Here is a 72,089-nt window from a genome sequence, read left to right as displayed (position 1 = left end):
GAGAGGATACGCGTCCAGTTGCGTAAACTGGTTGATGGTCTGGCTATAGTCGATGACCATCCGGTTTTTCTCCTCAGTCCGGACCACCAGCACTTGGGCTCGCCAGGGACTGTTGCTGCCCTCGATGACCCCTTCCGTCAGCAACCTCTGGACCTCGGACCTCATGAAGGACCTGTACTGGGCGCTGTACCGTCTGCTCCGTGTCGCGACGGGTTTGCAATCGGGGGTGAGATTAACAAACAAGGAGGGGGGATCCACTTTGAGGGACGCGAGGCTGCAGACAGTGAGGGGGGGTATAGGGCCGCCGAATTGGAAGGTCAAGCTCTGCAGGTTGCACTGGAAGTCCAGTCCTAGGAGTGCCGGTGCGCAAAGGTCAGGGAGGACAAGGAGTTTATAATTTTTAAAAACCTTCCCTTGGACCGTGAGGTCCGCGATGCAGCACCCGGTGATGCGGACGGAGTGCGAACCTGAGGCTAACCTGATTTTGTGTTTTACAGGGTGGACAGGGAGCGCGCAGCGTCTTACCGTGGCAGGGTGAATGAAGCTTTCCGTGCTCCCGGAGTCCAGCAGGCAGCCCGTCTCGTGGCCGTTGAGGTAGATCAGCGTTGTCGTTTTGGCGAGCGTGCGTGGACGTGACTGGTCGAGCTGAATGGCCGCGAACCGTGGAGAAAATCCGTATTCGTCGTCGTCGTCCGAGTAGATGCTGGAAGAACCTTGCGTGCCAGTCCCGGAAGGCGGTGGCCAGGATCCGCACGTGGAGTCGGGATCCCAAGATGGCGGCGCCCAGGACCCGCACGTGGAGTCGGCGCCCCAAGATGGCGGCGCCCAGGACCCGCACGTTATGTCGGGGCCCCAAGATGGCGGTGCCCAGAACCCGCACGTGGAGTCGGGGCCCCAAGATGGCGGCGCCCAGGACCCGCACGTGGAGTCGGGGCCGCAAGATGGCGGCGCCCAGGACCCGCACGTGGAGTCGGGGCCCCAAGATGGCGGCGCCCAGGACCCGCACGTTATGTCGGGGCCCCAAGATGGCGGCGCCCAGGACCCGCACGTGGAGTCGGGGCCCCAAGATGGCGGCGCCCAGGACCCGCACGTGGAGTCGGGGCCGCAAGATGGCGGCGCCCAGGACCCGCACGTGGAGTCGGCGCCCCAAGATGGCGGCGCCCGTGGGGCCCTTGTGGTTGCTGGGGGCGGGGTTAGCGGTGCCAGCAGGCCAATCGGAGCGGTTGTGAGCGGGGGCAGAGAGGCGCGCAGGCCGGGTGCAGGGGCCCGGGGGCAGGGGGGGAGAGAGAGTTGCGCGGTGTCCAGGAGTGGCCAGCAGGGGCCAGGAGGTGGGGATCCCTGGTCGCTGCGCAGAACCGCAGCGACCATTTTGGCCTGGCAGACAGTGGAGAAGTGGCCCTTCTTCCCGCTGCTCTTACAGAGGGCGGAGCGGGCTGGGCAGCACGGGCGAGGGTGTTTCACGAACCCGCAACAGTAGCAGCGGGGCCCCGTGGACTTGTCGGGGCGTCCCGCGGCGCAGGCCTGAGGGAGGTCGGGAGCGGCGGATGGCGGTGGGGAAGCGTGCCAGGAGGCCCAGGATGGTGCAACGCGGCTGGGGACATAGGCGCGGGCGTTTTGATCGGTGACCTCCAGGGAGGTGGAGAGAGTCCGTGCCTCAGTTAAGCTGAGGTCGTCTTTCTCCAGCATCCGCTGGCGGATAGCGGGGGACTGCATCCCAGCCACGTAAGCATCTCTGATCAGTAGTTCCATGTGCTCCGTAGCTGAAACTGGGAGGCAGGAGCAGTTCCTCCCCAGGATGGCGAGGGCCTGGTAAAATTGGTCTAATGACTCACCAGGGAGCTGTTGTCTGGTGGCCAGCAGATGTCGGGCGAATACTCTGTTGACTGGTTTAAGGAATTGTCCATTCAGCTTTAGCATGGCAGCATCGTAATCTTTCTCCTCCTTGATTATCGCGTAGGCTGCTATACCCACGCTGGAGTGGAGGATGTGCAGCTTCTGCGCCATGGTGGGGGGGCTGGTTGCAGACTCCAGGTATCCTTCGAGACAAGCCAGCCAATGTTGAAAAAGTTCTGCAGAGTTCGGAGTTTGCGGGCTGATGCGGAGGCATTCGGGCTTGATCCGGAACTCGATCTTCAAAAATCTAGCTTATTAAATTGATGAGCCATCAATTGCACGAGAGACGAGTTGCTGTGCAAAAGTTAGGCTTTAATAAGCTAGAACTTAGCCCTGTGGTCGACTACAATAAAATGGACGACCGCCGGGCGTTCTGACTATTTATACCTCGGTATGGAGGCGTGGTTAACTCAGCCTCTCTACCAATCGGAGAGCCGTCACATGACTGGTCTCAACCAATCGGTCGAGAGGCACATGACCGACCAGGGCCAATGGTAAGCCGGTGTTTTTTTTTTAGAACAGTACAGCACAGAACAGGCCCTTCGGCCCTCAATGTTGTGCCGAGCAATGATCACCCTACTCAAGCCCATGTATCCACCCTATACCAGTAACCCAACAACCCCCATTAACATTTTTTTTTTAGGACACTAAGGGCAATTTAGCATGGCCAATCCACCTAACCCGCACATCTTTGGACTGTGGGAGGAAACCGGAGCACCCGGAGGAAACCCACGCACACACGGGGAGGACATGCAGACTCCGCACAGACAGTGTCCCAGCCAGGAATCGAACCTGGGACCCTGGAGCTGTGAAGCATTGATGCTAACCACCATGCTACCATGCTGCCCCTAGGCAGACAGCTATGCAAATCATACCACCACACACAGGGGGAGGGGCAGTGGCACTGGGGGCGGGGCAGTGGCACAGGGGGAGGGGCAATGGCACAGGGGCAGGGCAGTGGTACGGGGAGGGGCAGTGGTACAGGGGAGGGGCAGTGGTACTGGGGGAGGGGTAGTGGCACAGGGGGAGGGGCAGTGGCACAGGGGGAGGGGCAGTGGTACAGGGGGAGGGGCAGTGGCACAGGGGGAGTGACAGTGGCAGGGAGGGAGGGGCAGTGGCACAGGGGGAGGGCAGTGGTACTGGGGGAGGGGCAGTGGCACGGGGGAGGGGCAGTGGTACTGGGGGAGGGGCAGTGGCAGGGAGGGAGGGGCAGACGCCATGTGCTGAGCCTCCAGGGAAAAGTCCAATGTGAGGTGGCAGCCCAGATCCACCATTGGGAGCGCTGCTGAGCTGCACGGTGCCGGCTTCACCACCTGATTGCTGCTCGATTCCTTAGCCCTGGACTGACACTGGGAAGCGGGCAACTGCTGGGGTCTCAGTACCTGTTGGGGTCCACACTCACACCCCTGATCACAATCCAGTGACCACGAGACCGCCAGTGGCAGCTTCCAGGAAGATTGGTCTTGTGTGATGCCCCCCATTGTCAAATAGCCAAGCCATAGTCGCCTGTTTAGGATCACGCATAAAGAATGGCCACAGCTGGGCACGGGCTAACTGTGAACCCATAACAGGAGCGGGGGCGGTAATCCAGCTTTGCTGAGCTAGAAGGATCAGCTCCAGTAAGCACAGTCACAATACCCCCCCCCCCCCCCCCCCCCCCCCCCCCCCCCACATTGCAATGGGCCAGAGGAGGGTTTACAGGGCGGCAGTGTTTTGCAAATAATTGTTGTGGCAGACTCCACTGTCAGCTTCTATCTGCCCTGTTTATTCCTTCACTGAGCTGACAGCACTGAACTGGACCCAGCTGACTGCGCACAGGCAATGTGCTATTTGGCCACGGTGTACGTCGCAGCTAGATCTGAATCTGTCTCTGTCCCTTTCGGCCGCAATTATTGCTTCGGGAATCCTCGCAGATCCCCCCCCCCTCATACATGTGGGAGCCCTCGCCGATCCCCCCCTCCCCAACCCCCCCCCCATACATGTGGGAGTACTGAGGCCAAACAGCAAGTCACTGAGTAAAATACCTTCTGATGTGACCAGCTCAGGACAGCTACAGAGGGAAGCAAATATTGCCTTTATCCCAGGCAGATAAGGACAGAATTTATAAGCTGTGTTATATAAAAAGACACGCTCAAAGGATTTTTATTGGTGAATGTAAATCATTGGCCTTTATACGTCTCTTTCACATCAAATAGTCCCGAGCTCTCAGTCCAATTTATGCTTTTGCTTCAGGCGCACAATGGCCGGAATAAATCACATTTCTGCTGGTTAAGATGATGACTTTGAAGTCCATCGTCTTTTTACTAACGACTCCTTGCAGAAGATTGTATTTTGCTTAATGAGAAGTTGTATTTAAATTCCATTGCAGTCGGCCTGATTAAATGGAACAGAATTTTCGATGACCAAAATCACAAACTGTGCCTTTCTGTTTTAATGGTCGGAATTCCCAGTCCGGCGATGATCCTTCATTTTCCTGCCGCTCGTTCTGGCAGCTCAACGGTGGGAAGGCGAGGATTTAACCAGTTATTCGGGATTGGATCTAACCCCCGATTCAGAATTGTGCACTGATTCAACACAGCCAGGAGCCAGGAGCCAGAGGCATTGGCCAGTAATCCAGAGACCCAGAGTCATGCTCTGGGGGCCCAGGTTCAAATCCCGCCACAGCAGATGGTGAAAATCAAAGTTCAGTGATGACCATAAAACCATTGTCGATTATTGTTAAAAAAAAACCATCTGCTTCACGAATGCCCTTTCGGGAGGGAAATCTGCCGTCCTTACCCGGTCTGGCCTACATCTGGCTCCAGATCCACAGCAATGGGGTTCACTCTGACCTGCCACCTCAAGGGCAATCTGGGATGGACAATAAATGCTGTCACAGCCTGCAACGCCCACGCCCTATGAACAAACTTTTTTAAATGATGCTTGGCTTCACGACGGTGCCTACCCTAAATGAAGGGGCGAATGGCTTGCTCCTGCTCCTATTTTCTATGTTTCTCTGAATGCTTGGAGACACAGCATAAAGGAAGATGGCTGGGGTAGTTGGAGGTCAATCATCTCAGCTCCAGGACCTCACTGCAGGAGTTCCTCAGGATAGTGTCTTCAGCCCAACCATGTTCAGCTGCTTCATCAATGACCTCCCTTCCATCATAAGGTCAGAAGGGGGGATGTTTGCGGATGACTGCACAATGTTCAGCATCATTAATGACTCCTCAGATAATGAAGCAGTCCGTGTCCAAATGCAGCAAGACCTGGACAATATCCAGGCTTGGGGCTGACAAGTTATATTCGAACCACACAAGTGCCAGGCAATGACCATCTCTTACAGGAGAGGATCTAACCATCGCCCCTTGACATTCAATAGCATTACCATCGCTGAATCCCCCACTATCAGCATCCTGGGGGTTACCATTGATCAGAAACTCGACCCAGCCACATTAATACTGTGTTCCCAGGGCAGGTCAGAGGCGAGGAATCCTCCAGCGAGTAAATCACCTCCTGACCCCCCAAAGCCTGTCCACCATCTACAAAGCACAAGTCAGGAGTGTGATGGAATACTCTCCATTTGCCTGGATGAGTGCAGCTCCAACAACACTCAAGAAGCTCAACACCATCCAGGACAAAGCAGCCCCGCTTGATTGCTCCCCTTCCACTAACACTCAAACCCTCCACCACCGACGAACAGTGGCAGCCGTGTGTACCATCTACAAGATGCACTGCAGTAACTCACCAAGGCTCCTCAGACAGGACCTTCCAAACCCACGATCACTACCATCTAGAAGGACAAGAGCAACAGATATCTGGGAACCCCACCACCTGGAGGTTCAGGGGCTGGTTTAGCTCACTCAGCTAAATCGCTGGCTTTTCAAGCAGGCCAGCAGCGCGGTTCGATTCCTGTACCAGCCTCACCGGACAGGCGCCGGAATGTGGCGACTAGGGGCTTTTCACAGTAACTTCATTGAAGCCTACTCGTGACGATAAGTGATTTTCATTTCATTTCAAGTCACTCACCACCCTGACTTGGAAATATATCGCCGCTCCTTCACTGTCGCCGGGACAACATCCTGGAACTCCCTCCCTAACAGCACAGTGGGTGTCCCTACACCTCACTGACAGCAATGGTTTAAGAAGGCGGCTTCCCACCACCTCGGAAGGGCAATTAGGGATGGGTAACACATGTTGGCCCAGCCAGTGACACTTGTATCCTGTGGAAGAATCAGTGCTGGGATCTGCCAATCACACCCATGGCACCGACCGTTACAGGAGCAAACGGTAACATTGGGAACCTTCAGAGGGTCTCAAATATCCTGCCCCAGAAAACAGCATCCATTCCATGAACTTTGTTGCTTTCAATGTCCTCATCATCTGGTATTGAATCCATCTTAGACATTGGTGATCAAAGTCATTGAACATTAATGGATATTATGTCACAGAATCACAGAATGAGACAGCACAGAAGAGGCCCTTCAGCCCATCGAGTCTGCACCGATGCATGAAAAACATCTGACCTGCCGACCTAATCCCATTTACCAGCACTTGGCCCACGGCCTGGAATGTTGGGACGTACCAAGTGCCCATTTAAAGGATGTGAGGCAACCCGCCTCTACCACCCTCCCAGGCAGCGCGTTCCAGACCGTCACCACCCTCTGGGTAAAGAGGATTTTCCTCAACCCTCGTGCCCCTCACCTTGAACTTGTGTCCTCTCATAACATAAGAACATAAGAACATAAGAACTAGGAGCAGGAGTCGGCCATCTGGCCCCTCGAGCCTGCTCTGCCATTCAATGAGATCATAGCTGATCTTTTGTGGACTCAGCTCCACTTTCTGGCCCGAACACCATAACCCTTAATCCCTTTATTCTTCAAAAAACTATATCTTTACCTTAAAAACATGTAATGAAGGAGCCTCAACTGCTTCACTGGGCAAGGAATTCCATAGATTCACAACCCTTTGGGTGAAGAGGTTCCTCCTAAACTCAGTCCTAAATCTACTTCCCCTTATTTTGAGGCTATGCCCCCTAGTTCTGCTTTCACCCGCCAGTGGAAACAACCTGCCCGCATCTATCCTATCTATTCCCTTCATAATTTTAAATGTTTCAATAAGATCCCCCCTCATCCTTCTAAATTCCAATGAGTACAGTCCCTGTCTACTCAACCTCTCCTCATAATCCAACCCCTTCAGCTCTGGGATTAACCTCGTGAATCTCCTCTGCACACCCTCCAGTGCCAGTACGTCCTTTCTCAGGTAAGGAGACCAAAACTGAACACAATACTCCAGGTGTGGCCTCACTAACACCTTGTACAATTGCAGCATAACCTCCCTAGTCTTAAACTCCATCCCTCTAGCAATGAAGGACAAAACTCCATTGACATTCTTAATCATCTGTTGCACCTGTAAGCCAACTTTTTGCAACTCATGCACTAGCACACCCAGGTCTCTCTGCACAGCAGCATGTTTCAATATTTTACCATTTAAATAATAATCCCGTTTGCTGATATTCTTACCAAAATGGATAACCTCACATTTGTCAACATTGTATTCCATCTGCCAGACCCGAGCCCATTCACTTAACGTATCCAAATCCCTCTGCAGACTTCCAGTATCCTCTGCACTTTTTGCTTTCCCACTCATCTTAGTGTCGTCTGCAAACTTGGACACATTGCCCATCCTGGCGTCTCCATTGCGTCCGCAGAACCGCCTGTCTATTCCCCTTATGATTGAGTCCCCTATCACTGTAGCCCTGCCATTCTTCTTCCTGCCCTGCTGTGCAGCAGAGCCAGCCACGGTGCCATGAACCTGGCTGCTGCTGCCTTCCCCTAGTGAGCCATCTCCCTGAACAGTGCATCCAAAGAGGTATATCAGTTTTGCAGGGAGATGACCGCAGGGGACACCTGCACTGCCTTCCTACTCTTGCTCTGTCTTTTGGTCACCCATTTTCTATCTCCCTCAGTAACTTTCACCTGCGGTGTGACCAACTCGCTAAACAGTGGACGTGTCCCTGAGCTCCCACATCGCACACGAGGAGCATGACACGATTGACGCTAACTGACCCTATCCACCCTGTCCATGCCCCTCTTAATCTTGTTCACCTCGATCAGGTCACCCCTCAGTCTCTGCTCCAGTGAAAACAACCCAAGCCTATCCAACCTCTCGTCAGAACTTAAATGTTCATCCCAGGCAACATCCTGGTGAATCTCCTCTGCACCCTCTCAATGTCAATCAGAACCATATAAAGGAAGAACTTACATTTATACAGCATTTATATAGACTCAGGACATCTCAATGCACTTAACAGCCAATAAACTTCAAATTCCTCGGTGTGTACATCACCAACAAACTGTCCTGGCCCACCCACGTCGATGCTATGACCAAGAAAGCACAACAGCGCCTATACTTCCTCAGGAACAAAGGAAATTCGGCATGTCCACATTAACCCTTACCAACTATTACAGATGCACCATAGAAAGCATCCTATCTGGTTGCATCACAGCCTGGTATGGCAACTGCTCGGCCCAGGACCGCAAGAAACTTCAGAGAGTCGTGAACACTGCCCAGTCCATCACACCAACCTGCCTCCCATCCATTGACTGTCTACACCTCCCGCTGCCTGGGGAAAGCGGGCAGCATAATCAAAGACCCCTCCCACCCGGCTTACTCACTCTTCCAACTTCTTCCATCGGGCAGGAGATACAGAAGTCTGAGAACACACACAAACAGATTCAAAAGCAGCTTCTTTCCCATTGTTACCGGACTCCTGAATGACTCTTATGGACTGAACTGATCTCTTCACACATAGTACCACACTCCATATGCCTCTGTCTGTGTATTTACATTGTGCTTTTTTTCCATGTGTGGAATGATCTGCCTGGACTGTATGCAGAACAATACTTTTCACTGTACCTCAGTACAGGTGACAATATAGAACATAGAACAGTACAGCACAGAACAGGCCCTTCGGCCCTCGATGTTGTGCCGAGCAATGATCACCCTACTTAAACCCACGTAACCCGTATACCCATAACCCAACAATCCCCCCATTAACCTTACACTATGGGCAATTTAGCATGGCCAATCCACCTAACCCGCACATCTTTGGACTGTGGGAGGAAACCGGAGCACCCGGAGGAAACCCACGCACACACGGGGAGGACGTGCAGACTCCGCACAGACAGTGACCCAGCCGGGAATCGAACCTGGGACCCTGGAGCTGTGAAGCATTGATGCTAACCACCATGCTACCGTGAGGCCCTAAATCTAAACCTAAGTACTTTTTGAAGTGTTGCCGATGTTTTAATGGAGAAATGGTGGCAGCCTATTTGTACACAGCAAGGTGAATTGAACCTGGGACCCTGGCGCTGTGCAGCAACTGTGCTAACCACTGTGCTACCGTGCCGCCCTCTTCCTCAGTGAAGAGTCCATGCATACATGTAATCTTCATTATCCAGGGATCCAATCCATTCTACTCCCCTCTCAAGGTGGACCCAGTCAAACTCAGCAACTCAGTAATCATGAGGTTTTAATGATGCATTGCTGCAGACCCACAGGTTTGAGATGGTCAGGGGGTGGCCTGGGTTCAATACGATAAATCGAGGAGATCTATTCAAAAGCGACTATCTCACTCTCCCGGTACTAAAAGACAAACAGCCAGGCCACTTCACTCTGGGAACCGTGAAAACACTAACTGGTTGAATTAATTCCCCAAATTGAATTTCCTTGCTATATTGAAGCTCCGACTATTAGATTCACAGAGACATTCACTGACATTACAATGTGACCTTTTTAAATCTTTAATTCCAAACTGTCCGCTGGTGTCGAACATTTATGAGCCGAAATGTCCTTCCTGGCCCACAGCCAAATTAAATTTTGCAATTGAAACGGCCATTATCTTTTTAACGGATTGTTATTGACTATCACTTACTGAGAAAATAAAATCGGGTAACTGGAGATCCTCGCAACAAATAGAGAAAAGATCAGGAGAGATTTGACTTAAGACACTTCAAACTGAGTTAATTCAACCTGAGTGAGTTACTGGGAGAAATGATCAAACCTTTGTTGGACCACACTGAGAATATTGTGTACAGTTATCATAGGGTTATCATAGAATTTACAGTGCGGAAGGAGGCCATTCGGCCCATCGAGTCTGCACCAGCTCTTGGAGAGATCACCCCACCCAAGGTCTACACCTCCACCCTATCCCCATAACCCAGTAACCCCACCCAACACTAAGGGCAATTTTGGACACTAAGGACAATTTAGCATGGCCAATCCACCTAACCTGCACATCTTTGGACTGTGGGAGGAAACCGGAGCACCCGGAGGAAACCCACGCACACACGAGGAGGATGTGCAGACTCCGCACAGACAGTGACCCAAGCCGGAATCGAACCTGGGACCCTGGAGCTGTGAAGCAATTGTGCTATCCACAATGCTACGGTGCTGCCCCCGGACAATATGAAGTGTATGAAGGCAGAGAAGAGGGTGCAAAGAGGATTTTACAAGGCTGACACCAGATCTGAGATGCTATACCTATCAGAAAATGACACACAGCTGGTTCTCTTGTACACAGTACCATCGGAATTAGAAGCGGAAGACAGCAATTCAGCCCATCGAGCTTACTCCGTCATTCAATCAGCAGCACGGTAGCACAGTAGTTAGCACAGTTGCTTCACAGCTCCAGGGTCTCAGGTTCGATTCCCCGCTGGGTCACTGTCTGTGTGGAGTTTGCACGTTCTCCCCCCGTGTCTGCGTGGATTTCCTCCGGGTGTTCCGGTTTCCTCCCACAGTCCAAAGATGTGCAGGTTGGGTGGATTGGCCGTGATAAATTGGCCTTAGTGTCCAAAAATTTTGGGTGGGGTTACTGGGATAGGGTGCAGGTGTGGGCTTGGGTAGGGTGCTCTTCCCAAGGGTCGGTGCAGCCTTGATGGGCTGAATTGCCTCCTTCTGCACTGTAAATTCTATGATTCTATGTATGAGGAGAGATAAAACAGTTTGGGTATTCTCGCTGGAGTTTAGACGGATGAGAGGGGATCTGATCGAGGTGTGTAAAATACTAAAAGTAAACGTGGACCAAATGTTCCCCCGTGTGGGACAATCTAGAACGAGAGGTCATGGATACATGTTGAGAGGCGGTAGATTTAAAACTGAGATGAGGAGGAACTACTTCTCGCAGACGGCGGTGAATTTGTGGAACTCGCTTCACCGTAGTGTGGTGGAACTGGAGTCAATAACTGGTTTCAAGAGAGAGATAGATATATTTCTGATACGAAAATGGGTTAAAGGAATATGGGCAATAGGTGGAGAGGTGGATTTGAGACTGGGAAGGGATCAGCCATGATCTTTTCTCTTGCAAAGAAAGGGCTGTGTCAAGGTTTAATACAGGTCTTTAAAACTTTGAAAGGTTTTGATAGAGTGGACACAGAGAGAACGTCTGCAATTCTGGTGCCATTGCGATATGCCTTTCCAGCCGACTGCGTACCCCACCCGTGAGGGTCCCGACACCGTGGGAAACCCCCTTGCCAAGCGGCGGGAGTAGATGATCCCGCGGCCAGCAAACGGCACGCAGCCGAGAAACTCGAGAATCCGTCTCCTTGCATTTTTCTTTATTTTAAATAAATTTAGTGTACCCAATTCATTTTTTCCCAATTAAGGGGCAATTTAGTGTGGCCAATCCACCTACCCTGCACATCTTATTGGGTTGTGGGGGCGAAACCCACGCTGACACGGGGAGAATGTGCAAACTCCACATGGACAGTGACCCAGAGCCGGGATCAAACCTGGGACCTCAGCACCGTGAGGCAGCAGTGCTAACCCACTGTGCCTCAGGGGTTTGTTTAGCACACTGGGCTAAATCGCTGGCTTTTAAAGCAGACCGAGGCAAGCCAGCAGCACGGTTCAGTTCCCGTACCAGCCTCCCCGAACAGGCGCTGGAATGTGGCAACTAGGGGCTTTTCACAGTAACTTCATTGAAGCCTACTCGTGACAATAAGCGATTTTAAGTTTTTTTATTTCACCATGCTGCCTTCCCTTGCAGTTTTAACCTCTGGTCTTGTATTGCCAGATGTGGAAACACATTTTGTGTATTTACCTTATTGAATCTCTTCATAATTGAACATTCTTCCATCATGTTTGTTCCAACATTAGGAACAAAGTGGATAAGTTATCTGATTACGTGTTGCTGCTTGTGGGATATTGCTGTGCACACGCTGCCCATTTTGTTCCCCTACATTCCAACAGTGCTAATATTTCAAAACGAATCCTTTGGCTCTCCGTCTGACCAGTCCGCACATGCGCACTTACCTAAAAAACGCAAACCGGGAAACCGGTGTTTTCTCGCGCATGCGCAGTTGCGAAAAGAGCACACAGTAAAGGAACCTCGGGGTGCGCATGCGCAATTGAGTCCTACGCATGATGTCACGAGCATCATGACCTCAGAGGCCCTTGACCACGCCCACTTAAAGGGGAAATGTCCGAAAACTAAAAAGAAGTTTTAAAGCCACAAAACACAATTCTTTCACCTCGAAAGACAACAGTGCCTGAACTTCTACCAGACGTTGGAAATAACCTCTGCCGCACTCTGGAACAAGCAGTTTGCAGCAGCCAAAGTGAAGGGCACAATGACAAATCCGAAACCAAAAAAGATGATTTGTTCATTGAACAAGAAGAAAACGATGCCACACAGCGAGTACTGAACAACTCCATTGGCATCAGGAGAGCGCGACACCAAACGCATGACTCTGATCAAGGCAGTGCTACAGATCCAGACGATGACTTCCTGGATAACGCATATTGATTAGGCATCATCACAAAGTGCGAATGTGCCACACCGAGCACATTGCAAGTCCTGTCAATCCTTGCCGTGGATTTTGAGGATGAATGGAACGCACTGATGGATGTCAACCAAGGCCCCACCCAGTTCAAACTGCACACAGGTGCCTCCGCCAACCTGATCTCGCAGTCGGATTTCACGAGAATTAAGAAGGCTCCCAAGCTCCTTCCTGCAAACTCCAGGACTACACTAGCAGCACGGTAGCATTGTGGATAGCACAATCACTTCACAGCTCCAGGGTTCCAGGTTCGATTCCGGCTTGGGTCACTGTCTGTGCGGAGTCTGCACATCCTCCCCGTGTGTGCGTGGGTTTCCTCCGGGTGCTCCGGTTTCCTCCCACAGTCCAAAGATGTGCAGGTTAGGTGGATTGGCCATGATAAAGTGCCCTTAGTGTCCAAAATTGCCCTTAGTGTTGGGTGGGGTTACTGGGTTATGGGGATAGGGTGGAGGTGTTGACCTTGGGTAGGGTGCTCTTTCCAAGAGCCGGTGCAGACTCGATGGGCTGAATGGCCTCCTTCACTGTAAATTCTATGTAATAAATTCTATGTAAACTCAAGCCCCCTGACAATAAATGCTAACACACTGTAAGCCTTCTTCACGGCTCTTTCCACTTGAGTGGCACCACAAAGATTCCCGACTCCACACAGAGAGCGATGAAAGACTCCACAGAGAGAGCGATACAAGCCTCCACAGACAGCTCGTTGGCAAAATGACAAAATTGCTCCAAAATGGAAGCAACTCAAGACTTCATAGCGCAGTCCTTGCATGAATAAGACCATGAAGGTCTATCAACCTTATCTGAGCAACCAGCAGCAGACTATGAAAGTCTACCCAGCTCATTTAACCAACAAGAAGACACTGAATGTCTACCCACTGTATGTGAGACAAGTGACGAAGAAATCACAATTCCCAGACAGGATGTGCAAGGTCACAGTGAGACTGACAGATCTCAGCTCGTATGCACAGACACGCTCAACAATCAAAGTGAAACTACTCTCGAGTCCAGTGAGACCACGTCAATGAAAACCTCATCCACTCGAGCCTATCCACAAGAAAATGAAATCTTGAAGATTTTGACTCCAGAAAGGGAGCACCAAGACATCAATGATGACTCAAGTGAATCAGAAATGACTCCAGAAGAGGAGCACCAAGGAATCAAAGAGGAATCACATCAACCACAAAGGAGTGATGTCACCAAGATCAATGCCACATCCGGTCATTCTCACAATCCTCAAGAAGAAACGCTCAATGAAACATCAGATATCATAAAGGACACTGACACAAGTAACTTTGAGAATGACTCGAATTATCCACACAGAACAGTCTTTGAGCGCGACAAAAGCAACAAGTCTGACAACAAAGACAACAAAGGTGACATACAGAATCACTACCACAAGCATAGAAAAAAAGCCTCAATCAGACAACAACGTGATTTGACCATTCAAACACCTCATGATAACTCCTTGGTTAGTTAAACACAAGAACACTGACAACGTTCATAAAGAAGTGACAACATCAACATCACCACTTCAACAACAAAAGAAGAAAGCCACTCGACCGTACAAATTCATAAAGTTTGGACTCATAAATATTATTTGGTATTGTATAATCATCAATATCATCACAACTTGTACATGTCATCAATTATTTACCTGTTTTGTACAATTTTCCTTAACAAAGTACAGAAAATATGCAACAAGAAAAAAGGGGGGATGTAGTGATATACATCACTGTATATACACAAGGGAATAATGTAAATACATTACAACTAAGTAACCACTAGAGGGAGCACCAGAGATGTCATGGCATGCAGACATACAGCCAATGGGTCATTAGTACAGGACACAGCCAATGGGTAATCAGGATACCCAGAGGTGGCATTACCACATGACCCATATAAAAAGGACAAGGCACACAGGCTCTGCCTCTTCCACCGTCAGAGATCTAGAGAGCAGGACAGGGTTGATGAACAGCAACATCATACCCTAGCACATGGTCAAGTGCAAGCTTGTATAGTTAGCGAAATAGACTGAGTTACTGGAGAGACAGATTAACAGAGTGTCAAACTCATTTAGGAGAATTGTTAATCGTTCTATAAATACGTTAAACCTATCTCCAAGTCTTTCAGCAGAGCCTACATCAAGTGGCAGCTTATGTTACTAGCAATAACACAACACAACAGTAGTCACTTGTCAAACCCCCTCTTTATACCTCAGCAGGGAGGGGTTGAACAATCTTATTCCAGTTTGTTGTATTGGTGATGTTTCCTCTCCACAACAGGGTGGCTACTCAATTGATTTCCAATATCTAACCTGAAGCCTTCTCGCCTGTTAGATTTTGTAATTAAATTTTACCACCTGCCAGTTCCCAATTAAATTATTCCCCCGTTGTCATTGAAGCTCATTATGTGGAGTGTGGATGACTGCTGCCTGTAATGTGTCCATTCATCCCTTGTCAAGCCGTCTCGTCATTAGGTCCCTCCAGCAACTCACGGCAGCTTTCATACTCCTCTGTATTAAAGTAATAACTTGATGTCTCTCGGCTTGTGTCTCATTATTCCCTTAGGTCATGTGCAAATTGGCTATTACGTCCCCTACTTTGCCGTGATGAATACACTTTCGAAGAGGCTTAATTGACGGTAACGCATCTTGCCACACTCATTCAGTCCTCGCCCAGCATCGGACACGAGCACATTTTCAGAGGGTGGGTGTCTGTGTGGAGTCTGCACGTTCTCCCCGTGTCTGCGTGGGTTTCTTCCGGGTGCTCCGGTTTCCTCCCACAGTCCAACAATGTGCAGGTTAGGTGGACTGGCCATGATAAATTGCCCTTAGTAACCAAAAAGGTTAGGAGGGGTTATTGGGTTACGGGGATAGGGTGGCAGTGAGGGCTTAAGTGGGTTGGTGCAGACTCGATGGGCCGAATGACCTCCTTCTGCACTGTATGTTCTATGTTCTATGTCACCGCATGATGAACAGGGCTGCGAACTTTGGGTAATTGTCCAACTGAAGGGCGTAGTAGTCAATTTCTGCCGCCGCATTAACGCCCAGCTCAGATCAGCTGGTTCCTGGGGAATCGGGCCAAGGCCTGACGTTTACAATCGTTTCCAGAGAGGTCCAATAGAGACAGCTGTACTTCAGGGATTCTCACCTCTGAGTCAGAACATCCAGTTGCATTGTTTTATAGAGGAGCAATGGATCCCTCCCTTTTTCCTGGTCAACATTTAAAGTCGGGAAGTTTTGTACAGTTATCTACAGGCTGTGTCTGCAGTCCTGGTACCTTCACTTCAGAAGGGATGTACTGGCATTGGAAGCGGTTCACAGAAGATCTAAGTGTCCCTACAGTGCAAAAGGAGGCCATTCAGCCCATCGAGATGGCAATGACCCTCACAGTAGCACAGTGGTTAGAACTGTTCCGTCACAGCTCCAGGGTCCCAGGTTCGATTCCCAGCTGGGTCACTGTCCGTACGGAGTCTGCACGTCCTCCCCGTGTCTGCGTGGGTTTCCTCCGGGTGCTCTGGCTTCCTCCCACTGCCCAAAGACGTGCGGGTTAGATGGGTTGGACATTCTGAATTCACCCTGTGCTAACCCGAACAGGCGCCGGAATGTGGCGACGAGGGGATTTTCACAGTAACTTCACTGCAGGGTGAATGTTAGCCTACTAGTGAAAATTATAAAGATTTTTAAAAACGAAAGAGCAGCCTGACTGTGCCGACTGCCCTGCTGTATCCCGTAACCCACCTAACCTGCACGTCTTTGGGCAGTGGGAGGAAACCGGAGCACCCGGAGAAAACCCACGCAGACACGGGGAGAACGTGCAGACTCCGCACAGTCACCCAAGGTCAGAATTGAACCCGGGTCCCTGGCACTGTGAGACAGCAGTGCTAACCCGGGTCCCTGGCACAGTGAGACAGCAGTGCTAACCCGGGTCCCTGGTACTGTGAGACAGCAGTGTTAACCCGGGTCCCTGGTACTGTGAGACAGCAGTGCTAACCCGGGTCCCTGGCACTGTGAGACAGCAGTGCTAACCCGGGTCCCTGGCACAGTGAGACAGCAGTGTTAACCCGGGTCCCTGGCACTGTGAGGCAGCAGTGCTAACCCGGGTCCATGGCACAGTGAGACAGCAGTGCTAACCCGGGTCCCTGGCACAGTGAGACAGCAGTGCTTACCCGGGTCTCTGGCACTGTGAGGCAGCAGTGTTAACCCAGGTCCCTGGCACTGTGAGACAGCAGTGTTAACCCGGGTCCCTGGCACTGTGAGACAGCAGTGCTAACCCGGGTCCCTGGCACAGTGAGACAGCAGTGTTAACCCGGGTCCCTGGCACTGTGAGGCAGCAGTGCTAACCCGGGTCCATGGCACAGTGAGACAGCAGTGCTAACCCGGGTCCCTGGCACAGTGAGACAGCAGTGTTAACCCGGGTCCCTGGTACTGTGAGACAGCAGTGTTAACCCGGGTCCCTGGTACTGTGAGACAGCAGTGCTAACCCGGGTCCCTGGCACAGTGAGACAGCAGTGTTAACCCGGGTCCCTGGCACTGTGAGGCAGCAGTGCTAACCCGGGTCCCTGGCACAGTGAGACAGCAGTGCTAACCCGGGTCCCTGGCACAGTGAGACAGCAGTGCTAACCCGGGTCCCTGGCACAGTGAGACAGCAGTGCTAACCCGGGTCCCTGGCACTGTGAGACAGCAGTGCTAACCGGGTCCCTGGCACAGTGAGACAGCAGTGCTAACCCGGGTCCCTGGCACTGTGAGACAGCAGTGCTAATCCGGGTCCCTGGCACTGTGAGACAGCAGTGTTAACCCGGGCCCCTGGCACCGTGAGACAGCAGTGCTAACCCGGGTCCCTGGCACTGTGAGGCAGCAGTGTTAACCCGGGTCTCTGGCACTGTGAGACAGCAGTGTTAACCCGGGTCCCTGGTACTGTGAGACAGCAGTGTTAACCCGGGTCTCTGGCACTGTGAGACAGCAGTGCTAACCCGGGTCCCTGGTACTGTGAGGCAGCAGTGCTAACCCGGGTCCCGGGCACTGTGAGACAGCAGTGCTTACCCGGGTCTCTGGCACTGTGCGGCAGCAGTGTTAACCCGGGTCTCTGGCACTGTGCGGCAGCAGTGTTAACCCGGGTCTCTGGCACTGTGAGACAGTAGTGCTAACCGGGTCCCTGGCACAGTGAGACAGCAGTGCTAACCCGGGTCCCTGGCACTGTGAGACAGCAGTGCTAACCGGGTCCCTGGCACAGTGAGACAGCAGTGCTAACCCGGGTCCCTGGCACTGTGAGACAGCAGTGCTAATCCGGGTCCCTGGTACTGTGAGACAGCAGTGTTAACCTGGGTCCCTGGCACTGTGAGACAGCAGTGTTAACCCGGGCCCCTGGCACCGTGAGACAGCAGTGCTAACCCGGGTCCCTGGCACTGTGAGGCAGCAGTGTTAACCTGGGTCCCTGGCACTGTGAGGCAGCAGTGCTAACCCGGGTCCCTGGCACTGTGAGACAGCAGCGTTAACCCGGGTCTCTGGGACTGTGAGACAGCAGTGTTAACCCGGGTCCCCGGCACTGTAAGGCAGCAGTGTTAACCTGGGTCCCTGGCACTGTGAGACAGCAGCGTTAACCCGGGTCTCTGGGACTGTGAGACAGCAGTGTTAACCCGGGTCCCTGGCACTGTGAGGCAGCAGTGTTAACCCAGGTCCCTGGCACTGTGAGACAGCAGTGTTAACCCGGGTCCCTGGCACTGTGAGACAGCAGTGTTAACCCGGGTCCCTGGCACTGTGAGACAGCAGTGTTAACCCGGGTCCCTGGCACTGTGAGACTGCAGTGCTTACCCGGGTCTCTGGCACTGTGAGGCAGCAGTGTTAACCCAGGTCCCTGGCACTGTGAGACAGCAGTGTTAACCCGGGTCCCTGGTACTGTGAGACAGCAGTGTTAACCCGGGTCCCTGGCACTGTGAGGCAGCAGTGTTAACCCGCGTCTCTGGCACAGTGAGACAGCAGTGTTAACCCGGATCCCTGGTACTGTGAGACAGCAGTGTTAACCCGGGTCTCTGGCACAGTGAGACAGCAGTGCTAACCCGGGTCTCTGGCACAGTGAGTCAGCAGTGTTAACCCGGGTCCCTGGTACTGTGAGGCAGCAGTGCTTACCCGGGTCTCTGGCACTGTGAGACAGCAGTGTTAACCCGGGTCTCTGGCACTGTGAGACAGCAGTGCTAACCCGGGTCCCTGGCACTGTGAGACAGCAGTGCTAACACGGGTCCCTGGCACTGTGAGACAGCAGTATTAACCCGGGTCCCTGGTACTGTGGGGCAGCAGTGTTAACCCGGGTCTCTGGCACTGTGAGGCAGCAGTGCTAACCCGGGTCCCTGGCACTGTGAGACAGCTGTGTTAACCCGGGTCCCTGGCACTGTGAGACAGCAGTGTTAACCCGGGTCCCTGGCACTGTGAGACAGCAGTGCTAACCCGGATCCCTGGCACTGTGAGGCAGCAGTGTTAACCCGGGTCCCTGGCACTGTGAGACAGCAGTGCTTACCCGGGTCTCTGGCACTGTGAGACAGCAGTGCTAACCCGGGTCCCTGGTACTGTGAAACAGCAGTGTTAACCCGGGTCCCTGGCACTGTGAGGCAGCAGTGTTAACCCGGGTCTCTGGCACTGTGAGGCAGCAGTGTTAACCCGGGTCTCTGGCACTGTGAGGCAGCAGTGCTAACCCGGGTCCCTGGCACTGTGAGACAGCAGTGTTAACCCGGGTCCCTGGCACTGTGAGGCAGCAGTGTTAACCCGGGTCCCTGGCACTGTGAGACAGCAGTGCTAACCCGGGTCCCTGGCACTGTGAGACAGCAGTGCTAACCCGGGTCCCTGGCACAGTGAGACAGCAGTGTTAACCCGGGTCTCTGGCACTGTGAGTCAGCAGTGTTAACCCGGGTCCCTGGCACTGTGAGACAGCAGTGTTAACCCGGGTCCCTGGCACTGTGAGGCAGCAGTGTTAACCCGGGTCCCTGGCACTGTGAGACAGCAGTGTTAACCCGGGTCCCTGGCACTGTGAGACAGCAGTGTTAACCCAGGTCCCTGGCACTGTGAGACAGCAGTGTTAACCCGGGTCCCTGGTAATGTGAGACAGCAGTGTTAACCCGGGTCCCTGGCACTGTGAGGCAGCAGTGTTAACCCGGATCCCTGGTACTGTGAGACAGCAGTGTTAACCCGGGTCTCTGGCACAGTGAGACAGCAGTGCTAACCCGGGTCCCTGGCACTGTGAGACAGCAGTGCTAACCCGGGTCTCTGGCACAGTGAGTCAGCAGTGTTAACCCGGGTCCCTGGTACTGTGAGGCAGCAGTGCTTACCCGGGTCTCTGGCACTGTGAGACAGCAGTGTTAACCCGGGTCTCTGGCACTGTGAGACAGCAGTGCTAACCCGTGTCCCTGGCACTGTGAGACAGCAGTGCTAACACGGGTCCCTGGCACTGTGAGACAGCAGTGTTAACCCGGGTCCCTGGCACTGTGAGGCAGCAGTGTTAACCCAGGTCCCTGGCACTGTGAGACAGCAGTGTTAACCCGGGTCTCTGGCACTGTGAGGCAGCAGTGCTAACCCGGGTCCCTGGCACTGTGAGACAGCTGTGTTAACCCGGGTCCCTGGTACTGTGGGTCACCAGTGTTAACCCGGGTCTCTGGCACTGTGAGGCAGCAGTGCTAACCCGGGTCCCTGGCACTGTGAGACAGCTGTGTTAACCCGGGTGCCTGGCACTGTGAGACAGCAGTGTTAACCCGGGTCCCTGGCACTGTGAGACAGCAGTGCTAACCCGGATCCCTGGCACTGTGAGGCAGCAGTGTTAACCCGGGTCCCTGGTACTGTGAGGCAGCAGTGTTAACCCGGGTCCCTGGCACTGTGAGACAGCAGTGCTTACCCGGGTCTCTGGCACTGTGAGACAGCAGTGCTAACCCGGGTCCCTGGTACTGTGAAACAGCAGTGTTAACCCGGGTCCCTGGCACTGTGAGGCAGCAGTGTTAACCCGGGTCTCTGGCACTGTGAGGCAGCAGTGTTAACCCGGGTCTCTGGCACTGTGAGGCAGCAGTGCTAACCCGGGTCCCTGGCACTGTGAGACAGCAGTGTTAACCCGGGTCCCTGGCACTGTGAGGCAGCAGTGTTAACCCGGGTCCCTGGCACTGTGAGACAGCAGTGTTAACCCGGGTCTCTGGCACTGTGAGTCAGCAGTGTTAACCCGGGTCCCTGGCACTGTGAGACAGCAGTGTTAACCCGGGTCCCTGGCACTGTGAGGCAGCAGTGTTAACCCGGGTCCCTGGCACTGTGAGACAGCAGTGTTAACCCGGGTCTCTGGCACTGTGAAGCGACAGTGCTAACCTGGGTCCCTGGCACTGTGAGACAGCAGTGTTAACCCGGGTCCCTGGCACTGTGAGACAGCAGTGTTAACCCGGGTCTCTGGCACTGTGAGACAGCAGTGCTAACCCGGGTCTCTGGCACTGTGAGACAGCAGTGTTAACCCGGGTCCCTGGCACTGTGAGACAGCAGTGCTAACCCGGGTCCCTGGCGCTGTGAGGCAGCAGTGTTAACCCGGGTCCCTGGCACTGTGAGACAGCAGTGCTAACCCGGGTCCCTGGCACTGTGAGACAGCAGTGCTAACCCGGGTCCCTGGCACTGTGAGACAGCAGCGATAACCCGGGTCTCTGGCCCTGTGAAACAGCAGTGTTAACCCGGGTCCATGGCACAGTGAGACAGCAGTGCTAACCCGGGTCCCTGGCACTGTTAACTGTGCCAACTTGCCAAAATCTCGTGGAATCTCTCAGCTGATTTTTGGAATGTGGGCTCTTACGAGGAAAGGTTGAGCAGGCTGTGGGCCTGTGCTCATCAGGCTTCAAAAGAGTGAGAGGTGATCTTATTAAAAGGTGTAAGTTTATGAGGGGGGATACTGAGATCCTCGACTCAGTTGGATCATCTGTTTGAGCTGCTCGCAGAACAATACCTTTCACTGCACCTCGGAACACATGGCAATAATCCAATCCAATCCAGGAACCTGGATTTGCTTCTCCCTGTCTGTGAAACTCTCTGGTGCAGTGACTGGTGGAGGCTGGCTCATTGGGTGGAGTGAAGGCCAAGTTTGATGGATTTTTGATCGAAAAGCGAATCAAGGGTTAAGGGGGGCCAGGAAAGTGGAGTTAAAACCACAACCAACTCTGACACAATCGGATTGAATAATGTAGCAGGCCTGAGGGCCGAATAGCCGACATGTGCTCCTGGTCCTTGTGTTCAATTAGAATCATTTCAAAAAAAGGGAAAAGGTTGGCTGGGCATTTTTACGTCACGTTCTGTAATTTTCCCGGATCCTATTGGCTGCGGACATAGAACATAGAACATAGAACAGTACAGCTCAGAACAGGCCCTTCGGCCCTCGATGTTGTGCCGAGCAATGATTACCCTACTCAAACCCACGTATCCACCCTATACCCGTAACCCAACAGCCCCCCCCTTCACCTTACTTTTTAGGACACTACGGGCAATTTAGCATGGCCAATCCACCTAACCCGCACATCTTTGGACTGTGGGAGGAAACTGGAGCACCCGGAGGAAACCCACGCAGACACGGGGAGGATGTGCAGACTCCGCACAGACAGTGACCCAGCCGGGAATCGAACCTGGGACCCTGGAGCTGTGAAGCATTTATGCTAACCACCATGCTACCGTGCTGCCCTATCGATATTCCCATGATTCTTGGGGAATGTGAGCTCTCCCAATGAGGGGGCTGGGCATTGGCAACCTCCCAGCTGGATAAACAGACATGGCCAGTATGGTAGCGGTGAACAAGCGAACCAGTAGTGAACAACTGGTGTTTTGTAAATATTGTAACTCGTGCTGGACTCTTCGTAGCACTCCGGGGCAGCACGGTAGCACAATGGTTAGCACTGCTGCATGACAGCTCCGGGGTCCCAGGTTCAATTCCCCGCTGGATCACTGTCTGTGCGGAATCTGCATGTTCTCCCCGTACAGGTGGTCTGATTAGCAAGTTTGCAGATGATACTAAGATTGGTGGAGTTGCAGATAGCGAGGAGGACTGTCAGAGAATACAACAAAATATAGATAGATTGGAGAGTTGGGCAGAGAAATGGCAGATGGAGTTCAATCCGGGCAAATGTGAGGTGATGCATTTTGGAAGATCAAATTCAAGAGCGGACTATATGGTCAATGGAAGGGTGCTGGGGGAAATTGATGTACAGAGAGATCTGGGAGTTCAGGTCCATTGTACCCTGAAGGTGGCAACGCAGGTTGATAGAGTGGTCAAGGAGGCATACAGCATGCTTGCCTTCATCGGACGGGGTATTGAGTACAAGAGTAGGCAGGTCATGTTACAGTTGTATAGGACTTTGGTTAGGCCACATTTGGAATACTGCGTGCAGTTCTGGTCGCCACATTACCAGAAGGATGTGGATGCTTTGGAGAGGGTGCAGAGGGGGTTCACCAGGATGTTGCCTGGTATGGAGGGTGCTAGCTATGAAGAAAGGTTGAGTAGATTAGGATTGTTTTCGTTGGAAAGACGGAGGTTGAGGGGGGACCTGATTAAGGTATACAAAATTATGAGAGGTATGGACAGGGTGGACAGCAACAAGCTTTTTCCAAGAGTGGGGGTGTCAATTACAAGGGGTCACGATTTCAAGGTGAGAGGGGGAAAGTTTAAGGGAGATGTGCGTGGAAGGTTTTTTACGCAGAGGGTGGTGGGTGCCTGGAACGCTTTACCAGCGGAGGTGGTAGAGGCGGGCACGATAGCGTCATTTAAGAAGCATCTAGACAGATATATGAATGGGCGGCAACAGAGGGAAGTAGACCTTGGGAAATAGGAGACAGGTTTAGATAAAGGATCTGGATCGGCGCAGGCTTGGAGGGCCGAAGGGCCTGTTCCTGTGCTGTAATTTTCTTTTTTCTTTGTTCTTTGTTCTTTGTGTCTACGTGGGTTTTCTCCGGGTGCTCCGGTTTCCTCCCACAGTCAAAAGATGTGCAGATTAGGTGGGTTGGCCATTATAAATTGTTCCCTAATGTTCAAAGATTAGGCGGAGTTCCAGGTTTATGGGTGATTGGGCCTCAGCAGGGTGCTCTATCAGAAAGTCGGTGCAGACTCGATGGGCTGAATGGCCTCCTCCGTGTGGGGATTCTATGATTCCATGTGGGGCCTAAAATTCTGCTTTCCCCTCTCCCCTAACCTCCAAGCAGAAGCTGAGCAGAAATAGCTGGGTCTCCAGTCAAAGGTGAATCGGCTTCTGGCAGATTCTTCACCCGCTCTCCGCCAATGGGCCAGGCCATCTTGTGACATCACACCTGACACAGGTACCGTGCAGAATTTCTCACAAGTGAAGTGAATAGAAAAGTACAAAGAAAGAAATTGATTAACTTCTAATTGAGAACTGCTTACCGATCAAACACATCACAAGCTGCAGCAGTAACGGGCAGGAGGGAGTAAATCACATTGTTGTGAAAACCCTTTTATTCCTCTCTCTCTCTGTCCCTGCTAAACAAACATTAAATCTCTAACTCCTTGCTGATTTGAAGAATGTTTCTTTCTCTCCCCTCAGCGGCTGCCAGGTTCACTCAGTGTTCCAGCATCTGACAGCCACAGAGACCTTGGTGGCCACTCAGCCCCTCGTGCCTATGCTGGCCATGATGAGGAAAAATAAACTGGCTGCTCCTTTTCATCGCACCTGGTCTGCAGCCATGCAGATTCCAGCACTTCAGATGCAGAACCAGGTTCCTGGATTGGATTGGATTATTGCCACGTGTACCGAGGTGCAGTGAAAGGCATTGTTCTGCCAGCAGCTCAAACAGATGATCCAACTGAGTCGAGGATTTCAACCTCAACCAACAACTGTGAATTCCTGATTCGCATCAGTCTCTGGGTGAAAATGTCCCTCCTAATCCGCTACTAATCACCTTAAATCTGTGCCCCCCCCCCCCCGGTCATTGATCCCTCAGCTAGAGGGAGACAGGCCTTTCCTGACTACCCTGTCTAGGCTCCTCATCATTCTGTACACCTCAATGAGGCCACCTCCTGTAATAAGGAAAACAACCCCAGCCTATCCCATCTCTCCTCTTAGCTGAGGCCCTGGCAACATTCTTGTGAATCTCCTTTGCCCTCCCTCCAAAGTTTCAGATTCTATTTCGGGCTTTCAACATCCGCAGTACTTTGATATCGGTTTCTCCATTACATAGAACATAGAACATACAGTGCAGAAGGAAGCCATTCGGCCCATTGACTCTACACCGACCCACTTCAGCCCTCACTTCCACCCTATCCCCGTAACCCAATAACCCCTCCTAAACTTTTTTGTCACTAAGGGCAATTTATCGCGGCCAATCCACCTAACCTGCCCATCTTTGGACTGTGGGAGGAAACCGGAGCACCCGGAGGAAACCCACGCACACAGGGGGAGGACGTGCAGACTCCGCACAGACAGTGCCCCAGCGGGGAATCGAACCTGGGACCCTGGCGCTGTGAAGCCACAGTGCTAGCCACTGTGCTACCGTGCTGCCCTCAGTGAAAGAAAGTTTTTTTTACGGTCCAATTCTAGGAGGTGAGAACAGATGAAGTCAGTATCACGCAAGATTTAACAATGACATCCAAGAGCTTTTCACCACCGGGGCTGGTGGAGGCACAGGGACACATGCACACTTCATGTCATAGTTTGCAATGTGCATCAGGTAGAATCTCAAGTTTACATCCCTCTGCCTTGACGGAGAAGTCAAAGAATTGGAGGAAACAAAAGCTGTCAAAGCCAGCGATGGGCAAACATTTAGCCGCTCTACAGCAACAGGGAAGTTACTCTGAGGGTTAGGGAATCATAGGATGGTGACGCTACGCCCTTATTTCTGAAAATAGGATTTGACCGTAAGATTCCATGAGAATGCAGCCCGGGGTGGCACGGTGGTTAGCACTGCTGCATCACGGCGCTAGGGACCCGGGTTTGATAATGGCCTTCGGTGATAATAGGTAGCACGGTAGCATGGTGGTTAGCATAAATGCTTCACAGCTCCAGGGTCCCAGGTTCGATTCCCGGCTGGGTCACTGTCTGTGCGGAGTCTGCACGTCCTCCCCGTGTGTGCGTGGGTTTCCTCCGGGTGCTCCGGTTTCCTCCCACAGTCCAAAGATGTGCGGGTTAGGTGGATTGGCCACGCTAAATTGCCCGTAGTGTCCTAAAAAAAGTAAGGTTAAGGGAGGGGGGGGGGGTTTGTTGGGTTACGGGTATAGGGTGGATACGTGGGTTTGAGTGGGGTGATCATGGCTCGGCACAACATCGAGGGCCGATGTTAATCAGTGGCAGCAACTTGGTCCTTTCTGGAACCCATGCATAATTGCTGTTTTTAATTGAAGCCAAGGTCACTACTTTATGGGAGGCCTTGTGGCTCAGTGGGTTAGCACCCTGCCTCTGAGCCACGAACTCCAGGTTCAAGTCCCGCCCCAGGACTTGGTGTCCAAGGAATTTGGGTTCATAAAGCGGCCAATCAGGTTGCAAATCAACCTGCAAAATCCTTCCTACCACATCAATAGCTGGCAGTAAGAGAGGGAGAGATTCCTGATCAGCCAATGGGATTGGAAGAATGTTGGAGCCTCTACCATCGCTCTCCATAGCTCCAGACTAATAATAATAATCTTTATTATTGTAGAGTAGAGTAGGGGGATATTGAGGCAGGTCTGTGCGTGAACAGAGATGTGGTTTGCACTATGTTTAATTTGTGTCTTGACTTTTTTTTGTACTGTACAATTATCACTTTTTCTATATGCCTAAAATACCTCAATAAAATTGTTTGTAAAAAAAATTTTTTTTTTATTATTGTCACAAGTAGGCTAACATTAACACTGCAATGAAGTTACTGTGAAATGCCCCTAGTCGCCACATTCCAGCGTCTGTTCGGGTACACAGAGGGAGAATTCAGAATGTCCAATTCACCTAACAGCACGTCTTTTGGGACTTGTGGGAGGAAACCGGAGCACCCGGAGGAAACCCACGCAGACACGGAGAGCACGTGCAAACTCCACACAGATAGTCACCCAGCAGGGAATCGAACCTGGGACCCTGGAGCTGTGAAGCAACAGTGCTAACCACTTACAACATGCTTAATGTGGAGTAAGAAAATCCAGCCTTGGAAACAGACAAAAGCACTAGCTTCATGCATCGTAGACACAGGAAGCTTCAAAGTCAAATCAATACTTTGCCTCAAAGAGAATTGCAAAGCATAGAAGGGACTATAAACGATCTGGAAAACTGCAAGTCTTACATCTTCTTGGAGGAGAACACCCTGAAAATTCTTCCATATAAGGGGGAAATGGAAAGAAATGGTCCATGACATTCAATCCATCTCACTCACTGACACACATACAAGCTCACCAACAACATACCCAATAATGCAAGGCCTATTTGAAGGCCTCAGTTGTTCTGTTCTTGTGTTTATTCTTACTGGAATGTGAGTGTTGTTTGTTGCCCATCCCCAATTGCTCTTGAACTGAGTGACCATTACAGAGGACAGGTGAGAGTCAGCCAGACTGCTGTCGGCCTGGAGTCACATGTAGCCCAGGCTGGATAACCATGGCACATTTCCTTCCCTGAAGGGTTTTTTATAACAATCACTGTTACTGACACCAGCTTTCAGTTCCAATTTTGTTTGTTTATTAACTAATTGAATTTGGCTATGGTGGGTATTGAACCAGTGACCCCAGGGTATTAATTGGGTCCTCTGAGCCTCTGATCCAGTGATATTGCCTGGTCTCTGCAGGTCTCGTACACGAGGCTGTCATTACTGGCAGGGAACCAGGGCAGCAGGGTATCATGGTGGTTAGCATCAATGCTTCACAGCTCCAGGGTCCCAGGTTCGAATCCCGGCTGGGTCACTGTCTGTGTGGAGTCTGCACGTCCTCCCCGTGTGTGCGTGGGTTTCCTCCGGGTGCTCCGGTTTCCTCCCACAGTCCAAAGATGTGCGGGTTAGGTAGATTGGCCATGATAAATTGCCCGTAGTGTCCTAATAAAAGTAGGGTTAAGGGGGAGGTTGTTGGGTTACGGGTATAGGGTGGATACGTGGGTTTGAGTAGGGTGATCATGGCTCGGCACAACATTGAGGGCCGAAGGGCCTGTTCTGTGCTGTACTGTTCTATGTTCTATGTTCTATGTTCCTCCTATCCATCTTTGCAAGTACAATTACACAGGGGAGGCTCCAAGTGTTCCAGGTCAGGAGAGTGATCGCACATAGGATAAGATTATTCTACGATAACAGAATCACAGAATAATACAGTGCAAAAGAGGCCCTTTGGCCCTTCGAGTCTGCACCGACACATGAAAAATACCTGACCTGCCGACCTAATCCCATTTGCCAGCACTTGGCCCATAGCCTTGAATGTTAAGATGTGCTCATCCAGGTGGTTTTGTGAGGCACCCCGCCTCTACCACCCTCCCAGGCAACGCATTCCAGCTTCAAAGTTGAGATTGAAGCATTTGTGGACTCCAAAGGGAATCAAGGGATATGGAGTTTAGGTGAGAAAATGGAGTTGAGGTCAAAGGGTAGCCATGATCATGTTGAGTGATGCTGAAACCTCGAGCCGACATATGTCCTACTCCTGTTCCTCTTTCTTACGTTCATCGTAGGTGTTGGACTCTGATGCAATGATGTTGCTATAATGTCAGAATTTACATATAGTCGCACATTTTAAACCAATTGGAAAGAGATTCGCCAGAACCAGTCACCTGTTGACAGGTGGATGAACAGTGTTGTGATCACCACTGAGAGCAACAAACCAGAAAAATCTAATTTATCAAAGATAGATCTGACAGATTTATCAGGCAGGCCACTCAGCATAAATGGCACTAATTTCAGTCAGAAAGCCATTTCAGACTCTGCTCTTCCCAAGCTGAATTCCAGCTCCTTGTCTTCAAGGATTTAAACACCCAATTCTCGTCTAACAGCAGCTCCCTATGTTTGTGTCCTTCCTTTGGATATATTTTTGTTTCCATATCTTTTGTTTTGCTTGTATTGGGCGGCATGGCAGCACAGTGGTTAGCACTGCGGCCTCACAGCGCCAGGGACGCAAGTTCAATTTTGGCCTGGGTCACTGTCTGCAGAGTTTGCACACTCTCCCCGTGTCTGCGTGGGTTTCCTCCGGGTGCTCCGGTTTCCTCCCACAGTCCAGAAATTTGCAGGTAAGGTGGATTGGCCGTGATAAATCGCCCCTTAGTGTCGAAAGGTTAGGTGGGGGTATGAGGATAGGACAGGTGAGTGAACCGAGGTGGGGTATTCTTTCAGAGGGGCGGTGCAGACTCGATGGGCCGAATGGCCTCCTTCTGCACTGTTGGCATTCCATTCTATTATTTTTGTCCGTGAACTGATAACAAATGTACCTTTAAGCAGTGGACTCCAGCTGAAAGAGCCTGCTAATCAGGGCAGTGTGCATTCTGGACAGGCAAAAACAGACTCATAGCACTGGATGAATCTGAAAAAACAGCTTTGGAGGAAGTTGATTCGATTAGCTGCCAACCCTGTGGTTTGGCCAGGGGCAGTGTTCTGGCTGACAACAGTCAATGATTGGTTCTTGCGGGATGTTTCTGAGAGAGCTGATCAGAAGTAATTAGACTTTGAAGGGAATAGGAACTCTCTCTCGCTCTCTCTCTGGTGAAGTAATGGACTGCTTTATTGTTCTAAGTAAGTACCTGGAACAATTTTACTAAATAGTTGAAATGATCTTGGATCTATAAAGATGGTAGACAGACTTGCCAGAAGAAAACCCTCTCAAGCTTAGAAGGAAGAAGCATCAAAACAAAAACTTGAACTCCTGAAATACTTTAACTGAAAACCATCCGAGTACATCAGAGATCCTTTATCCTTTATCCTTTTTAATTGATCATCATATTCCTTTGTTCTCCACCACCCTTTCCCTCTATGTTGCCTGCCTCTGTGGGTGTGTGTGTGTCAGTGTGTGTATGTGAGTGTGTGTGTGTGTCGGTGTGTGCGTGTGTGTCGGTGTGTGTGTGTGTTGGTGTGTGTGTGTGTCAGTGTGTGTATGTGAATGTGTGTGTGTGTGTCGGTGTGTGTGTGTCAGTGTGTGTCAGTGTGTGTATGTGAATGTGTGTGTGTGTGTGTCGGTGTGTGTGTGTGTGTCGGTGTGTGTGTGTGTCGGTGTGCGTGTGAGTGTGTGTGTCGGTGTGTGTGTGAGTGTCTGTGTGTGTGTCAGTGTGTGTGTGTGTGTCGGTGTGTGTGTGTCAGTGTGTGTGAGGGTGTATGTTTGAGTGCGTGTAGAGTTGGGCGAGTGGGAAGGGGGCGTTGGGAAAGACGTATTAGGTCAGTTACATTTTTGTCAGTTTCGTTATTTTACTCTTCAATAACTAAGTGTTATTTGTGTTAAATGTACAAACCAGGTGACTGCAGTTTATTCGGCTCAACCAAGATCTGCAGGTATTTTAAATAGCACAGTGGTCCAGTGGTTAGCACAGTTGCTTCACAGCTCCAGGGTCCCAGGTTCGATTCCCGGCTTGGGTCACTGTCTGTGCGGAGTCTGCACGTCCTCCCCCTGTGTGCGTGGGTTTCCTCCGGGTGCTCCGGTTTCCTCCCACAAGTCCCGAAACGTGCTGTTAGGTAATTTGGACAGTCTGAATTCACCCTCTGTGTACCCGAACAGGCGCTGGAATGTGGCGACTAGGGGCTTTTCACAGTAACTTAATTGCAGTATTAATGTAAACCTACTTGTGACAATAATAAAAGATTATTATTTGATTTCACTTGTGACACGGCTCGGGGTCAAGTGGGGCTGGAATTGAGTGTGGACCAGCCGAGGGGGCCACCCCACCCATCATCCTGCATTGCACAGAAACAATCTTCAACAAAATGGCACTGTTTTCCAGCAGCTTGTCAGCCCTGCTCCAGGCCAGAGGAACCGCCAAGAGTGGTTGTAAAGAAGACACTGAGACCAGGATGGTTTGGTAGAGACGGTTTATTACAGAGCTGTCTTCTCCACTCTAACTGGCTGGCTTTTCTGGATATCCATCTGAGCATACTTAGCCAATCAAAAGCCGACACATTCACCTGATCATCTCAAACTACTGGGTATTTAACATCCATTAACATCAAGGTGTCAGGGAAAACATTCAAGGGGTTCCAATTTAAACAAAATTAGTTTTTCAATTTGAAAGCTGCACCTCCAGTAAATGCTTCATTGCAGAAGTCCCCATCTCAAGCATGTTTGCCACCACAACAGCTTGGTGTGTTCCAGTTCACGGCTACTGTACCATAAGACCATAAGATCATAAGAGCAGAATTAAGCCACTCGGCCCATCGAGTCTGCCCCACCATTCGATCATGGCTGATATTTTTCTCATCCCCATTCTCCTGCCTTCTCCCCATAACCCCTGATCCCCTTATTGATCAAGAACCTATCTATCTCTGTCTTAAAGACACTCAGTGATTTGGCCTCCACAGCCTTCTGCGGCAAGGAGTTCCACAGATTCACCACCCTCTGGCTGAAGAAATTCCTCCTCATCTCTGTTTTAAAGGATCGTCCCTTCAGTCTGAGATGGTATCCTCTGGTTCTCGTTTTTCCTACAAGTGGAAACATCCTCTCCACAGCCACTCTATCCAGGCCTCCTGTAAGTTTCAATAAGATCCCCCCTCATCCTTCTAAACTCCAACGAGTACAGACCCACAGTGCTCAACCCTTCCTCATGCGACAAGTTCTTCATTCCAGGGATCATTCTTGTGAACCTCCTCTGGACCCTTTCCAAGGCCCAGCTCATCCTTCCTTAGATACGGGGCCCAAAACTGCTCACAATACTCCAAATGGGTTCTGACCAGAGCCTTATACAGCCTCAGATAACCTGGTCTTGTATTCTAGCCCTCTCAACATGAATGCGAACATACATTTGCCTTCCTAACTTCCAACTGAACCTGCACATTAACCTTTTTTAAAATATGTATTTATTCAAAGTTTTTCAATAAGTTTACAAAACCCTCCAAAAAGGAAAATAATACAAAGAAAAAAGGGCAACATGCCAACAGAACAGAACAACGTAACCCTCTAAACGATAAACAGTTTAGCAAATTAACACCCAATTCAAAACAGGATAGAGCATGCGCCCCTTACAAAAAGGAAAATAAATCCCCCCACCCCACGCCACCTCTCCCCCCCCTCCCCCCCCCCCCCCCCCCCCCCCCGGGTTTGCTGCTGCTGTTTTTTTATAATTAAGGTTTTGGAAAATTTTCCATATTAAATAGTAACAATCTTAACACAGCAAATTAGTGAACATTAACCTAGTGCAGAAAGAGAATATACATCAGCAAACCACTAGATATTACCCCACATGCCTCAGTCCTCCCACCCCCTCCCATCGGGGCATTCCCCCCCCCCCCCCCAATGGGTCGCTGCTGCTGCTGAAGCGTTAATTTTCCCCGCGAAGTCAGCGGACGGTATTGCGCCCCCCGCTCAACAGCGGCAGCTCTGTACCCGTGGCAAAGTTATTTACACGCATATGTAGGCATCCATTCGTGGTGTTGTCCCTTGCTTCTCCCGCACGGATTTCGCTGACGTTGTCGCCTCGTGTGCACTTCCGCTTCTGCGGCCATCCAGCGTTCCCCATTTTCTCTGTTCCTGTGGATGCCAAGTTTGTTAACGTTTCCCTACCTCCCCCTCCCCTTCCCTGGCTCTCCTCTATTGTTCCCTCTCTCCCCTCTGCCCCCCCCCTCTCTTCCCGCTTCTGGCCCCCCCCTCCCCCCCCAGCCCTGTGATCGTCTTTCCTTCTCTTAGATTTAGCTGTCCCTCCCCCCCTCTCCCGGTCTATCTCTCCCTCTCCTGCTTTGGCTACTTTCCCGTTTCTTGGCTACCTGGCTGTTCGTCTGCTTGTTTGTTGGCCACAAACAGGTCCCGGAACAATTGGGTGAATGGCTCCCACGTTCTGTGGAAGCCGTCGTCCGACCCTCGGATGGTGGATTTGATTTTCTCCATTTTTTGAGGGATTCTGAGAGGTCGGACAGCCAGTCCGCAGCTCTGGGTGGTGCTGCTGACCGCCAGCCAAACAGGATTCTACGGCGGGCGATCAGGGAGGCAAAGGCAAGGGCGTCCGCCCTCCTCCCAGGAATAGATCTGGCTGGTCTGAAACCCCGAAGACCGCCACTATCGGGCATGGCTCCACCCTCACCCCCACCACTTTGGACAGAGCCTCGAAGAAGGCTGTCCAGTACTCCACAAGTCTGGGGCAAGACCAGAGCATGTGGGCGTGGTTGGCCGGGCCTCCTTGGCACCGTTCACATCTGTCCTCCACCTCCGGGAAGAACCTACTCATATGGGTTCTTGTTAAGTGGGCTCTATGTACCACTTTTAGTTGGTTCAGGCTGAGCCTTGCGCACATGAAGGTGGAGTTGACCCTATGCAGTGCTTTGCTCCAGAGTCCCCACCCTATCTCAATCCCCAGGTCACCCTCCCATTTCTTTCTTGTTGCGTCCAGTACGGTGTGTGTGTGTGTACTACCAGTCGGTTATACATGTCGCTACAGTTTCCTTTATCTAATATGCTTGCGTCTGGTAACTCATCCAGTAGTGTTTGTCGTGGCGGTTGTGGGTATGTCCTTGTCTCCTTTCATAGGAAGTTTTTTAATTGCAGGTACCTTAGCTCGTTCCCCCTGGCTAGCTGGAATTTCTCTGTCAGTTCGCCCAGTGTTGCGATCCTGCCGTCCGTGTATAGGTCCCTGACTGTCAGCGTCCCCCCGTCCTGCCCCCACCTTTTGAAGGTGGCGTCAGTCAGTGCTGGTGTGAACCTATGGTTGTTGCAGATGGGAGCTTTGTCCAACATTTTGGTCAGGCCAAATTGCTGCCGTAGTTGGTTCCAGGATTGGAGGGTGGCTGTCACCAATGGGCTGCTGGAGTGTTGTTTGGGTGGGGATGGGAGTGCTGCCGTGGCGAGGGCCCAGATTGAGGTCCCCCTGCAGGAGGTCTCCTCCGCGCGCACCAACTCAGCTTCTGCCTCTTTGATCCATCCCCTTACACGCTCAGCCATCGCCGCCCAGTGGTAGAGTTGTAGGTTTGGGAGGGCAAGCCCCCCCCCCCCCCCCCCCCCCGGATTTTGTTTTTTTCAAGACCTTCTTTAGAATCCTAGCATTCTTCCCCCCCCCCCCCCCCCCCCCGCACCCCCCCGCCATACGAATGCCATGATTAGTTTGTCTAGTGCTTTGAAAAAGGCCTTGGGGATGTAGATCAGGATGGATCTGAATAGGAAAAGGTACCAGGTCAGCACGTTTGTTTTGATCGTCTGGACTCGTCTGGACTTTGCAGGTCCTTTTTTACTTCCTCCATCAGGCTGGTGAGGTTCCATTTGTGGATCCCTTTCCAGTCATGGGCTATTTGGATCCCCAGATAGCGGAATTTGTGTCGGGCTTGTTTTAAACGGCCGTCCCGTTAGCTGCACATTAACCTTCAGAGAATTGTGAACAAGGACTCCAAAGTACCTTTGTGCTTCTGATTTCCGAAGCATTTAGAAAATAGTCTATTGTTATGGGAGCAGTGTTTTCAGAACCCCAAAATGTATCATGGAGTTCAACAACCTCTCCCTTTAATGTATTGTTGCTTTTGAAGCACACGGCTTGGTCTCCAGTTGTGGTATTACAATTATGGACACGTGGGTTTTTAAACACAAAACAATGTTTATTCAATGAATTCAACTTAACCTTTTTAAATAAACATTGGATCCCTTAACACCCCTTACTTCAAAGATAACCCCGAAAATAATACAACACTAAATAATCCCTCAAAATGTTCCTTCAATCCTCCAAAAGACTTAACACCTTTAAACAGAAACACATCAGGTTAAAGACATGACTATTATGAGTTTAAATCACCCAAATGATTCAGAGATAGTCTTTCCTGGCAGAGATCACAGCAGATCCAGCTCACTGCAAACACAGATACACCCAAGCTCTTTTCCTCAAAACTGGCTTTTCCTTTCAAACAGCTCACAGCAAACCAGCCAGGCACTTTTCAGCTGCTTTCTCAAACTGAAACTAAAAGCAGAAGTGAGCTCAACTCAGCTCCCCCCACCCTCTGACATCACTTCAGTAATATGAGTTTCTCCATTTCTTAAAGGTACATTGCCCAAACATCCATCTCTTAAAGGTACTCCCACATGACACCTCCCCCAAAGAAAAAAAAATAAACCATCAACTTCAAGATGGTTTCATTTTTCACTTTTGCACCATCCACTAACAAATGTACACAGTAAATATAATTTTTCGTTTCACAAAAAAAAACACACGCAAACAGGCATAATAATAAAGTCCATCTTTCCCGTTCTTCCTCCAACTGAAATCCTTCTCGATTGACAGTCTCTTTGAACAAGAAAGTCAATGCACGATCCATCCATCCCTCTATGCCTCGGCATTTCTCGTTAGAAACAGAAACTTTAGTTCAATCTGATCACAGAGTCCCTTGCAACTCTCCCATACAGGAGCATCGGTTATCACAGCTTTCAGGCAGTCACATGCCTGTTGAAAGTCCGCTGTCCATTGAAATTTTTGACGTTTCTTTAGCAAGTCCATCAGTGGAGTAATCACGCCAAAAAACATTTGCACAAAGGTTCGAACAAATCCACTTGTGCTAAGAAATCGCATTATTTCCCTTCGTCTTGAAGGTATCGGAAACTCCTCAAGGAAAGTGATTCGGGCTTCTCCAAATTCACTTTCGGCTAGGTTCATCACCAAACCCTCCTCCTCAAGTCGATCGAAGAACTCCATACAATGTTTTAAATGTTCTTTCCACGACTGGAAGTTGGAAATAAAAGCAGATTGTCCCACTTTCTCAATGCAATCTTTCAAACATGGGATAGGGTAAGAGTCCGTTCTTGTAACTGCATTCACCTTTTGATAGTCCACACACAACCGTTGGGTACCGTCTGGTTTAGGTACCATCACTATGGGTGAGCTCCATTGGCTGGAACCCACTTCAATTATGCCATTTGTAAGTATACTCTCAATCTCTTTGTTAACCTGTGCCAATTTTAAAGGATTAAGTCTATATGGATGTTGTTTGATCGGAACAGCATTTCCCACATCTACATCATGTATAGCCATTTTAGTACTTCCCAATTTATCTCTACAAACTTGCCCACGTGATATCAATAACTCTTTCAGGTCAGTTTGTTTTTCCTCTGCAAGGTAACTTAACAATTCATCCCAATTTTTAAGAACATCCTCGTTTTCCAATTTAATTTGAGGTATGTCAAATTCACAGTCATCTGGATTTGGTTTGTCACTTTGAGTTAGAATCATGAAAACTTCCTTTTTCTCTCCTTCCCTTTCAAAGTACCTTTTAAGCATATTCACATGACATACTCGGTGAGTCTTCCTTCTATCTGCTGTTTTTACCACATAATTCACCTACTTAATTTCCTTTCAATCTGATACAGTCCACAAAACCTAGCTTTTAAAGGCTCCCTTACAACTGGTAACAACACTAAACCTTTATCCCCACTGACAAAACTACGAACTTTGGATTTCTTGTCCGCTACCCGTTTCATCACATTTTGTGCAACTTTCAAATGTTGTCTAGCCAATTCACATGCTCTATTTAATCATTCCCTAAAATTTGACACATATTCCAATAGTGTAATTTCCAATTCCTCACCCACCAATTTTTCCTGAATCAATTTAAGTGGTCCTCTTACCTCATGACCAAAAATTAATTCAAAAGGACTAAATTTGGTCGATTCATTAGGTGCATCCCTAATTGGAAACAATACGAAGGGAATTCCTTTATCCCAATCCTCTGGATAATCTTGACAATACGCCCTCAACATTGTCTTTAATGTCTGATGCCACCTTTCTAACGCTCCCTGCGATTCTGGCTGATACGCAGTTGACTTAAATTGTTTTATTCCTAAGCTATCCATAACTTCTTTGAATAACTTTGAAGTAAAATTCGATCCTTGATCCGATTGAATTTCTGTGGGTAGTCCATATCTAGTAAAGAATTTAAGTAACTCCTCCACAATCCTTTTAGCTGTAATATTACGTGCTGGAATGGCCTCTGGAAACCTAGTAGACACATCTATTATAGTCAAAAGATATTGATTCCCACTTTTTGTTTTAGGAAGCGGTCCTACACAATCAATTAGGACTCTCGTAAAAGGTTCCTCAAATGCTGGAATGTGTATTAAGGGCGCTAGTTTTATTACTGTTTGAGGTTTCCCCATCACTTGACATGTGTGACAAAATTTAACTATATCTTTATGTAGTCCAGGCCAATAAAAATGTTTCTGGGTTTTAGCTTGAGTTTTCCTGATTCCCAAATGACCTCCCACTGGTACCTCATGTGCAACTCGCAACACCTCCTTTCTATACCCTACTGGCAATACTACTTGATGAACATCTGCCCACTTTTCATCCACCTTCATATGTACAGGTCTCTATTTTCTCATCAAGACATCACTTTTACGGTAATAACACTCTGGTATACGCTCAGATTCCTCTTCCGTATATGCTTTCTGACATATCCGTTTTATTTCTACATCTTTCTGTTGTAGCTCCGCCAATTTTCCTGAACTAAAAATATCTGCCGCATCCTCCATCTGTTCTTTTTCCTTTTCAACCATCTGATCCAAATTCGTTTCTGATAATTGCACTTCAACTTCATCTTCACTCTTTGATTTCTCCTCTTGTCTTAACCTGTGACTTTGCCACCTTGTTACTACACAATCCAGAAAAATCCCAGGATATTCGTCCTTCAACACTTCAGTTGTCTGATTTTCCACTGGCTTATCAACCACAGTAGGCATCACTCCCATCTGTGATCCAGCTATATCATTACCCAAGATAAACTGTATTCCTGGACAAGATAGTTTCTCTATTACTCCTACTACCACTTCACTCTTCACTGGACTTTCCAACCTTACCTTATATAATTGAACGCTACTCCTCTCACCCTGAATTCCACATATCACCACCTTTTCTGGCAACATTCTTCCCAAACTACATAATTCCTCATCTCTTACCATTAAAGATTGACTAGTTCCTGTATCTCTTAAAAATGTGACTTCTTTACCTGCTCCTCCTGATACACATGAGTAAACTTTACCCACACAAGTAAATTCTTTAAAGACATCTGGCACCTCCTTAACAATTACTTCTTGAACAGGCTGTACAATCGTTTGCACCTCCTTTGCTTCCCTTGGGCTTTCCTTTACCACTCCAACAAACCCCACTGTCTTATCCTGTTTTACCACATCAGCCTTCCCAGTGCTTTTCTTCAACCGCCAACACTGTGACTTTACATGGCCTAGTTTATTACAGTGAAAACATTTGAAACTTTTCATCTCTTTTCCACCCTCCTGGATTTCTTATTTAATCTGAGATACACTCTCTTTATTATCTCCCATCAGATTACCTTTGCCACTTGAATATTTCTCATGTCCCCAGTTTCTATCCCTCACAGGCTGAAACTGATGTCGGAAACCAGTCTTTGATTTATGATTTATGACAAGGTGAAAATAGATAAGACAAGGTGAAAATAGATAAGTCCCCGGGGCCGGATGGGATTTATCCCAGGATTCTCTGGGAAGCCAGGGAAGAGATTGCTGAGCCTTTGGCTTTGATTTTTAGGTCATCATTGGCTACAGGAATAGTGCCAGAGGACTGGAGGATAGCAAATGTGGTCCCTTTGTTCAAGAAGGGGAGTAGAGATGACCCCGGTAACTATAGGCCGGTGAGCCTAACGTCTGTGGTGGGTAAAGTCTTGGAGAGGATTATAAAAGATACGATTTATAATCATCTAGATAGGAATAATATGATTAGGGACAGTCAGCATGGTTTTGTGAAGGGTAGGTCATGCCTCACAAACCTTATCGAGTTCTTTGAGAAGGTGACTGAACAGGTAGACGAGCGTAGAGCAGTTGATGTGGTGTATATGGATTTCAGTAAAGCGTTTGATAAGGTTCCCCACGGTCGTCTATTGCAGAAAATACGGAGGCTGGGGATTGAGGGTGATTTAGAGATGTGGATCAGAAATTGGCTAGTTGAAAGAAGACAGAGAGTGGTAGTTGATGGGAAATGTTCAGAATGGAGTTCAGTTACGAGTGGCGTACCACAAGGATCTGTTCTGGGGCCGTTGCTGTTTGTCATTTTTATAAATGACCTAGAGGAGGGCGCAGAAGGATGGGTGAGTAAATTTGCAGACGACACTAAAGTCGGTGGAGTTGTAGACAGTGCGGAAGGATGTTGCAGGTTACAGAGGGACATAGATAGGCTGCAGAGCTGGGCTGAGAGGTGGCAAATGGAGTTTAATGTGGAGAAGTGTGAGGTGATTCACTTTGGAAAGAATAACAGAAATGCGGAATATTTGGCTAATGGTAAAATTCTTGGTAGTGTGGATGAGCAGAGGGATCTCGGTGTCCATGTACATAGATCCCTGAAAGTTGCCACCCAGGTTGATAGGGTTGTGAAGAAGGCCTATGGTGTGTTGGCCTTTATTGGTAGAGGGATTGAGTTCCGGAGCCATGAGGTCATGTTGCAGTTGTACAAAACTCTAGTACGGCCGCATTTGGAGTATTGCGTACAGTTCTGGTCGCCTCATTATAGGAAGGACGTGGAAGCTTTGGAACGGGTGCAGAGGAGATTTACCAGGATGTTGCCTGGTATGGAGGGAAAATCTTATGAGGAAAGGCTGATGGACTTGAGGTTGTTTTCGTTAGAGAGAAGAAGGTTAAGAGGTGACTTAATAGAGGCATACAAAATGATCAGAGGGTTAGATAGGGTGGACAGCGAGAGCCTTCTCCCGCGGATGGAGGTGGCTAGCACGAGGGGACATAGCCTTAAATTGAGGGGTAATAGATATAGGACAGAGGTCAGAGGTGGGTTTTTTACGCAAAGAGTGGTGAGGCCGTGGAATGCCCTACCTGCAACAGTAGTGAACATGCCAACATTGAGGGCATTTAAAAATTTATTGGATAAGCATATGGATGATAAGGGCATAGTGTAGGTTAGATGGCCTTTAGATTTTTTCCATGTCGGTGCAACATCGAGGGCCGAAGGGCCTGTACTGCGCTGTATCGTTCTATGTTCTATGAACTAATTCATAATCATCTGCCATTTCTGCTGCTAATCTCGCAGTTTTAACCCTCTGTTCTTCCACATGAGTTCTCACGACATCAGGAATTGAATTTTTACACTCCTCCAAAAGTATAATTTCTCTGAGAGCTTCATACGTTTGGTCTATTTTCAAAGCCCTTATCCACCAATCAAAATTACTCTGTTTGAGCCTTTCAAACTCCATGTATGTTTGACAAAATTCTTTCCTTAAATTTCTAAACCTTTGTCTGTAAGCATCAGGCACTAGCTCAGATGCACTTAAGATGGATTTCTTCACCTCCTCATGCGTCCCAGATACCTCCTCCGGTAGTGATGCAAACACTTCACAAGCTCTACCTACCAGCCTCGTTTGAATCAGTGACACCCACATGTCGTGTGGCCATTTCATTTGATTAGCCACCTTCTCAAATGAAATGAAAAAGGCTTCCACTTCCTTCTCGTCAAACTTTGGCAATGCTTGGACATATTTAAATAGATTCCCACCAAGCCTTCGACTATGACGCTCTTTCTCACTATCCTCATCATTATCATCCAACTGTACGTTTCCATTTATGTCTGCCAATTTTAATTGAATTTCATGTTTCATTGCCATTTTCTGAAATTCAAACTCCCTCGCTTTATCTTTTTCCCTGATCTGTATCTCCCTTTCTTTTTCTTTATGTTCTGCCAGGGCTATTCTTTCTTTTCTCCTTTCTTCTCTCTACTTTTCATTTCCCTCACCTCTCTCTCTCTCTTTTTTCCCCCTCTCTCTCTTTCTTTTTCCTCTCTCTCTTTCTTTTTCCCCTCTCTCTCTCTTTCGTATTCAAGCCGCTTTATTTCTTTCTCATGTTCCATTTGTTTAATTTGTTAGACTCTATCTCAGCAACATTAAATGCTTAACCACCACCATAATTACCTCACCTTTTCGCATTTTGTCAGGTAATGTTAACTGCAATGTTTTTGCCAAATCTAACAGTCTGCTTTTCGTCTCTGTCCGTAAGGTACTGCGTGTGACATTTTCCACCCCCAAAAAGTTCTGAGCCTCTGAAAGAGCCACTGTTCACAACATCCTCCCCGCTTAAACTAAAATACGAAACCGGAAAAGCACCAATCCTTCACTGTCTTTAAGTTCACAAAAGCCAATATTGTTACTTGTGAAGCACACGGCTCGGTCTCCAGGTGTGGTATTACAATTATGGACACGTGGGTTTTTAAACACAAACTAGGTTTCCTCCAGGTGCTCCGGTTTCCTCCCACAGTCCAAAGATGTGAAGGTTTGGCCGATTGGCCATGATAAATTGCCCCTTAGTGTCCACGTTAGATGGGGTTACAGATTTAGGGTGGGGGAATGGGCCTAGGTATGGTGCTCTTTCAGAGGCCTGTGCAGACTTAATGGGTCGAATGGCCTCCTTCTGCACAGTAGAGATTGAAAAGTAAAGTCCCCATAGTCCCAGATGACCATAGGCTGCTTTCCCCTTTGAGGGGGAGAGCTGACTGGTGGTGATTTAACCTGAGGCTCACCACACCTCAGCCGGGGGGAAAGGTTGAGAAGGCGGGTGCTTCATGGATAACCTCAGCCTGTACGGGGATTGAAATTATGCTGTTGGCTTTGATCCGCATCACAAACCAGCCGTTCAGCCAACATGAGCCAAACTGTCCCCCGGACAGGAAGTACCCTGCGGTATTATTTGACAGAGAGAATGGGGACTGGTGGTCTGATCAACATTCGCCCCTCGCCCAACATCACCAAAGTGGACAAAAGCCTTTCATCACATTGTTGCCATGGGTCTTGCTGTGCAGAATGTGGCTGCGGAGCTTTGCCTGCGTAACAAGAGTGACGACACCTTAAACAACACTCCATTGGCTGTGTGGCGATTGGCGATGTCCTCGGTTCATGAAAGATGCTAATTAAACACTCGCTTGTTCATTCTTTCTGAACTCTTCCAGATGCTTTAATTACAACATTTGTATGTTTCTGTTTCTATGGAAATGCTCTGACTCGTTTCTGATGACAAACCCCAAAACAAGATGAAAAATGACACAATCTAGTTAAACAGTCAGAAGGAAAAAGCAACCTAGTGATTACTACTGCCTGTGCTCTGAGTGAAGGAGCTGGCCAGGCAAAATCAGCTGTTGTCTCTCTGCAAGGGCACACACACTGGATCACCCGTGTGGGTAAGGGCCCAGGAATACGCTGCCTGGACCAATCAAACCCAGGGCAGAGTTCCAGAAGGCAAGGCTGAAGACAGCCCCTGCCCTTCATAATTGGCTTAATTGTGGTTGGTCCTCACAGAGTAATCCATTGTTTCAATAACATGCTAGACTTGTAACCTTACCGTAATGACTGTAAATGCTGCACACCCAAAACCCGGACGTTAACCCCAACACGCTCTTTCCTCTCGTTTGGGGGGGGGGGGGGCACAGTTTCAGAATAGGGGGTCTCCCATTTAACATGGAGATGAGGAGGACCTTCTTCTCCCACAGGAGCGTTGGATTCTCAGGCAGAGCAGGGCTCGAGGGACTGAATGGTCTACTCTAATCCGAGATGCTGGTATGTAGTTGGGGACAGTAAGAAGCATAAAATTCCTGCAGTGCGGAAGGAAGCCATTCAGCCCATCAAATAAAATTCCTGCAGCGCGGAAGGAAGCCATTCAGCCCATCAAATAAAATTCCTGCAGCGTGGAAGGAAGCCATTCAGCCCATCAAATCTGCACCAACCCTCCGAAAGAGCATCCTATCTAGGCTCACCCCCTCGGCAACCCCACCTAACATCCACATCCCTGGACACTAAGGGCAATTTATCCTGGCCAATCCACCTAACCCGCACATCTTTGGACTGTGGGAGGAAACCGGAGCACCCGGAGGAAACCCACGCAGACACGGGGAGAACGTGTAGACTCCGCACTGACAGTGACCCAAGGCCGGAATCGAACCTGGGACCCTGGAGCAGTGAGGCAGCACCGTGTAAGGCGACAGCCTGCGAGCTAAATTTGTTCCCACAAGTTGCCACCTTCTCAGAATCATCAAAACCAGCTTGTGTTTTGTGTCTGTGAGTAGCTAACGCAACGATGAGGTCTCAACACACTCAGCAAAGGAGAGAAGGTGGAGTTGCGTTTATATAGCACCTTTCAGGCCTCAGGGTGTCCCAAAGCACTTTGCAGCCAATGGCAGACATTTTGAAGTGTAGCCACTGCTGTAAAACATAAACTGTGGCAGTCAATTTCCGCACAGCAAGCTGCCACAGAGAATGGCCAAGAACCATGGAAGAACTCCCCTGCAAGAATAATGGTAAGTGATCCTTGACCTCCACCTGAGAGGGCAGAGGAAGGTGGAGGTGGGTGAGAGTGTGTGTGTGTGTTTGGGGGGGGGGGGGGGGGGGGGGAGAGGCTCACCTTCAGGTTTTATCTGCAAGACGGCACCTCTAACAATAATAATAATCTTTATTGTCACAAGTAGGCTTACATTAACACTTCCTCATTGCCTCCTCAAAGAACTCTGAACAGATTTGTCAGACGTGCCTTGACGAAGCCGGGCTGACTCAGTGCTGTTTCATCATGTACTTAATAATAAGCGCTTATTGTTACAAGAAGGCTTCAATGAAGGTACTGTGAAAAGCCCCTAGTCGCCACACTCCGCTCCTGTTTGGATAGACAGAGGGAGAATTCAGAATGTCCCATTCACCGAACAAGCACGTCTTTCAGGACTTGTGGGAGGAAACCGGAGCACCCGGAGGAAACCCACGCAGACACGGGGAGAACGTGCAGACTCCGCACAGACAGTGACCCAAGCCAGGAATGGAACCTGGGACCCCAGGCGCTGTGAAGCCACAGTGCTAACCACTGTGCTATCGTGCCACCCAACAGTGCTGCATGCCCATGGTTCAATTTGAGCTGGAGATTCCTGGAGCAGGAGAAAGTGGTCGATGCTCCAACTTGCCAGCTCCATGAAAAGAGCGGACGGTGGTCTTTCAGACAGATGTGATGATGTGGAATGCGGTTCCCTGGCATCATGTTCCGTACTTTACATTAATGACCCAAAGCTCCAGGCTAATCCTCTGGGGGCACGGGTTCAAATATCACTTGGTAGCTGGTGTGAATTCAATCCTTAAAACCTGGAACTGGGGCAGCTTGGTGGTGCAGTGGTTAGCACTGCTGCCTCACGGCGCAGAGGTCCCAGGTTCGATACCGGCTCTGGGTCACTGTCCGTGTGGAGTTTGCACATTCTCCCCATGTTTGCGTGGGTCTCGTGAATTCACCTGAGGAAGGAGCAGTGCTCCGAAAGCTAGTGTTTGAAACAAACAAGCCTGGTGTAAGGCTTCTTACTGTGACAACAATAGGGACAGGATGGGTATAGAGGGATATGGCTTAGAAAGTGCCGAAGGTTTTGGCAAACATTGGTATCATGACCAGTACAGGCTAAGAGGGTCGAAGGGCCTGTTTCTGTGCTGTATTGTTCTTTGTTCTCTTTGTTCTTTGTTCACAGAGGGAGAATTCAGAATGTCCAATTCACCTCACAAGCACGTCTTCCGGGACAGGGTTCCCAGGTGTCCCAGCCCCGGGATAAACGGAATCGGGGACAGCAATTTAAAGGACTCGGTAACGAGTCCGTGCTGGGCTGGGCCGCCTGCCATTACCATGGCAACCCGCGCTCCACGCGCCCCATGGGGAGGCCGATGAGTGATTCTCCCTGGTCCTGGCTCACTTGAGGCAAGGAAGTCGGCCTTTCTCACCCGGTCTGGTCTACATTGTTTGTGATATCATAAATGGAGGCAGGTATAGGTGGTCTGATTAGCAAGTTTGCAGATGACACTAAGATTGGTGGGAGTAGCAGATAGCGAAGGGGACTGTCAGAGAATACAGCAGAATATAGATAGATTGGAGAGTTGGGCAGAGAAATGGCAGATGGAGTTCAATCCAGGCAAATGCGAGGTGATGCATTTTGGAAGATCAAATTCAAGAGCGGACTATATGGTCAATGGAAGGGTCTTGGGGAAAATTGATGTGCAGAGAGATCTGGGAGTTCAGGTCCATTGTACCCTGAAGGTGGCAATGCAGGTCGATAGAGTGGTCAAGAAGGCATACAGCATGCTTGCCTTCATCGGACGGGGTATTGAGTACAATAGTCGGCAAGTCATGTTACAGCTTTGGTTGGGCCACATTTAGAATACCGCGTGCAGTTCTGGTCGCCAAATTACCAGAAGGATGTGGATGCTTTAGAGAGGGTGCAGAGGAGGTTCACCAGGATGTTGCCTGGTATGGAGGGTGCTAGCTATGAAGAGAAGTTGAGTAGATTAGGATTGTTTTCATTATAAAGTCTGCGGTTGAGGGGGGACGTCATTGAGGTCTACAAAATCATGAGAGGTATGGACAGGGTGGATAACAACACACTTTTTACCAGAGTGGGGGACTCAATTACTAGGGGTCACGAGTTCAAGGTGAGAGGGGAAAAGTTTAAGGGAGATGTGCGTGGAAAGTTCTTTACGCAGAGGGTAGTGGGTGCCTGGATCGCATTGCCGGCGAAGGTGGTAGAGGCGGGCATGATAGCGTCATTTAAGATGTATTTAGACAGATATATGAATGGGCAGGGGGCAGAGGGATACAGAGCCTTAGAAAATAAGCGACAGGTTTAGATAAAGGATCTGGCTCGGCGCAGGCTGGGAGGGCCGAAGGGCCTGTTTCTCTACTGTAATTTTTCTTTGTTTTTTGCCCCGGTTCAACAGACCTGGCAAATCACCCCTGCTGGGCCAAAAATACCGACTTTGCCGGTGAGGTCCACCATCCGATTTTTAAAAAAATAGCGTTAGCCTATCAGGTTCCGACACTGCTCGTTGTGGAGGGGTCAAGGGGTCGGGTGAATCCTGAATGTGTTAATCGCACAGTCTCATTCTGCTGTCTCCACTCAGAGATCCACGTCCACTTTCTGCCACGAGTCGGAGGGGACGGCAGAGGGAGTTGGCACAATTCTGGGTTGTCGGCATGACGATAACCAGGGCCAAAATATATAAAAAGCCAGTGAGTAATTCGATGAGCCAGCAGGAGATTTAAATATAACCTTTGCATGTCCGTTTGTGCTGAGTAAAAGGCATGGAATGCAAGAGCCCGCTTGTCCAGGAGGCAGAGAGCAGAACCATTGTTCAAACTAAATCTCATCATCCACCACATGTGGGCAGAGTCCCATTGTGCCTTCATTACTGCCAGCTCGGGTGGCACAAGCCCTTTATTGAGTTGTCAAAGGCAGTATAATCGGCTCTGTCATGGCCTCTCTGCTGATGTGACAACAAAACACAGCCACCTGGGCAACCCCTCACTCTCCATTCTTGTCTTTCTGTGCCCAATGGGTCCCCTCAGTCAGCGGCAAGATTTAAAAACAATGGATGTGTGGGATTTACATTTGCTGGACAAGTGTTCCAGTGGCCACCTTGAGGAACCTCATGATGGATGGGTCACAATTCTTCGAGGGCACCTGACGGCGAGAATGAGATCAGAAAAGGAGGCTGAGAAAGGAATCCCAGTGATCTGGAGTCCCAAGGATTGATCCCACCCCCCAGGAAAGACCTGGCAAGCGTGCAATGGGAGATGTAACTCCAGCTCATTGTCAATGCCATGACCCACAGAACCCCTGATCAGTTAGACAGAGTTTCTGAGGTGAATGATCGCCGGAGACAGTGACTCTGGTCCAGCACAATACCAAATCCCACTACTACAGCTTCAACAAAGCTGAGACGAAACACGACCCAAATATCCGCCCTGCCACCCGAAGAGTTGGTGCTGGGGGGGGGCACATCTTCGCCAGTACCAGCTTCCCCGCCTCGCCACTGAACGTTCAGCGGGCATTAACTAGCCCATACTGGGAGGAGGTCCCGCCTCACAGGAATGCCGGACAATTCAGTTAGGTGCAGGAGGAGCAGACGGAGAGGAGGAGCAGACAGAGAAGGAGGAGCAGACAGAGATGAGGAGCAGATGGAGAAGGGGAGGTGGAGAAGGAGGAGCAGACGGAGAAGGGCAGACGGAGAAGGAGGAGCAGACAGAGATGAGGAGCAGACAGAGAAGGAAGAGCAGATGGAGAAGGGGAGGCGGAGAAGGAGGAGCAGACGGAGAAGGGCAGACGGAGAAGGAGGAGCAGACGGAGATGAGGAGCAGACGGAGAAGGAGGAGCAGACGGAGAAGGGGAGGCGGAGAAGGAGGAGCAGACGGAGAAGAAGGAGCAGACAGAGAAGGGGAGACCGAGATGAGGAGCAGACGGAGAAGGAGAAGAAGACAGAGAAGGAGGAGCAGACGGGAAAGGAGGAGCAGACGGAGAAGGGGAGATGGAGAAGGAGGAGCAGATGGAGAAGGAGGAGCAGATGGAGAGGAGGAGCAGACGGAGAAGGAGGAGCAGACGGAGAAGGGGAGACGGAGAAGGAGGAGCAGACGAAGAAGGAGGAGCAGACGGAGAAGGGGAGATGGAGAAGGAGGAGCAGACAGCAAAGGAGGAGCAGACGGAGAAGGGGAGATGGAGAAGGAGGAGCAGATGGAGAAGGAGGAGCAGATGGAGAGGAGGAGCAGACGGAGAAGGAGGAGGAGACGGAGAAGGAGGAGCAGACGGAGAAGGAGGAGTAAACGGAAAAGGGGAGAAGGAGAAGGAGGAGCAGATGGAGAAGGAGGAGGAGATGGAGAGGAGGAGCAGACGGACAAGGAGGAGCAGACGGAGAAGGGGAGACGCAGAAGGAGGAGGTGACGGAGAAGGAGGAGCAGATGGAGAGGAGGAGGAGATAGAGAAGGAGGAGCAGACGGAGAGGAGGAGCAGACGGAGAAGGAGGAGGAGACGGAGACGGAAGAGCAGACGGAGAAGGAGACGGAAAAGGAATAGCAGACGGAGAAGGAGGAACAGACGGAGAGGAGGAGCAGACAGAGAAGGAGGAGGAGATGGAGAAGGAAGAGCAGACGGAGGAGCCGGAAAAGGAGCAGCAGATGGAGAAGGAGGAGCAGACGGGGAAGGAGGAGGAGACAGAGAAGGGGAGACGGAGAAGGAGACGGAGAAGGGGAGACAGAGAAGGGGAGACAGAGAGGAGGAGCAGACGGAAAAGGGGAGACGGAGAAGGAGGAAGAGACAGAGAAGGAGAAGGAGACGGAGAAGGGGTGGTGGAGAACGAGGAGGAGACGGAGAAGGAGGAGCAGACGGAGAGGAGGAGGAGAAGGAGGAGGAGGAGACGGAGAAGGAAGAGCAAACAGAGAAGGAGCAGACAGAAAAGGAGGAGCAAATTGAGAAGGAGGAGCAGACGGATAAGGAAGAGCAGACGGGGGAGGATAAGGAGACGGAGAAGGGGAGACGGAGAAGGAGGAGCAGACAGAGAGGGAGGAGCAGACGGAGAAGGGGAGACGAATAAGGGGAGACGGAGAATGAGGAGGAGATGGAGAGGAGGAGGAGACAGAGAAGGAGGAGACGGAGAAAGAGGAGAAGACAGAGAAGGAGGAGCAGACGGAGAAGGGGAGACAGAGAAAGAGGAGCAGATGGTGGAGGAGACAGAGAAGGGGAGACGGAGAAGGAAGAGGATAAGGAGAAGGAGGAGCAGATGGAGAAGATGGAGCAGACAGAGAAGGAGGAGCTGAAGGAGAAGGAGGAGCAGACGGAGAAGGAGGAGCAGACGGAGAAGGAGGAGCATATGGAGAGGGGGAGACGGAGAAGGAGGAGGAGACAGAAAAGGAGGAGCAGACGGAGAAGGAGGAGCAGACGGAGAAGGTTAGACGGAGAAGGAGGAGGAGACAGAGAATGAGGAGCAGACAGAGAAGGAGGAGCAGACGGAGAAGGGGAGACGGAGAACGAGGAGGAGATGGAGGAGAAGGTGCGGACGGAGAAGGAGGAGCAGATGGAGAAGGAAGAGCAGACGGAGAAGGAGGAGCAGACAGAGAAGGAGGAGCAGACGTAGAAGGAGGAGCAGACAGAGAAGGAGGAGCAGACGGAGAAGGGGAGACGGAGAACGAGGAGACGGAGGAGACGGAGTCTCTTTGGCTCCAGTAAGTAAGATGCGCCGGATCTGTGAACATACACTGCATTGGTGAATGCTGACGGCAACGGGAACAACCTGGCGGACAATCGTAAGGAGGTGGCTACTCTGCCGCGACGGCATCCCAGACCTGCAAGTCGCTCGATACGATGTCGGGTTTGCTGGTGTTGGGGGAGACTAGCAGCATCACCGCAGTCTGGTTTGACAGTTGAGCCGGAGTATCCTGGCCCGGCTTGTCCCGAGGCACTGCAGAGGGAGCAACCACATTCAGCGAGCGAATGTGATCCAAGGGTTGCTTCATTAGTCGCCCCCAGGCCTGAACTTGGTGAGAAACTGGTTCCGTTTGACAGATGATAATCCTGGAGAGCCAGCGAGCTTCAATGTTGAAGTTACGACCGAACACCATGTTGCCAGGTGCAAAGTGGCGAATCGGCGGATTGGGCACCGCCCTTGCAAACCTTGGTGACGTCGCACCTTCACACTGATGGTGTGCAGCACGGTAGCATGGTGGTTAGCATAAATGCTTCACAGCTCCAGGGTCCCAGGTTCGATTCCGGCCTGGGTCACTGTCTGTGTGGAGTAGAACATAGAACATAGAACACTACAGCGCAGTACGGGCCCTTCGGCCCTCGATGTTGCGCCGACCTGTGAAACCATCTGAAGCCTATCTGACCTACACTATTCCATTTTCATCCATATGTCTATCCAGTGACCACTTAAATGCCCTTAAATTTGGCGAGTCTACTACTGTTGCAGGCAGGGCGTTCCACACCCCTACTACTCTCTGAGTAAAGAAACTGCCTCTGACATCTGTCCTATATCTATCACCCCTCAATTTAAAGCTATGTCCCCTCGTGTTGGTCATCACCATCCGAGGAAAAAGACTCTCACTGTCCACCCTATCTAACCCTCTGACTATCTTATATGTCTCTATTAAGTCACCTCTCAGCCTTCTCCTCTCTAACGAAAACAACCTCAAGTTCCTGAGCCTTTCCTCGTAAGACCTTCCCTCCATACCAGGCAACATCCTAGTAAATCTCCTCTGAACCCTTTCCAAAGCTTCCACATCCTTCCTATAATGTGGTGACCAGAACTGCACGCAGTACTCCAGGTGCGGCCGCACCAGAGTTATGTACAGCTGCAGCATGACCTTGTGGTTCCGAAACTCAATCCCCCTGTTTATAAAGGCTAGCACACCATATGCCTTCTTAACAGCCCTATTAACCTGGGTGGCAACTTTCAGGGATTTATGTACCTGGATGCCGAGATCTCTCTGTTCATCTACACTACCAAGAATCTTGCCATTAGCCCAGTACTCTGCATTCCTGTTACTCCTTCCAAAGTGAACCACCTCACACTTTTCCGCATTAAACTCCATCTGCCACCTCTCAGCCCAGCTCTGCAGCTTATCTATGTCCCTCTGTATCCTATAACATCCTTCAGCACTATCCACAACTCCACCGACCTTCGTGTCATCTGCAAATTTACTAACCCATCCTTCTACACCCTCTTCCAGGTCATTTATAAAAATGACAAACAGTCTGCACATCCTCCCCGTGTCTGCGTGGGTTTCCTCCGGGTGCTCCGGTTTCCTCCCACAGTCCAAAGATGTGCGGGTTAGGTGGATTGGCCCTGCTAAATTGCCCGTTGTGTCCTAAAAAGTAAGGTTAAGGGGGAGTTGTTGGGTTACGGGTATAGGGTGGATACGTGGGTTTGAGTAGGGTGATCATTGCTCGGCACAACATCGAGGGCCGAAGGGCCTGTTCTGTGCTGTACTGTTCTATGTTCTATGTTCTATGATGTATGGTAGAATCAAACTGAGCCGTGTACTAACTCTACGACCCATTAACATCTCAGCAGGGGCTACCCCAGTTATTGCAGCGTGATCCTGTAGGACAATTCAAACATTGCCAGGCTTGTGCCCATCGAGCCAGATGTTTGTTTCTCCAGCTCCTGTTTAACCTCTGGATGGCCTTCTCTGCCAAACCATTCCATGCCGGATGGTATGGAGCGGTGCGGACATGGTCAATCCAGTTGCTCTTCACAAAAGCAGCAACTCTTCGTTTCATGAAGAGGCTTCGTTGTCGGTCACAAAGACCTCTGGAATTCTGTGAGAGGAGAAAGAAAAAGGCAACAGAAGGTTGGCTACCCGGCAAGGCATCATCGCAATCTTGTGGATCTCCAGCTATTTTGTCCACCAGGACAAGAACCATCAAACCACAGAAAGGACTGGCAAAATCAGTGTGAACGTGAGCCCCGGCCACACCCAAGGGTGTAGGAGTGCTGCCGAGAGAGCTTCAGGTGCTCGGACAGGTGGAGCGTTGCTGGGCAATGCCTCGATGCCCTGTCCAAACCCGACCTCCGCACATAGCTTCTCACTAGCATTTTGAACACTCTGGGATGACTGTTTTCATAGAATTTACAGTGCAGAAGGAGGCCATTCGGCCCATCGAGTCTGCACCGGCTCCTGGAAAGAGCACCCTACCCAAGGTCAACACCTCCACCCTATTCCCATAACCCAGTAACACCACCCAACACTAAGGGCAATTTTGGTCACTAAGGGCAATTTATCGTGGCCAATCCACCTAACCTGCACATTAGGGGCCTCACGGTAGCATGGTGGTTAGCATCAATGCTTCACAGCTCCAGGGTCCCAGGTTCGATTCCCGGCTGGGTCACTGTCTGTGTGGAGTCTGCACGTCCTCCCCGTGTGTGCGTGGGTTTCCTCCGGGTGCTCCGGTTTCCTCACACAGTCCAAAGATGTGCGGGTTAGGTGGATTGGCCATGATAAATTGCCCGTAGTGTAAAGGTTAATGGGGGGATTGTTGGGTTAGGGGTATGTGGGTTTAAGTGGGGTGATCATTGCTCGGCACAACATCGAGGGCCGAAGGGCCTGTTCTGTGCTGTACTGTTCTATGTTCTATCTTTGGACTGTGGGAGGAAACCGGAGCACCCGGAGGAAACCCACGCACACATGGGGAGGATGTGCAGACTCCGCACAGACAGTGACCCAAGCCGGAATTGAACCTGGGACCCTGGAGCTGTGAAGCCATTGTGCTGCCTCCTTCAGCATGGCGGCCGTCCCGTCGCCAGGACAACAACACTGGTACCCCACAGGAGTGTGCCGTCCTCCATGGTTAACTCCGACAATTCGGAGGCGAAAGCTTTCAACTCCCCAGGGAGCTGCCGATGCGGCCCACCATATTGACCAGATGACGCACCTTGGCAAGATCATAGACCATAAGGCCTTAAGACACAGGAGCAGAATGAGGCCACTCGGCCCATCGAGTCTGCCCCGCCATTCAATCATGCTGATAATTTTTTCATCCCCATTCTCCTGCCTTCTCCCCATGACCCCGATCCCCTCATTAATCAAGAACCACTCTATCTCTGACTCCACAACCTTCTGCGGCAAAGAGTTCCACAGATTCACCACCCTCTGGCTGAAGAAATTCCTCCTCATCTCTGTTTTAAAGGATCGTCCCTTCAGTCTGAGATTATGCCCTCTGCTTCTAGTTTTTCTGACAACTGGAAACATCCTCTCCACGTCCACTCTATCCAGGCCTCGCAGTATCCTGTAAGTTTCAATAAGATCCCCCCTCTTCCTTCTAAACTCTGACGAGTACAGACCCAGAGTCCTCAACCATTCCTCATATGGCAAGTCCTTAATGGGCAGCACGGTAGCACAGTGATTATCACAGTTGCTTCACAGCTTTAGGGCCCCAGGTTTGATTCCCAGCTTGGGTCGCTGTCTGCACGTTCTCCCCATGTCTGCATGGGTTTCCTCCGGGTGCTCCGGTTTCCTCCAACAGTCCAAAGATGTGCGTGTTCGGTGGATTGACCATGATAAATTACCCTTAGTGTCCAAAAAGGCTAGGTGTGGTTCCTGGGTCACGGGGATAACAGGGATGGGTGGAGGCGTGGGGCTTCAGTAACGTGCTCTTTTCAAGGGCAGGTGTAGGCCCGATGGGCCAAGTGGCCTCCTTCTGCACTGTAAATTCTATGATTCTATAATTCCGGGAATCATTCTTGTGAACCTCCTCTGGACCCTTTCCAAGGCCAGCACATCCTTCCTTAGATACGGGGCCCAAAACTGCTCACAATACTGCAAATGGGGTCTGACCAGAGCCTTATACAGCCTCAGAAGTACATCCCTGCTCTTGTATTCTAGCCCTCTCGACATGAAGGCTAACATTACATTTGCCTTCCGAACTGCCGACTGAACCTGCTCATTAACATAGAACAGCCCACGATGTTGTGCCGAACTAGTCTGAAACTAAGATCAAATCAACCTACTCCCAATCCTTCTAGTGCACTCCATATGCCTATCCAATAACTGCTTGAAAGTTCCTGAAGTGTCCGACTCCACTACCATAGCTGGGAGTGCGTTTCACACCTCAACCACTCTGAGTAAAGAACCTACCTCTGACCTCCCTCCTATATCTCCCACCATGAACCTTATAGTTATGCCCCCTTGTAACAGCTACATCCACCCGAGGAAATAGTCTCTGAACGTCCACTCTATCTACCCCCTCATCATCTTATAAACCTCTATTAAGCCACCTCTCATCCTCCTCCACTCCAATGAGAAAAGCCCTAGCTCCCTCAACCTTTCCTCATAGGACCTACCCACCAGTCCAGGCAGCATCCTGGTAAATCTCCTTTGCACCCTTTCCAATGCTTCCACATCGTTCCTAAAATGAGGTGACCAGAACTGCACACAATACTCCAAATGCGGTCTCACCAGGGTTATGTATAGTTGCAGCATAACCCCACGGCTCTTAAACTCAAGCCCCCTGTTAATAAACGCTAACACACTATAGGCCTTCTTCACGGCTCTATCCACTTGAGTGGCAACCTTCAGAGATCTGTGGACATGAACCCCAAGATCTCTCTGTTCCTCCACATTCCTCAGAACCCTGTAATCCGCATTCAAACTTGTCCGACCAAAATGAATCACCTCACACTTATCAGGGTTAAACTCCATCTGCCATTTTTCAGCCCAGCTCTGCATCCTGTCAATGTCTCTTTGCAGCCTACAACAGCCCTCCACCTCATCCACTACTCCACCAATCTTGGTGTCATCAGCAAATTCACTGACCCACCCTTCAGCCCCCTCCTCCAAGTCATTGGTAAAAATCACAAATAGCAGAGGTCCCTCAAATAGCACTGATCCTTGTGGTACACCGCTGGTAACTGGGCTCCAGGATGAAAATTTACCATCTACCACCACCCTCTGTCTTCTATGTGATAGCCAGTTACTGATCCAATCGGCCAAATTTCCCTCTATGCCATGCCTCCTTACTTTCTGCATGAGCCGACCATGGGGCACCTTATCAAAAGCCTTACTAAAATCCATGTATACAACATCAGCTGCTCTACCTTCATCTATGTACTTGTTACCTCCTCAAAGAATACAATCAAACTTGTGAGGCAAGACTTACCCCTCACAAATCAGTGCTGACTATCCTGGATTAAGCTGTAGCTTTCTAAATCATCTTAAATCCTATCCCTCAGGACCCTTTCCAATAATTTACCTCTGACCAAAGTGAGACTAACCAGCCTATAATTCCAAGGGTTATACCTATTCCCTTTCTTGAACATTTGCCTCTCTCCGGTTTTCTGGCACTATTCCTGTAGACAGTGAGGACATAAAGATCAAAGCCAAAGGCTCTGCAATCTCATCTCTCGCGTCCCAAAGAATCCTAGGATATATCTCATCAAGCCCAGGGCACTTATCTATCCTCAGGTTTCTCAAAATTTCTAACACATCTTCCTTACGAATATCCATCTCCTCCAGCCAACCAGCCTGTTACGTTCTATCCTCCTCAACAACATGGCCCCTCTCCTTGTGAACACTGAAGAAAAATATTAATTTAGGGCCTCTCCTATACCTTCAGACTCCATGAAAACGTTCCCACTACTGTCCTTGACCAGCCCTAACTTCACCTTGGTCATTCTTTTATTTGTCACATAAGTGTAAAAAGCCTTGGGGTTTTCCTTGATCCTACCCGCCAAGGAATTCTCATGCCCCCTCCTAGCTCTCCTAAGCCCTTTCTTGAGCTCCTTCCTAGCTATCTTATATCCCTCAAGTGCCCTAACTGTTTTCTCATCCTTACATAAGCCCCCTTCTTCCTCTTGACAAGACATTCAACCTCTTTTGTGAACCATGGTTCCCTCACTCGACCATTTCCTCCCTGCCTGACAGGGACATACATATCAAGGACACGCAGTATTTGCTCCTTGAACAAGCTCCACATCTCATTTGTTCCTTTCCCTGACAGTTCTTGTTTCCATCTCATGCTCCCTAATTCTTGCCTAATCGCATCGTAATTACCCTTCCCCCAGTTATAAACCTTGCTCTGCCATATGGCCCTATCCCTCTCCATTGCTATAGTGAAAGTCACCGAATTGTGGTCACTATCTCCAAAGTGCTCTCCCACAAACAAATCTAACACTTAGCCCGGTTCATTACCCAGTACCGAATCCAATGTGGCCCCCCCTCTTGTCGGTCTATCCACATATTGTGTGAGGAAACCCTCCTGCACACACTGGATAAAAACAGCCCCATCCAAACTATTCAAATTATAGTGATTCCAATCAATATTTGGAAAGTTAAAGTCACCCATGACAACTACCCTGTGACTACTGCACCTCTCCAAAATCTACATCTCAGTTACTGTTTGGGGCCGATAGACAACTCCCAACAAATTGACCGCTCCTTTCCTATTTCTAACTTCAGCCCACACTGCCTCAGTAGACATATTCTCCTCAAACTGCCTTTCTGCAGCCATTATACTATCCTTGATTAACAATGCCACTCCTCCACCTCTTTCACCACCTTCCCTAATCTTACTGAAACATCTAAACCCCGGAACCTCCAACAACCATTCCTGCCCCTGTTCTATCCATGTCTCCGAAATCGCCACAACATCGAGATCCCAGGTACCAATCCATGCTTCAAGATCACCAACCTTATTCCTGATGCTCCTCGCATTGAAGTAGACACACTTCAAACCACCTTCATGCCTACAGGTCCACTCTTGTGACCTTGGTACCTTCCTCAGTACTGCACTATCCTCAATGTCTTGAACTCCAGCAACAGTATCTCCTGGACTACAAATCAGATTCCCATCCCCCAGCCAAATTAGTTTAAACCCTGGGACTTTGATGTTGTGGCCATTTCAGAGACATGGATAGAGCAGGGAGAGGAATGGTTGTTGCAGGTTCTGGGGTTTAGATATTTCAGTAAGCTCAGGGAAGGTGGTAAAAGAGGAGGAGGGGTGGCATTGTTAGTAAAGGACAGTATTACGGTGGCAGAAAGGATGTTTGATGAGGACTCGTCTACTGAGGTAGTATGGGCTGAGGTTAGAAACAGGAAAGGAGAGGTCACCCTGTTGGGAGTTTTCTATAGGCCTCTGAAAAGTTCCAGAGATGTAGAGGAAAGGATTGCAAACATGATTCTGGATAGGAGCGAAAGTAACAGGGTAGTTGTTATGGGGGACTTTAACTTTCCAAATATTGACTGGATACACTATAGTTCGAGTACTTTAGATGGGTCCCTTTTTGTCCAATGTGTGCAGGAGGGTTTCCTGACGCAGTATGTAGATAGGCCAACAAGAGGCGAGGCCATATTGGATTTTGTACTGGGTAATGAACCAGGACAGGTGCTAGATTTGGAGGTAGGTGAGCACTTTGGTGATAGTGACCACAATTCAGTTATGTTTACTTTAGCGATGGAAAAGGATAGGTATATAACGCAGGGCAAGAGTTATAGCTGGGGGAAAGGCAATTATGATGCAATTAGGCAAGATTTAGGATGTATAGGATGGGGAAGGAAACTGCAGGGGATGGGCACAATTGAAATGTGGAGCTCGTTCAAGGAACAGCTACTGCGTGTCTTTGATAAGTATGTACCTGTCAGGCAGGGAGGAAGTCGTCGAGCGAGGGAACCTGGTTTACCAAAGTAGTTGAATCACTTGTCAAGAGGAAGAAGGAGCTTATGTAGAGATGAGATGTGAATGTTCAGTTAGGGCGCTCGAGAGTTACAAGTTAGCTAGGAAGGACCTAAAGAGAGAGCTACGAAGAGCCAGGAGGGGACATGAGAAGTCTTTGGCAGGTAGGATCAAGGATAACCCTAAAGCTTTCTATAGGTATGTCAGGAATAAAAGAATGACTAAGGTAAGAGTCGGGCCAGTCAAGGACAGTAGTGGGATGTTGTGCGTGGAGTCAGAGGAGATAGGAGAGGTGCTGAATGAATATTTTCTGTCAGTATTCACGCAGGAAAAAGACAATGTTGTTGAGGAGAATACTGAGATACAGGCTACTAGACTAGAAGGGCTTGAGGTTGATAAGGAGGAGGTGTCAGCGATTCTGGAAAGTTTGAAAATAGATAAGTCCCCTGGGCCGGATGGGATTTATCCTAGAATTCTCTGGGAAACTAGGGAGGAGATTGCTGAGCCCTTGGCTTTGATCTTTGTGTTGTCATTATTTACAGGAATAGTGCCAGAAGACTGGAGGATAGCAAATGTTGTCCCCTTGTTCAAGAAGGGGAGTAGAGACAACCCCGGTAAATATAGGCCAGTGAGCCTTACTTCTATTCTGGTCAAAATCTTGGAAAGGTTTATAAGAGATAGAATGTATAATCATCTGGAAAGGAATAATTTGATTAGAGATAGTCAACACGGTTTTGCCTCACAAACCTTATTGAGTTCTTCGAGAAGGTGACAAAAACAGGTGGATGAGGGTAAAGCAGTTGATGTGGTGTATATGGATTTCAGTAAAGTGTTTGATAAGGTTCCCCACGGTAGGCTATTGCAGAAAATACAGAGGCATGGGATTCAGGGTGATTTAGCAGTTTGCATCAGTTAGCCAGGAAGGACCTAAAGGGAGAGTTAAGAAGAGCGAGGAGAGGACACGAAAAGTCGTTGGCGGATAGAATCAAGGAAAACCCTAAGGCTTTCTATAGGTACATCAGGAACAAAAGAATGACTAGAGTAATATTAGGGCCAATCAAGGATAGTAATGGAAAGTTGTGTGTGGAATCAGAGGAGATAGGGGAAGCGTTAAATGGATATTTTTCGTCAGTGTTTACACTGGAGAAAGACAATGTTGTCGAGGAAAACACTCAGGTTCAGTCGACCAGGCTAGATGGAATTGAGGTTCAAAAGGAGGAGGTGTTAGCAATTTTGGAAAATGTCAAAATAGATAAGTCCCCTGGGCCAGATGGGATTTATCCTAGGATTCTCTGGGAAGCCAGGGAGGAGATTGCAGAGCCTTTGTCCTTGATCTTTATGTCGTCTTTGTCGACAGGAATAGTGCCGGAAGACTGGAGGATAGCAAATGTTGTCCCCTTGTTCAAGAAGGAGACAACCCTGGTAATTATAGACCTGTGAGCCTTACTTCGGTTGTGGGTAAAATGTTGGAAAAGGTTATAAGAGATAGGGTTTATAATCAACTTGAAAAGAACAAGTTGATTAGCGATAGTCAACACGGTTTTGTGAAGGGTAGGTCATGCCTCACAAACCTTATTGAGTTTTTTGAGAAGGTGACCAAACAGGTGGATCAGGGTAAAGCGGTTGATGTGGTGTATATGGATTTCAGTAAGGCGTTTGATAAGGTTCCCCACGGTAGGCTATTGCAGAAAATAAGGAAGTATGGGATTGAAGGTGATTTTGCGGTTTGGATCAGTAATTGGCTAGCTGAAAGAAGACAGAGGGTGGTGGTTGATGGAAAATGTTCATCCTGGAGTTGAGTTACTAGTGGTGTACTGCAAGGATCTGTTTTGGGGCCACTGCTGTTTGTCATTTTTATAAATGACCTGGAAGAGGGTGTAGAAGGGTGGGTTAGTAAATTTGCAGATGACACGAAGGTCGGTGGAGTTGTGGATAGTGCTGAAGGATGTTATAGGATACAGAGGGACATAGATAAGCTGCAGAGCTGGGCTGAGAGGTGGCAGATGGAGTTTAATGCGGAAAAGTGTGAGGTGGTTCACTTTGGAAGGAGTAACAGGAATGCAGAGTACTGGGCTAATGGCAAGATTCTTGGTAGTGTAGATGAACAGAGAGATCTCGGCATCCAGGTACATAAATCCCTGAAAGTTGCCACCCAGGTTAATAGGGCTGTTAAGAAGGCATATGGTGTGCTAGCCTTTATCAGCAGGGGGATTGAGTTTCGGAGCCACAAGGTCATGCTGCAGCTGTACATAACTCTGGTGCGGCCGCAGTTCTGGTCACCACATTAGAGGAAGCTTTGGAAAGGGTTCAGAGGAGATTTACTAGGATGTTGCCTGGTATGGAGGGAAGGTCTTACGAGGAAAGGCTCAGGGACTTGAGGTTGTTTTCGTTAGAGAGGAGAAGGCTGAGAGGTGACTTAATAGAGACATATAAGATAGTCAGAGGGTTAGATAGGGTGGACAGTGAGAGTCTCTTTCCTCGGATGGTGATGACCAAAACGAGGGGACATAGCTTTAAATTGAGGGGTGGTAGATATAGGACAGATGTCAGAGGCAGTTTCTTTACTCAGAAAGTAGTAGGGGTGTGGAACGCCCTGCCTGCAACAGTAGTAGACTCGCCAACTTTAAGGGCATTTAAGTGGTCACTGGATAGACATATGGATGAAAATGGAATAGTGTTGGTCAGATAGGCTTCAGATGGTTTCACAGGTCGGCGCTACATCGAGGGCCGAAGGGCCCGTACTGCGCTGTAGTGTTCTATGTTCTATGTTAAATTGGCTAGCTGATAGAAGGTGGTGATTGATGGGAAATGTTCTGACTGGTGTCCAGTTACTAGTGGTGTACCACAAGGATCTGTTTTGGAGCCTGATGGAACCATCAATTCACCAGACACGTGTTTTCCGGTATGAATATAGGTTTTAATCAACTTACTACAGAGCCAGCCTGTTACCCGTTGATGAACTCTCGGTGAACTGCAAGCTGACTCTGGACAAGTGTATTTATACAGCAGCACAAGGGGGCCAGTAGAACGGTCAGGGTCAGTAGGACGGTCTTCCAGACCGTCGCGTTCTCCTTCTCCACCTGCCCGTTCCCCCTAGGGTTGTAGCTGATAGTCCTGCTCGAGGCGATGCCCTTGTCAAGCAGGTACTGACGCAGCTCGTCGCTCATGAAGGACGAACCACGCTGTGTACATAGCTGGGGAAACCAAACAGGGTGAAGATACTATGCAGGGCCCAGAATGACTGTGTGGGAGGTCAAGTCGGGGCACGGGATAGCAAATGGGAAACGGGAGAACTCATCTACGACGTTTAGAAAGTAAACGTTCTTGTTAGTTGAGGGGAGTGGCTCTTTGAAATCAATCGCGAGGCGTTCAAAGGGCCTAGAAGCCTTGACCAGGTGGGCCCTTTCTGGTCTATAGAAGTGCGGCTTGCACTCCGCACAGATCGGGCAATCGCTGGTGACCGCTTTTACCTCCTCGTTGGAGAAACGCAGGATTCGGGCTCTGATGTAGTGGGCGAGCCGGGTGACCCCCGGGTGGCAGAGGTCATAGAACATAGAACATAGAACAGTACAGCACAGAACAGGCCCTTCGGCCCTCAATGTTGTGCTGAGCCATGATCACCCGACTCAAACCCACGTATCCACCCTATACCCGTAACCCAAAAAACCCCCCCCCTTAACCTTACATTTTTATTAGGACACTACGGGCAATTTAGCATGGCCAATCCACCTAACCCGCACATCTTTGGACTGTGGGAGGAAACCGGAGCACCCGGAGGAAACCCACGCACACAGGGGGCGGACATGCAGACTCCACACAGACAGTGACCCAGCCGGGAATCGAACCTGGGACCCTGGAGCTGTGAAGCATTTATGCTAATCACCATGCTACCCTGCTGCCCACAATCAAGTCATTGTGGATGACTTTCAATCGGTCAATCTGCGCGCTGGCGCATGTCCCGCGGGATAGGGCATCCGGAGGAGCTTCCCGGGTCGATACTTAATATCGTAACTATAGGTGGAGAGTTTGATCCTCCACCTCAGAATTTTGTCGTTTTTAATTTTGCCCCTTTGCGAGTTGTCAAACATGAAGGCAACCGATCTTTGGTCGGTGATGAGGGTGAACCTCCTACCTGCGAGGTAGTGCCTCCAGTGACGGATAGCCTCCACAATGGCTTGTGCTTCTTTCTCGACTGAAGAGTGTCGGAGTTCTGAAGCGGAGAGGGTACGGGAGAAAAATGCAACTGGTCTCCCTGCCTGATTTAACATGGCTGCAAGAGCTACCTCTGAGGCGTCGCTCTCTACCTGAAATGGAGTGGATTCATCCACCGCCCGCATGGCCGCTTTGGCGATGTCCTTCTTGATGCCGTCGAAGGCCTGGCGAGCCTCGGCTGACAGGGGAAATCGTGTGGCCCGAAAGAGTGGGCGGGCTTTGTCCGCATATTGAGGGACCCACTGGGCGTAGTAGGAGAAGAAGCCTTGGGGCAATGGGGGAGGGGGAGTTCTAAGAGCTATAAATAGATTTATGACCCCATACGATCCGGGTCTGGGCCCAGGACTCCGTCTTCCACAAAATAGCCGAGGATGGCTAGTCTGGTTGTGCGAAAAACGCATTTCTCCTTGTTATACGTGAGATTCAGTTTCTGTGCCGTCTGGAGAAAACGGTGGAGGTTGGCGTCGTGGTCCTGCTGGTCATAGCCGCAGATGGTGACATTGTCCAAGTACGGAAACGTGGCCCGCAGCCCGTACTGGTCCACCATTCGGTCCATTGCTCGTTGGAACACCGAGACCCCATTCGTGACGCCGAAAGGGACCCGGAGGAAATGGAAGAGGCGGCCATAGGCCTCGAATGCCGTGTTGTGGCGGTCCTCCGGGCGGATTGGGAGCTGGTGGTATGCAGACCAGATCCACCGTGGAAAAGAGCCGATACTGGGCGATCTGGTTTACTCTGTCTGCAATCCTGGGGAGGGGATACGCGTCAAGGAGCGTAAATCTATTTATGGTCTGACTATAGTCGACAATCATGCGGAATTTTTCCCTGGTCTTAACGACCACCACCTGAGCTCTCCAGGGACTATTGCTGGCCTCTATGATCCCCCCACTGAGTAGCCTTCGGACCTCTGCTCTGACAAATACCCTATCCTGCAGGCTATACCGCCTGCTACGAGTGGCTACGAGTTTACAGTACTTTGTGAGATTGGCGAAGAGAGGAGGGGGGGCGGGAATTCGCAGCGTAGCGAGGCTGCAGATAGTGAGTGGGGGCAGGGGCCCGCCGAAGCTGAGGGTGAGGCTCTTAAGGTTACATTGAATGTCTAGGCCTAATAAGAGTGACGCGCAGAGGTCGGGCAAAAGGTAGAGTTTGAATTTTCAGTAGCTAGCGCCTCGGATTGTGAGTGTCGCGGCGGTGCGTCCCTGGATCTGTACCGAATGAGAGCCTGAAGCGAGCGAGATAGTTTGCCGCACGGGGAAAACGGGGAGCGAACAGCGTCTTACCAGGTCTGGATGTATGAAGCTCTCAGTCGAAGAGGCATGGCGTTTTGTACCCATTAATTTGGACCTCTGCCATCGAATTTCGCAGATGCTTCGGGCGTGATTGGTCCAGAGTGACTGTACTGAGTTGCGGGTCGGAGGCGGCTCGATCAGCTGTGCTGGAGTGGCCCCGTGATGACTGCCCTCTGAGTTCATAGTCGTACTCTTCTGATGAGTTGTCCGAGCGTGGAGATGCAGGTCGGGCCTGTGAATCGCACGTGGCGGGCGGCGAGGAAGATGGCGTCCAAGATGGCGGCCCCCATGAGTCGCACGTGGCCGGCCGCGTGGTGGTGGTTTGCCAAGATGGCGGCCCCCATGGATTGCACGTGGTGGGAGGGGGCGGAGTCGGGGCATAGGTCGCAGCGTTTCGGGCCCCGCGGACCTGCGAGTGAGGGGAGCGATTACTTCGTGCCGCTGGGGAGTTGGAAGCTGGGGCCCTTTTAGCGAGGCACACTCTTGCGTAGTGGCCTTTCCACCCGCAGCTGCTGCAGGTCGCGTTGCGGGCCGGGCAGTGCTGCCGCGGGTGCTGATTCTGGCCGCAGAAATGGCAGACTGGAGCAGCGTAGTGGCTGGCTGGGGCAGCATAGTGGCTGCCTGGAGCAGCATAGTGGCTGGCTGGAGCAGCATAGTGGCTGGCTGGAGCAGCATAGTGGCTGGCTGGAGCAGCATGGTGGCTGGCTGGAGCAGCATGGTGGCTAGCTGGGACAGCATAGTTGCAGGCTGGGGCAGCATAGTGGCTGGGCGGCCGCGTAGCACAGGCCTGGGGGAGTCGCTGGTCGGGGGCCCATGATTGGGTCGTGGAGTCAACGGGGAACGAGTTAAGGCTGCGGAAGGAGACCTCCATCGTGGTCGCAGCTTCCACAGTTGTTTCTAAGTCTTGGGCCCCCTTTTCCAGCAATCGTTGGCGCACATAATTAGACCTGAGGCCCGCTACAAAAACATCGCGTACAGCAAGTTCTCTGTGCTCAGCCGCGGTAACCGCTTTATAATTACAGTCATTTGACAAATTATTGAGTTCCCTTAAAAATTCGGCGAGTGATTCTGTAGGCCGCTGGCGGCGAGTCGTGAACACATGGCGTGCACGTGATCTTCGTTAATGGACCTTATTTATATCTTATCGAATACCGCTAGCGCTGCAGTATATGAACTGGCCGAGTTTATCTGCGTAGAGATTCTGTGGCTCGCCCGCGCGTGCAGTAGACTTAACTTCTGATCCTCTGTAGTTTTGGCTGTGCTCGCTTCGGCCAGGTAGGCCTTAAAGCACCGCAGCCAGTGGGAGATTTCTTTTCCCTCTGCATCCTGCGAGTCGAGTTCCAGGTGTCCAGGCTCGAGGGCCAATTCCATGATCGATCTTGACTGTTCATAAGTCGATTAAATTGATGGAACCATCAATTCACCAGACACGTGTTTTCCGATATGAATATAGGCTTTAATCGACTTACTGCAGAGCCAGCCTGTTACCCGTTAATGAACTCTCGGTGAACTGCAGGCTGACTCTGGACAAGGGTATTTATACAGCAGCACAAGGGGGAGGAGTCGTGGGCGGAGCCAAGGGTGGAGCCCTGTACAAGCTCCTGAGCATTCCCAGAGCTCCTCCCCCTAGTGGCCAGATAACGCTACTGCGCTTACAAAGATACAGTGTGAATTATCATGTTACATTCACCACAGGGCCGCTGCTGTTTGTCATTTTTATAAATGACCTGGAGGGCGTAGAAGGATGGGTGAGTAAATTTGCAGATGACACTGAAGTCGGTGGAGTTGTGGACAGTGCAGAAGGATGTTGCAGGGACAGGAATGGTTGTTGCAGGTTCCAGGATTTAGATGTTTCTGTAAAAACAGAGAAGATGGTAAAAGAGTGGGTGGTGTGGCATTGTTAATCAAGGAAAGTATTACGGCGGTAGAAAGGACATTTGATGATTCGTCTACTGAAGTAGTATGGGCCGAGTTTAGGAACAGGAGAGGAGAAGTCACCCTGTTGGGAGTTGTCTATAGACCTCCGAATAGTTTCAGAGATGAAGAGGAAAAGATTGCAAAGATGATTCTCGACAGGAGCGAGAGTAACAGGGTAGTTGTTATGGGGGACTATAACTTTCCAAATATTGGCTGGAAATACTATAGTTCGAGTACTATAGATGGGTCAGTTTTTGTGCAGTGTGTGCAGGAGGGTTTTCTGACACAGTATGTAGACAGGCCAACAAGGGGCAATGCCACATTTGATTTGGTACTGGGTAATGAACCCGGCCAGGTGTTAGATTTAGATGCAGGTGAGCACTTTGGTGATAGTGATCACAATTCGGTTATGTTTACTTTAGCGATGAGCAGGGATAGGCAAGGCAAGAATTATAGCTGCGGGAAAGGCAATTATGATGCTATTCGGCAAGATTTAGGATGTATAGGATGGGGAAGGAAACTGCAGGTATGGGTACAATCGAAATGTGGAGCTTTTTCAAGGAACAGCTACTGCGTGTCCTTGATAAGTTTGTACCTGTCAGGCAGGGAGGAAGTTGTCGAGCAAGGGAACCGTGGTTTACTAAGGAAGTTGAAGCACTTGTCAAGAGGAAGATGAAGGCATGTTAGGATGAGACATGAAGGCTCAGTTAGGGCACTTGAGAGTTACAAGATAGCCAGGAAGGACCTAAAGGAAGAGTTAAGAAGAGCGAGGAGAGGACACGAAAAGTCATTGGCGGATAGGATCAAGGAAAACCCTTTCTATAGGTATGTCAGGAACAAAAGAATGACTAGAGTAAGATTAGGGCCAATCAAGGATAGTAGTGGAACGTTGTGTGTGGAATCAGAGGAGATAGGGGAAGCGTTAAATGGATATTTTTCGTCAGTGTTTACACTGGAGAAAGACAATGTTGTCGAGGAGAATACTCAGGTACAGTCGACCAGGCCAGATGGGATTGAGGTTCACAAGGAGGAAGTGTTAGCAATTTTGGAAAGTGTAAAAATAGATAAGTCCCCTGGGCCAGATGGGATTTATCCTAGGATTCTCTGGGAAGCCAGGGAGGAGATTGCAGAGCCTTTGTCCTTGATCTTTATGTCGTTCTTGTCAACAGGAATAGTGCCGGAAGACTGGAGGATAGCAAATGTTGTCCCCTTGTTCAAGAAGGAGACAACCCTGGTAATTATAGACCTGTGAGCCTTACTTCAGTTGTGGGTAAAATGTTGGAAAAGGTTATAAGAGATTGGGTTTATAATCATCTTGAAAAGAATAAGTTGATTAGCGATACTCAACACGGTTTTGTGAAGGGAAGGTCATGCCTCACAAACCTTATTGAGTTTTTTGAGAAGGTGACTAAACAGGTGGATGAGGGTAAAGCGGTTGATGTGGTGTATATGGATTTCAGTAAGGCGTTTGATAAGGTTCCCCACGGTAGGCTATTGCAGAAAATAAGGAACAATGAGATTGAAGGTGATTTAGCGGTTTGGATCAGTAATTGGCTAGCTGAAAGAAGACAGAGGGTGGTGGTTGATGGAAAATGTTCATCCTGGAGTTCAGTTACTAGTGGTGTACCGCAAGGATCTGTTTTGGGGCCACTGCTGTTTGTCATTTTTATAAATGACCTGGAGGAGGGTGTAGAAGGATGGGTTAGTAAATTTGCAGATGACACAAAGGTCGGTGGAGTTGTGGATAGTGCTGAAGGATGTTATAGGATACAGAAGGACATCGATAAGCTGCAGAGCTGGGCTGAGAGGTGGCAGATGGAGTTTAATGCGGAAAAGTGTGAGGTGGTTCACTTTGGAAGGAGTAACAGGAATGCAGAGTACTGGGCTAATGGCAGGATTCTTGGCAGTTTCACCTGAGGAAGGAGCTGTGCTCCGAAAGCTCGTGTTTGAAACAAACCTGTTGGACTTTAACCTGGTGTTGTAAGACTTCTTACTGTGCTCACCCCAGTCCAACGCCGGCATCTCCACATCAGGACTTTAACCTGGCGTTGTAAGACTTCTTACAGGATTCTTGGTAGTGTAGATGAACAGAGAGATCTCGGCATCCAGGTACATAATTCCCTGAAAGTTGCCAGCCAGGTTAATAGGGCTATTACGAAGGCATATGGTGTGCTAGCCTTTATCAGTAGGGTGATTGAGTTTCGGAGCCACAAGGTCATGCTGCAGCTGCACAAAACTCTGGTGCGGCTGCACCTGGAGTACTGCGTGCAGTTCTGGTCACCACATTATAGGAAGGATGTGGAAGCTTTGGAAAGGGTTCAGAGGAGATTTACTAGGATGTTGCCTGGTATAGAGGGAAGGTCTTATGAGGAAAGGCTCAGGGACTTGAGGTTGTTTTCGTTAGAGAGGAGAAGGCTGAGAGGTGACTTAATAGAGACATATAAGATAGTCAGAGGGTTAGATAGGGTGGACAGTGAGAGTGTTTTTCCTCAGATGGTGATGACCAACACGAGGGGACATAGCTTTAAATTGAGGGGTGATAGATATAGGACAGATGTCAGAGGCAGTTTCTTTACTCAGAGAGTAGTAGGGGTGTGGAACGCCCTGCCTGCAACAATAGTAGACTCGCCAACTTTAAGGGCATTTAAGTGGTCGCTGGATAGACATATGGATGAAAATGGAATAGTGTAGGTCAGATATGCTTCAGATGGTTTCACAGGTCGGCGCAACATCGAGGGCCGAAGGGCCCGTACTGCGCTGTAATGTTCTATGTTCTATGTAGATTAGGATTGGTTTCTTTGGAAAGATGGAGGTTGAGGGGGGACCTGATTGAGGTCTACAAAATTATGAGAGGTAAGGACAGGGTGGGTAGCAACAAGCTTTTTCCAAGAGTGGGGGTGTTATTTACAAGGGGTCACGATTTCAAGGTGAGAGGTGGAAAGTTTAAGGGAGATGTGTGTGGGAGGTTTTTTACGCAGAGGGTGGTGGGTGCCTGGAACGCTTTGCCAGCGGATATGGTAGAGGTGGGCACAATAGCATCATTTAAGTTGCGTCTAGACAGATACAGGTGGGGAACAGAGGGAAGTAGTTCCTTGGAAAATAGGTGACAGGTTTAGGATCCCTGAGGCACACCACTAGTCACCTGCTGCCATCCTGAAAAAGACCCCTTTTTGGGGTTATGGGGATAGGGTGGTGTGGGCTTGAGTGGGGTGCTCTTTCCAGTGCAGATTCGATGGGCTGAATGACCTCCTTGTGCACTGTAAATTCTATGATCCTCACCCTCTGCCTTTTTCCAGTCAGCCAATCCTCTATCCATGCCAGGATCTTACCCTTAACACCATGGGCTCTTATCTTATTTAGAAGCCTTCTATACGGCACCTTCTGGAATCCAAATAGATCACGTCCACTGGTTCTCCTTTGTGTAACTTCCTCGTTGCCTCCTCAAAGAACTCTAACAGAATTGTCAGACATGACCTCCCCTTGACAAAGCCGTGCTGACTCAGTGCCATTTTATCATGTACTTAATAATAATCACTTATTGTCACGAGTAGGCTTCAATGAAGTTACTGTGAAAAGCCCCTAGTCGCCACATTCCGGCGCCTGTTCGGGGAGGCCGGTAAGGGAATTGAACCCGTGCTGCTGGCCTTGTTCTGCATTACAAGCCAGCTGTTTAGCCCACTGTGTTAAACCGGCCCCTATACTTCTAAGTGCTACACAATCTCATCTTTAATAATGACTGATGACCAAAGTCAGGCCAACCGGCCTATAATTTACCATCTTCTGCCTCCCTCCAGTCCTCTGTGGTGTTACATTAGCCACCTTCCAGTCCTCTGGGACCCTTCCTGCCTCCAGTGATTCCTGAAAGATCATCACCAATGCCTCCACAATCTCCTCAATTATCTCTTTTAGAACCCTGGGGTGTAGTCCATCCGGTTCAGGTGACTTATCCAACTTCAGACCTTTCAGTTTCCCCAGAACCTTCTCCTTAGTAATGGTCAGTGCACTCACCTCTGCCCCCTGATTCTCCTGGAGCTCTGGCATCCCACTGGTGTCTTCCACCGTGAAGACTGATGCAAAGTAACTATTCAGTTCCTCTGCCATTTCTTTGTTTCCTATTATTACTTCTCCAGCCACATTTTCCAGTGGTCCAATGTCTATTTTTGCCTCTCCCTTAATTTTCATATATCAAAAAAAAAGTCTTGCAATTTTCTTTTATATCACTAGCTAGCTTACACTCATATTTCATCTTCTCCCCCCTATTGTAAGGGTCGGTCTGCAGGCAGTGACGGGCAAGGAGTCCATGAAATGCAGGACAGTAATCACTTTGTCCGCCTTCGGAGGGTTTGCAGATTCGACCTGCAGGGGAAGACGGCTCAACGCATCACCTTGTCCCTGGTCCCTGGGCAGTGCTCAAAAGAGTATTCAGAAGCAACCAATAACAGCCAATAATCCTTGCTGACGCCATTGGTGGAATTGTCTTGTCTTCACAAAGAGGCCCAGCAATGGCTTGCGATCAGTGACAATAAAATAAATGGAGCAATAGACATATTGATGGAGATGGTGGACGCCGAATACGACAATCAGACCCTCTTTTTCGATTTGGGCATATTTTCTCTAGGCCACAGCCAGTATTTGGACAGTAATGGCCGTTGTCCACTTTTTGGGGCAAAACTGTTGCCCCAGTATCATACAGTGAAGCATCACAAAGACATACACTGTGTTGGGGAGTCAAAATGTGTCAACACTCCTGAAGAAGCCAACTGTCGCTTCTCCTTGTCAAACACTGCATCCTGGGCTGGGCACCAAGTCCATCGGTGACGCTTTTTCAACAGCAAGTGGAGAGGGGTGAGGATGGCAGCCAAATTCGGAATTAAACGCCCATAATAATTCACTAACCCAAAGAAAGAGCGAAGTTCTGTGTTGTCACATGGAGCAGGGGCCATCTTGATCACTGGAACCTTCTCAGTGACTGGGTATAGGCCATTCCGGTTCACCCAATCTCCCAAATATATCACCTCTTTCGCATGGAACGCACTTCGCACAGCACAGGCAGACCCTGTATTGGGAAAACTGCTCACCGCCTAGGTTCTGCAAATGTTCATGTTCTGTGGCCCCTGTGACTAACGCGTCATCTAAGTAAACCGCAGCAATCTGCGCAGGAATGCTTCCCATGACACGGTGGAAGGCTGCACTCGCCGAGGAGACTCCGAATGGAACCGGGTGAACTCATAGAGCCCTTTGTGCATATTAATTGTGACGTACATCCGTGAGGATTTGTCGGGCTACTGCTGCAGATAAGCCTTTCTCATGTCCAATTTCATGAATGTAGAGTGACTGTTGAGCACAGGACGAATGTTGCCCAAATTTTCCAAAGGCCGAAGTTCGATTTTGACTTTCTCCACATAGTAGGAAGTCTTACAACACCGGGTTAGAGTCTACCAGGTCTGTTTCGAATCACTAGCTTTCGGAGCACTGCTCCTTCCTCAGGTGAATGTCTGCTATAGCTTAGGGAACCGGACAGGCATGAAAATCTCGGGGCTGGGCTTCCTGGTCTACCTGGAATTTAGCCAGATTTGATGGTACCAGAATGGTGCTGGAAAACCTACAGGAATATGGTCAGTAGCACTTACAGACCGCCAGAGTGCACTTAGAGGATATGCTGCCAATCCAACAGTAGCTCTTGTACCGATCGCGGCCCCACATTCTTGGCCCCTTTCCTTACACTGAGGGAACGCTCCCTGATTGGTACTAATTAACCATGGCAATGAGGGTGGATGCCATGATATTTAGTCATTCCCCCGTATTAGTGACCAAATGAATTGCCATGTCAAAGTATGCACTCCTTTTAAAAAAAATAAATTTAGAGTACCCAATTCATTATTTTTCCAATTAAGGGGCAATTTAGCATGGCCAATCTACCTACCCCGCACATCTTTGGGTTGTGGGAGCGAAACCCACACAAACACGGGGAGAATGTGCAAACTCCACACGGACAGTGACCTAGAGCCGGGATCGAACCTGGGAATTCGGCGCCGTGAGGCATCGGTGCTAACCACTACGCCACTGTACTGCCCTGCACTCCTTATTTGATAAAATTAAAAGGAACAGCAACTCCCGTATCCATTTGGAGCTCATGACCATTCAGCTGTGTGGGAACGTGAATAGCGTCCACACGGGGAACTGCCAACTATTCAGCTGCATCTCAGCCTCTCCTCGGACTCTTCCAGGTTATCATACTCAAAATGGGAGGTTGAGAGAAAGCAGGGAATTATAGACCAGTAAGCCAAACATCGGTAGCGGGGAAAATTCTTGAAGACATTATCAAGGACTTTATAACGGAACACTTAGAAAGCAGTGGCAGGATCAGTCAGAGTCAGCATGGATTTATGAAGGGAAAATCATGCTTGACAAATCTGTTGGAATTATAGAACATACAGTTCAGAAGGAGGCCATTCGGTCCATAAGAGTCAGCACTGACCCACATTAAGCCCTCACTTCCACCCTATCCCTGTAACCCAATAACCCCTCCTAACCTTTTAGAACATAGAACATTACAGCACAGTACAGGCCCTTCGGCCCTCGATTTTATGCCAACCTGTGAAACCCCTCTAAAGCCCATCTACACTATTCCCTTATCGTCCATATGTTTATCCAATGACCATTTGAATGCGTTTAGTGTTGGCGAGTCCACTACTGTTGCAGGCAGGGCATTCCACGCCCTTACTACTCTCTGAGTAAAGACCCTACCTCTGACATCTGTCCTATATCTATCTCCCCTCAATTTAAACCTATGTCCCCCTCGTGCTGGACATCACCATCCGAGGAAAAAGGCTCTCAATGTCCACCCTATCTAATCCTCTGATCATCTTGTATGCCTCAATTAAGTCACCTCTTAACCTTCTTCTCTCTAACAAAAACAGCCTCAAGTCCTTCAACCTTTCCTCATAGGATCTTCCCTCCATACCAGGCAACATTCTTGTAAATCTCCTCTGTACCCTTTCCAAAGCTTCCACATCCTTCCTATAATGCGGCGACCAGAACTACACGAATACTCCAAATGCAGCCGCACCAGAGTTTTGTACAACTACAACATGACCTCATGGCTCCGAAACTCAATTCCTCTAACAATAAAAGCTAACACACCGTACGCCTTCTTAACAACCCTCTGAACCTGGGTGGCAACTTTCAGGGATCTATGGACATGGACATCGAGATCTCTCTGCTCGTCTACTCTACCAAGAATCTTACTATTAGCCCAGTACTCTGTCTTCCTGTTATACCTTCCAAAATGAATCACCTCACACTTTTATGCATTAAACTCCATTTGCCACCTCTCAACCTAGCTCTGCAACTTATCTATGTCCCTCTGTAACTTGCCACATCTTTCTGCACTGTCCACAACTCCACCGACTTTTGTGTGATCTGCAAATTTACTCACCCATCCTTCTACGCACTCCTCCAGGTCATTTATAAAAATGACAAACAGCAGCGGCCCCAAAACAGATACTTGCAGTACACCTCTAGTAACTGGACACCAGTCAGAACATTTCCCATCAACCACCACCCTTTGTCTTCTATCAGCTAGCCAATTTCTGATGCAAACTGCTAAATCACCCTGAATCCCATGTCTCTGTATTTTCTGCAATAGCCTACCATGGGAAACCTCATCAAACACTTTACTGAAATCCATATACACTGCATCAACTGCTTTAGATAGATAGAGAAATACAGCACAGAACAGGCCCTTCAGCCCACGATGTTGCGCCGAACTTTTGTCCTAGGTTAATCATAGAATTTTGGACAATTTATCATGGCCAATCCACCCAACCTGCACATCTTTGGACTGTGGGAGGAAACCAGAGTACCCGGAGGAAACCCACGCAGTCACGGGGAGGATGTGCAGACTCCACACAGACAGTGACCCAAGTCGAAATCGAACTTGGGACCCTGGAGCTGTGAAGCAATTCTGCTATCCACA

This window comes from Scyliorhinus canicula, chromosome 23 (genome assembly GCF_902713615.1).
Source record: "Scyliorhinus canicula chromosome 23, sScyCan1.1, whole genome shotgun sequence".
NCBI lineage: Eukaryota > Metazoa > Chordata > Chondrichthyes > Carcharhiniformes > Scyliorhinidae > Scyliorhinus > Scyliorhinus canicula.
The sequence above is the reverse complement of the archived record's forward strand: the minus strand, read 5'-3'. Positions refer to the sequence as shown.